This window comes from Suricata suricatta, chromosome 6, assembly GCF_006229205.1.
Source record: "Suricata suricatta isolate VVHF042 chromosome 6, meerkat_22Aug2017_6uvM2_HiC, whole genome shotgun sequence".
NCBI classification, from domain to species: domain Eukaryota; kingdom Metazoa; phylum Chordata; class Mammalia; order Carnivora; family Herpestidae; genus Suricata; species Suricata suricatta.
Genome location: NC_043705.1, coordinates 123344936 through 123416662, shown reverse-complemented (window position 1 = coordinate 123416662; position 71727 = coordinate 123344936). Strand labels below are relative to the sequence as shown.

Here is a 71727-nt window from a genome sequence, read left to right as displayed (position 1 = left end):
TGTACAACGAGCTTTTTAAAGCTGACAAGAGACAGAAAACTAGCAAAAATGACAAAACGTAGGAACTCTCCCCTGAAGAACCTCCAGGAGGAAGTCACAGCCATGGAACTGCTCGAGGCAGATCTAGGCAACATACCAGATCAAGAATTTAAAAAACTTGTCATAAAATTAATTGCTGGGGTTGAAAAAAGCATCAAAGAAGCAACTGAGACAATGACTAGGAACTTTGAAAATAGTCATGACAGGTTTAAAAAGGCTATAAATGAGATGAATAACAAAATGGAGGCAGCCACCTCAAGGATTGACAAGGCAGAGAGAAGAATAGGTGAATTAGAAGATATAGCAAAAGAGGAAGCTTTTTACAATCAAATGGAACAACATCCGTATCATCAGAATTCCTGAAGAGGAAGACAGAGAGAAAGATCCTGAAGGGATACTAGACCAAATTATAACAATTTCCCAAATCTGGGAAAAGAAATAGTCATTCAAATTCAAAGGCACGAAGAACCCGCTTAAGACGTAATTTGAATCGACCTTCGGCACGACATATCATAGTGAAACTGGCAAAATATAAAGATGAAGAGAGAATTCTGAAAGCAGCTAGGGAGAGAAGGGCCCTCACATACAAAGGGAAACCTATCAGAGTGGTTACAGACCTATCTACTGAAACTTAGCAGGCCAGGAAGGAATGGCAGGAAATCTTCAATGGGATGAACAGAAAAAACATGCAGCCAAGAATCCTTTATCCAGCAAGCCTGTCATTCAAAATGGAAGGAGAGTTAAAAGTGTTCCCAAATAAACAAAAATTTAGAGAATTCATGACCACCAAGCCAGCCATACAAGAAATCCTAAGAGGGACTCTATGAGGGAAATGTTGCAAAGAATACAAGGGGCCAGAGACATCACTATAAACATGAATTCTAGGGAGAACACAATGACTCTAAACCCACATTTTTCAATAATAACACTGAATGTAAATGGACTGAATGCTCCAACCAAATGACACAGGGTGGCAGAATGGATAAAAAAAACAAAATCCATCTATTTGCTGCCTCAAATATGGAGCTCCTGACTGGATAAGTCAGTACAACATGTGACTTGTGATCTCAGGGTCATGAGTTCAAGTCCCTTGTGAGGTGCAGAGATCACTTAAATAAATAAAAACTAAAAATATAGTCAAATATTTATATGTGACATCTAATTAACAAGTAGATATTTCAAATTCCTCTCTTGATACTTACTGCAAGAGAAAAGGGACATCAATACAATCCTAGAAGGGTTTCAGAATAAAAGATTTATAAAAAAAACTGGTATTAATATAAAAGTCACAGAGAAGTACCAAGGTAAAAGTCTAGGCCTTATTAAATTATTTACCATGAGATTGAAACTGACTAGGGTCCTCGGGCTCTCCAAGCAATAGAGGCCAAACTGGAAGTTTCAGGCAAGATTTTTCCTGGGGGTTATGCTCAAACACAAAGGAGACAGCACAAAGGAAAGAGTCCTTCATGCTGGTTTTCCCAACAAAGACCCAGAAAAGTTTTTACAGAGATGGAGGTGGGCAAGGAGTGATGTCTAAGCACATAGGGTGAGGAGAGACATAGAAAGTTGAAACACAGGAGCAGTGGACAGAACATGCTTCTTCATGCATTGTGAGTCTCATTAGCATGTTAAAGCTCCACCCGAGGGCACAAGTAAAAAGTTGGTGAAAGGTCAGCACTGCGGTCCACCTTGGCACACATTGGTTTGGTCTGGTCTTCCCCTGTCTTTGTAGTTGAGTCCCTCCTTTGGTGAGCATCCTGCTTCCACGTTCCTGTGAGATGTGCTACTCACAAGGCCTAGGGTTACAGCTATCAAGGCATGTGGCGTTTCACGGTTAGGGTTGCAGGGACCCGAGTCCAGTCCCTGCTGTGTCTCAAGACTAGCTCTACATACCTGAAAATTAAGTGCTGAGCACTGTGGCCACAGCTTCTGTCCTTGGTTCCTTTCTCAAACTTCTTCTAATCATTGCTTTTATCACGTGGAGGCCAGCATGGGCCAGGTCATGGAGGGCCTCGGTTAGGGGGTTAGGAATTGCATCTTCATCCTAAGGCAATGAGACGGTCTTAGAGAATTATACATAAGTAAGTGACCTGACCAGACTGACATTTCAGAAGGACTTTGACTGAAGAATCGGGACCGGGCTAGAGAGAAACACGTGGAAAAATGAGATCGGACACACTGACAAAGGAATCCGCGGGACTGCTTGTGCAGGTTAAGGCTAGGGTGGTAACAGTGGGGGTGGAGAGAAGTGGGACTCAGCAGACACATAGTAGGTAGACTCAACAGGCCTTGGGGGTTAATTAGGGTCAGAGAGTGAGGGGGGAAACAAGACATCTAGAACTCTTGGGTTTCTAGTTTGGACAACTGAGTGAATGGTAGTCATTTCATGAAGACAGAATTCTGAAGGAGAAGCAAGTTTGGAGGGAATAAAATGATTTTACTTTTGGATATGTTGAATTTTCAGTGCTTTGTAAACATTCCAATCTTGACAAATGGATCAAAGCAGGGGATAAAGATTTGGGGATCTTTAAGGGTGCCTGGCTGGCTCAGTCGGTGGAGCATTCGACTCAATCTCAGGGTTGTAGGTTCGAGCCCTGCATTAGGTGGAGAGATTACTTAAAAATAAAATCTTAAGAAGAAAGATTTGGGGGCGTCTGGGTAGCTCAGTTGGTTAAGCATCCAACTTCAGCTCAGGTCATGATCTCACCGCTCATGGGTTTGAGCCCCACATTGGGCTTTGTGCTGACAGACCACTAAAAAATGAACAAAGGAGGGGCATCTGGGTGGCTCAGTCGGTTGAGCGTTGGCTTCAGCTCAGGTCATGATCTCATGGTTCGTGAGTTCAGGCTCGCATTGGGCTCTGTTCTGACAGCTTGCTCAGAGCCTGGAGCCTGCTTCGGATTCTGTGTCTCCTTCTCTCTCTGCCTCTTGCCCATTATTAGACAGTGCTCTGTCTCTCAATAATAATGTAATGTAAAAAAAATTTTTTTAAATGAACAAAGGATCTGAATAGACATTTCTCCAGCAACAAGGAAGACAAATAACCAACAAGCCCATGAAAAAATGGGAAGATTTGTGTCATCAGGAAGACACAAATGAAAAATAAAATGAATAACTATCTCCTACCCACTGGGATGGCTAGAGTAAAAAGTCAGATAATAACCAGTGATGGCGAACCGACAGATGAATGGATAAAGAAGATGTGGCATATATATACAATGAAGTATTACTCCGCAATCAAAAAGAATGAAATCTTGCCATTTGCAACTACATGGGTAGAATTAGAAGGTATTATGCTAAGTGAAATTAGAGAAAGACAAATATCATATGACTTCACTCATATGAGGAAGATACATGATACAAAACATACAAATATACAAAACAGATGAATATAAGGGAAGAGAAGCAAAAATAAAATAAAAACAGGAAATGGGACAACACAGAAGAGACTCTTAAATATAGAAAACAGAGGGTTGCTGGAGGGGTTGTGGGAAGGGGATGGGCTAAATGCGTAAGGGGCATTAATAAATCTACTCCTGAAATCATTGGTTTTTGTTTTGCTTTACTCCTGAAACCATTGTTGCACTATATGCTAACTTGGATGTCAATTAAACAATAAATAATAAATTTAAAAAATTACCAGTGCTGGCAAGATGTGGAGAAATTGGAACTCTTGTACATTGCTGATGGGAACATAAAACAGTGCAGCCACTTTGGAAAATAGTCTGGCAGTTCCTCAAGATGCTAAACAAAATTCCTATTTGACCCAGACATTCTACTCCTAGATTCATACCCAGGAGAAAGGAGAACACATGTCCACATAAAAACTTTCACAGAAATGTTTGTAATAGCATTTTTCGTAATAGCTAAAAGGCAGAAATAATCCACTTGTCCAGACTGATATGGATAAGCCACCTGTGGTATATCCATATAAGAAGTTATTATTAGGCCATACAAAGGAAGGAAGTTTTGATACATGCTACAATGTGAGTAAATCTTGAAAACACTAGGCTAAACAGAAGAAGTTGATCACAGAAGACCATTTATGTGATTCCATTTATACGAAACATCCAGATTAAACAAACGGAGACAGATTTATTAGTGGCTGCCCAAGGCTGGGGGAGCAGGTGGCACTGAGGAGTGATAGCTAAAAAGGTTTCTTGTTGAGGTGATGAAAATGTTCTGTAATTGACTGTGAGAATGGCTGTGCAACTGGGAATCTATTAAAAACTACTAAATTGTAATCCATTTAAGGGTGAATTATTAGAGTGTGTGAAATACATCTCAATAAAGCCGTTACCAAAAAAAGAAAGAAAAAACCTGCAATCGTAGGGCAGCTTACTTCTACCCAGCCTGCTCACTCTGCAAGTCACAAATACCCTCAAGCACCTGGTCTAAGTAGAGGGGACCCCAAAACATGGTCACTGGGATACCAAGCAGTGTCACGGTGTCATGCTGGAATGTATGTGTCTAAGTGGCCTTTTGTCTTGGCAACATGGCTCCTTTCTACCCTGAGTCGGTCCAGGAGAAGGTCTCCTTGTGCCCGCAACACACTGAGCCCTTATTCTCTGGCATGTGCAAGGTTATATGGCGAGGAAGACCAACAAGTTTTGAATCCACTCACACAGTAGAACTATACGTCCACCTGGATGCAAAGGCAGGAAATGGCATGTGCCTCACTACGTTTTTCTCACCAACTGCTACAAACAGGAACTGTCTGATTTCTTGGCTTGTAACTCATCTTTTTTTTTTTTAATCACAAAACATTTATTTCTTGAATTCTTGTTGTCCTTTCCACGTGCTCTGTAGCTTGGAGGATCTGGGGGTGGTGTGCATGCTTGTGAATGTGATTGCACTTCAAGGAGGCTGGCAGGGATCCTGGGAATTGGATGATGAATAAAGAGGTGCTCTGTGAATTGAAACACTGTAGTTTTTATTGGATTTATTAACTAAAAATGTCAACTTTACAGTAAGGAATGAATCATATAATCATCCAGTTAATTTTGCCATTTCCTGCGAGCCAAGGGAAACGGTGTGGGTCGGATCTTCAAGAATTCTGGGAAATCAGGTCCTGTAACCCAAAGCTCTGAGGCAGGATGAAACTCAACTTCCTGGGGGAAATAGGAAGGGCATGCAGAAGTGTCCACAGGCTTTGAGGATGCAGAAATGGTATTCCTTTATCACGAAGGGAGGCACAGGCGGCCCCACATTTGGAATTTGGGGGAGAAATTGGGGAATTTGTCTGGAGGGAGGAGAGCTCAAGGCATCGATGCTAAGCAGCCACTGCCTAAGAATACGCTGGAACTCTACCACCCGATAGAGAGGGATTTCCACAAGACAATGCTGACGGAGAAGACTATGGTATAATCAAGCCCCCTCCCCAAATACATGTGGCCTCTCAGAGGCTCATCGGGTTGAGCCCCTGTTGCCCCGAGAACGTACTGGTTCACACACACTGTGCCGGTTCGCTTTCCTCTCCTACTTCCCTGCACTCTCGCTGTGCTGCCTGGGATCATTTGACAGATAAACCACTTGCACCCCAATGTTTGTCTCAGCGTTGGTCACTGGGGGAATGCAAACTAAGGCCTAGGCAAGGAGCCCGTGGGTGGCAGCCACGATGGACCAAAGGCCAGTGTGGACTAAGACAACAAGACCCCTGCACATCTGTGAGGAGGAGGGGTCCCCTCGATTTAACCATGGTTGGTACCTAGTAAATCTAACTACATGTTACAATTCAGTCAGTCTGGTGGAATGTCATGAATTGACCTAAGTCAATTTGGCCATTCGGCCATGGTGACGTTCTGGTACATGTCAGTAGCTTCTGGAACTCAGAGGAAGGTAGGGGCTAGTGCTCCCTGGAGCAATTACCTCAACCTCCTTAGCAGACGGCATTTCACAATGAAAGCCAGCTTGAGACCAAGCCACTAGAGGAGTGCTCCCTTATTAACAGCACAAAATGCTCCTGTTTCCCATACTTAGGTTGTGGGAGATGTCCCCCTCTTTGTCCTCCCGGCAGGAAAGTGTCACTCCCAAGACAGATGAAAAGAGACGGCAGAACCGATGAACTCTGTGGCCGCTTGGGTGACGTGGTCCAGACAAGCAGGTTTCTAGACCTCCTGTTCTGCTCCGAAGTGTCTATGCTGCTGGGCCTGATGGATTTTCTGCTGCAGGTCTGACGATGGGGCCGCTCTGATATTTCTAGCCAGTCAAATAGCCCAAGTACCCACTCATTTCACCATGGAAAGAGGATTCACTTCCCAGGCGCTGCTCAACAAATCCTCCGATCCTGAGAACACTTGAAATGTTAACATGGCCACCTTTGGAACCTGGGTTCCTGTTTAGAGTATTTCAGACTAGCTAACTGCTCCTGGGCTGAAGATTAACGTTAACTTACACACACGCGCACACACACACACACACACACACACACCTGTTTACATTGTTTTTAAATGACACCACAATACAATCATAGTTAACACAAACATTTATTGAGCATTTACTATGTGACAGACACTTAAAATGAACTCCTCGTTGGGAGCCTGGGTGATTCAGTCAGGTAAGCATCTGTTGATTTCAGCTCAGGTCATGATCTCTTGGTCTGTGGGATCGAGCCCTGCGTCGGGCTCTGCACGGACAGCAAGGAGCCTGCTTGGGATTCTTCCTCTCCTTCTCTCTGCCTTTCCTGCTCACACTTTCTCTTTCTCAAACAAAATTAAAAATTTAAAAAAAGCTCATCTTTAAACCTCCAATACAGTTGAGATGGGGGGATGTGAAGTTCCTTGCCCAAGTCCCACTCCGTAAGGTGCAAGTCAGAGGTTCAGATTCAGAGGAGCTGGCCCCTTAACCACTACACCACAGGCCTCTGAGGGGGCCAGTGCCAGAGTTCATTAGGGAAATACAGAAATGTCACATTTGTTTGTTTACAAAATGTGAGAGCCAGACAGACAATGAGGACCGCATCACAATCAGTGATGCAGTGATGCAGTGATCAGTGAGCTGCTGTGGGACTTGGGGCTGGGAAGACAGGCATGCCACGCTCAGGGCAGTGGGAGAGGCCACACAACGGCCTGCCCGCAGCTGGCGGCCCCGGCTCTGCTCCCCAGCATCTGGAATGAGGACAGATTCCAGGTTCATCGTGACTGGCCTCCTGACCTCAGAGTGGCTGCGGCAGTTGTGTCCCACGTCACAGACTGGGCGGAGGAGGACCTGGGTGTGGAGCGGTCAGCAACCCTTGGAGACCACAGGGGCTTCCGGTACCGAGACCCAATGGCATCTCTGTCCTTCCGACGCACACAAGGCCTCTTTCTGGCATAAGCTGTTGCAACCCAGGGTTCTAATGAATGCAGCCATTAAAACATTTCAAGTCAAAAAAATCACATGAGTATTCTGGGAAGATTCATTGGCAATGAGAGGGGCAGCTGAAAGCAGAAGAGAGAGGGGGAGGAGGAAAAGGGAAGGAGGGTGATGGGCATGGAGGAGGGCAAACGTGAGGAAGGGCACTGGGTGTTATAAGGAAACCAACTTGACAATACACTATAATAAAAAAAGTTTTAAAAAACAAAACATTTGAATACTCATGTAAAAAATAATAAAAAAGATAATAATAAAAAGAAAGTAGAGGAGGGAGTTGACAATAATGATTCAGACAAAAGAAAATCACTCAGAGGGACAATGGAAATGGAAAAGGGGGCTCAAGGCAGGGCAACATGAAAATCCTAATTCCTTCCCTGAGGTCCATCATATCCTGGTGGCCAGGAAATCTGGCTAAGGATGGGGTATCTCTTCTTCCATAAAGGTCCAATATGCTTCTATACACATTCTGTTTACAGTTACTTCTTGAAGGATTTAAATTTCCCTCCAGCATTTATTAAAAGTTCCAACACAGCAAAGCTTAGAGGGTCTTGTGAACACCTGTACTCACACATGCCCAGCTTTAAGACCACATCACCGACACTTTGCTGTACCAGCTTTGCCACATTCCAGGCCATATCCAGCCGTCTACACCCATTAATCCACCCATCCCGTCGCTGCTGCCATCCCAAGGGCAGACAACAGGACACTTCTCTCCACATAATTCAGTGGCGGCATCATTAACTAGAGTTCACTATTTGCCTAGTTTTTTTTTTCTTTCTCATAATGTAAAATTCAACAATTAAACACATCTTAAACATGCTTTTGCAGAGTTTTGGCATATACCTGCAGATCTCAAACTTACCGACACAGAACGCCGCAGCAACATGAGCGGATGGAGAAGGTAGGGTGCTAAGTGAAACCAGAGAAAGACAAATATTTTAGGATTCCACTTATATGTGGAGACAAAAAAAACGACACAAATGTATACACAAAAAAATAAAGACTCTAATTAAATACAGACAACCTGGCGGTTGCCAGAAAGTGGTGGGGGGTGCGGGGGTAGCAAAATGGGATTAAGAGGTCCGCACTTCCAGTTGTAAAAGAAGTCCCAGAGAGGGCAAGTACGCATAGGAGGCACAGACAACAATATAATAAGGACGCTGCACGGCGTCCAATGGCGAGGATGCTGCGGTGAGCACAGAGCCGCGCACAGGACTGCCAAACCAACATGCAGTTCTGGAAGTGGACACAGCACGGTCAGTTATAATTCAAGCGGACGAAAAAGATCTAGAATGCTATCTACATCCTGGAACTCTCTGTCAGGCCCCTCCGGGCCCACCCCCGCCCCCACACCCCACCCAGGCAACCGCTCGGGCTGTTTTCCCACCTGGGGGTCCGGGGATAGACAGGCTGTGCTGGACTCTCCCGGAAGGGCCTGCAGGAACATTCCAAGGGCATCTGGGGGCCGAGTGTGAGGGATAAAATGTGCTCTGGCTGCATTCCTTCCTGACCCTAGAATGGCACACGCTGCACCCTTTCAGGGCTGGGGATAAGCACCACCTTCACCTGGCCCCAGACCCGGGGGAAATGATCATTCGCAAAGCCCTCCACGCTGGATATGGGAGGGGGAGAAAGCAAGACACATAGCCTTTTATAAAAGTAATAATATCTAAAATTTTAAAAAGTTCACTGCTTTACAAAAACTGGACTAGCTAGCAAAACCGGAAAGATTTTCATAATAGAGGGCCAAAAAATCATATGTATTTCCATGACTATACACTTCATATCCCTTAATTACTAGAGGCAGACAATGTAATAGAAGGATTAAAAAGAGAAAAAAAGAACCTGGGCCTGAACCACAAAATAGGCTGAGGTGTCTGTGTTTTTAAAGGCACAAAAGCACCACACCAACAAATTATTTTCCTCTTCAATCTATAAATGGTATTTAAAATATTATCCATGGCTGGTCATCAACATACACAGCCCTCCTTACACTGGAATCCACAGCACACCACAGCACACACAGGTCTTCCCTCACCCACCTCCACCTTAATATTCTTTAAAAAAAATTTTAATGTCTATTTTTGAAAGAGACAGAGCAGGACTAGGGAGGGGCAGAGAGGAGACACAGAATCCAAAGCAGGCTCCAGACTCTGAGCTGTCAGCACAGAGCCCGATGTGGGGCTCGAACTCATGAACAGCGAGATCATGATGTGAGCTGAAGCTGGACACTTAAAACTGAGCCACCCAGGTGCCCTATTCCTAAAAAAAATTTTTTTAAATGTCTATTCAGTTTTTGAGAGAGACGCACACAGAGCACAGAGTGTGTGAGGGGCAGAGAGAGAGAGAGGGAGACACAGAATCTCAAACAGGTTCCAGGCTCTGAGTTGTTAGCACAGAGCCCGACGCAGGGCTTGAACCCACAAGCCGTGAGATCATGACCTGAGCTGAAGTCAGACACCCAAATGAGTGAGTCACCCAGGCACCCCTCTATCCTAATATCCTTAAGGGCAGTGTGCTGTGTTGGGGGGGCCATGGGGGACAGCATATGTGGAAGGCCATGGTCACTAGACTGTCCCTGCAATGGGCTGGCGGGTGGGGGACCCCATCAGCCCCAATCTGTGCCGCCCCAGGGCCAGCTTCATAAATGCTCTGGAACCCCAGCAGGCCCAAAGCGAAACAAGCACCGCTGAGGAGACGTGACCTCTGCTGAGCAACTCTGACTGCAAGCACCGGAGGGGCTTGGAAAACAGCCTCCCCTCCCCCAGGTCCCCTCCCAGCACTGGAGCCCCCACCCAATCCTGTTTCACATTAGATGGAGTATGCCCCGCTCTTTACCCGTCCCCCCAAACGCCCAATGCCTTCACCTGGAAATCAAGGAGCAAGCAAAATCAAGGAGAAAGAGTGCCAAATCTACCCAAAGTCAAGGGCCAATAAAGAAATGTGGAAAACAGGACTAGAATCTGCTCATCATAAGGTCATAACTACTACTCCTTGGGAATTTAATTGTTATGGAAGAACCATGAAAAGAACGTGGTAGCAATGGGGGCTCATTAAGTTCCAGGGATGTCTCAGAGCTGACTTGGTGACAAAGAGGCCTGGCTGAACATTACAGGAGTAGGTGAGCAGAGGAGGGGGGACATCTCTTGCCCTGAAAGGGGGAGGGCTGCAGGCAGGGACGGTCACGAAATGGAACTCTCCCGACACACACAGGTGATAGGGCTCAATCTAGTAAGTGTTCAACTGAACAAATCAGAAAAAATCCTCGCATCACACACCATCTCACTTCTCCTCTCTGGAAGGCAAAACAAAGCTTCTTACTCATGGTTTAGCTGCACTCAGACTTCTTTCAGCAATAAAGCAGGCGTCTCCACCCTTTTCCTTTATTCGCTGTATAGGGATCTTGCCCCGTTTTGTTTTTCTTCGTCGTAGTTCATCACCACCTGAAATTTTACTTTTTTTGTTTTAGTAAACTCTATAAGCAACGTGGGGTTCAAACTCATGACTCCAAGATCAAAAGTCACATGCTCTATGACTGAACTGGCCAGGTGTCCCTAAAATTTTAAATATTTATTTGGTCATTGCCCCCCCGACCCCCCAACTCTCAGCCCAACACACACTGAATCAAAGTAACTGCTCCGTGTTATTTTGACCACATCGAGCGCAGCACTGCTTGTAAACTGTGCTTTAATTTCTGCAGTCAGGTATGATGCAGTGAGATACAAGTATAAACTTTCATTGTACATCCAGAAAATAAAAAGCACATTTATACAGATATAGCCCAACAGCTTATTCCCTTAAAAAAAATGTTTTGAATGTAAATAAAGCTAGTTTATCTTCAGTGTAAAAACTTGGAGGTATAAACAAACTCAAGATATTATATACAGTAAATTAATGTACATTTCCAAACTTGCACAGTGCAGCATTTTAAACAAAGTAAATGGTATCATTTCAGTTTTTACTGTTAAGCATAATCCATATCTCAATCTTGAATAAAAATGTCACAATATATAAACCTACTAAGAATTCTGTACACAAATACAAGTTTATAGAAATCTGATTTCAAATATAAATAAATTGTCATGACCTCACATGTTACGACAGCTTATTTTTCTATTGTAATTTTTTTAAAAAATCATAGAAAAATACTTCAATGCACATTCAACTGCTATGACAAGGGCCATGACCTTGTGCCTTTAAACCATACTTTGTGGAGTATAAAGCATCACACCAGGCATTTTTGGAATGAAAATTACTAAGATTCTAAGATTGAAGAGGCTACTGTATAAATACTCATGTTATAATATGGTAACAAAAATAGTTAGCTCCATAGTGTATCTGGGAGGCAGCGGGGCAGACGTGGAGGTTAGTGCTAGTTTAAGAAGGCCCACGGAACGCACGTTAAGGGAGCTAATGAACTAGTGTATTTTTAAAATCCCTATCGCAAGCCTACCATGGAACTCACTAGTGAGAGAGACTTAAGGCAACCGAGACTGGACATGTGTTTGGACCCCAACGCACGTCTGCTCTCTCCTCAACATCTGTCATTTCAACAGACCGACCTGGCTCGTGTGCCTACACGGCGGGGAGGGGGGGTGGGGAGGAGCAAAGCAAGTTCGAGTACAAACGAAAAGACTATTCAGTGCAAACTGAGAAACTTCTTTGTTTCAGAATTTCTTATTGCCCTTAAGGAACTGAAGTTTTTCTAAACATGTAACATTCAAATTGGGATCTATCCTGGAGAACAAAGGTGGATCAAAGGCAAACATTCCATTTGAAACATTCTAACATTAGCCCCCTTTTGTAGGATTTAACAGGGTTCCACTGAGAATAAAAACACTGCTCCTTACAAAGTGTACTTTCCTGCATTAAAAAATATATACCATTTAGACAGCAGATCCAAAAAGGTCACTGGGCAGAGTCAAGTTTCTTCTATGGCTTTTTAAATCATTGAGGTACTGTATGATAGCCACTGCTTCTCCTATTTACACTCAGTCGCTTCCCTACGAAAGCCACGTTCAACAGCAATCCTGCTCGTGTCTGTGGGGGCTGCTGCGGAGGTCAGGAGCGCTCCCAAGCCTCCGCACACTGTTAGGAACAGGCAAAGCAATTCCTTCCAAACACTGAGAGGCTCCGGAAGAACAGAAGTTCCGTCAGGCGAACCAAAGGGATTCCCCCAGTTTAACCGACAGGTTCAGCAGCAAGACGCTGGGCTGCGTGCCCCGCGGCGGGGAGCACGGAGGGATGGCAGCGAGGGCACCAAGTGGGCAGAGACACACTGGGGAGCTGTCGGCACACGAAAAAGGCGGTGTGGCTGCCTGGCTAGCCCACCAACCCCACACAAAGTGACAGTCTATGCAGGCCGGGGGATGGCGGGAAATGTCAGGATGGGTGACGTGGGTGGAATCCCCCAGCTTTTCTCAGGCAAGAGGATAAAGAAAGGAAAACTGCTATGGTTAAATGAATGCCATACTCCTAATACCTCTAGGGGAGTCTTTCAGTTTGCCATACACACATCACACACAGCTGCACCTTCTCCAAGCTAAGACGGGTAGAGAGACACTTACTGGTTCCCATGACTGGATAAATTACCTTGGCACAGAAAAGCTCTGAAGGAAGTATCGAGTCCGAGAGTGTCTGACCAAAGCCCTTTTTAGTAGTAAACCAGCCACTGCAGGTTCTATATAATACTTACATATCAGACAATGGCCACAGTTCTGTGACGGGTCAAGTAGTAATTCCTTCCAATTAATAATACTAGAGATACGGTTTTAATTGCATAGTCTTTCAGGAGCATGAAAAAAACACGAGAACCAGCTCTTTTCCTGAAGGTCCAGGCTTTCTCTATAGAGCTCTGGACTGACACCTCCCCCCACTTCCCCTCCCCCCACCCCGACCCCCGAAGCAGTAAGCGTGAGCCGCTAATCCGGACATCAAACATGGCGGGCTCCTGTCTCAACCTTCAATGCTCCTCTTTCACGATCACTGAGCGGACGACTCACACATCCCCTAGATCCACAAACTCGTCTTCTCGTTTGGCTAGATCTTCTTCATCACCCAGGGCCTTCCAGCCGCTGGTGGGCAAGACGGGCTTGGAGGGATGTCGCTGCAGCAGAGCGAAAGGAAACAGAGACGACAGGCGGGCGGAACTCCTCAGCAACAAGGGGGCCTCCGTCGGAAGCGCCCCCTGGCCATGGGGTCTCGCGTCGATCTTCTCTTGCAAGCGCTCTACTTCCTCCATCATTTCCAAGAGTTTGCTCATGGTGGCCGCTCTGCCACCACCCAGGATCTGGGCTTCTGGAATCCAACGCAAGTAGCGCTGGGCCCACACTTTGATCTCTGGCCCCTCGATGTGAGGCAACAACAGACCGTGGTAGTCGGTGGGCTTGCTGTGCCAGCTGTCATAGAAGTCTCGGAAGTTGTCTTGCAGCTCATCAGAAGAGTTAATTAATTTGCTAATTCTCTTGCCCAGGAGGTTTTTAATTAAATGATCGGTTTCTTCCCTGAAAAATCCTCTTTTGGGAGATGATTTAGATTGGGTGAGTGGCAAAGAAAGTTGTCGTTGATGCTTTGAAAGAAAACACAAAAAATCTCCGGTTAGCCTGAGAGCAGTTACGATCCTGAGAAACCAGAACTGCCGTGAGACTGGAAAGCCATTAAACGGGGGTGGGAGGAGGAGGCGGTTCTTGTTTATTCCATGATGCAAATGTTAGATGCACATCGTGTTTATAAACAAATGGGTGAAAGCAGGCACACAGCGGCGGGGGGGGGGGGTGCAGAAAGCGGAGCTGTGACAGAGGGAGGTGCTCTACCCGCTTTCCCCGGGCACAGGGGCGCTAAGGCACTTTTGAAGATGGAGCTTAACTCGAGACAAGCTGCTGATTCAGGCCAGGCTGGATGTCAGTCCTATTTAGTTTCTGGAGTGCACAGTGTTTCCTCTCTGAGATCGGTAGTCCACACACCGTGAAGCGGCACCAACTACCTGAAGAGCCTACGGATCTCGGGCACTCCGTCTGCAGATTATCCGGCAGCCAGGGAGAGGGTTAGCCTATGTCATGAAGAGTCTTTGGATAAAGAGACAGGTGGGAGCAAAAGGAATCTGAGGAAGTGGCTAAGCTGGCCGGGTGTTCTTGCCTGACACGCTGCACCGAGCAAGAAATGTGAGAGCATGGGCATTAGTTCCCTCCTGAGTAATCCTACCTGCAGCTAGAGCAAGGGGATCGACCCTGAGGAGCGGCCGGAAGGGGCCGTGAAGATGGGTAAAGAGGCTGAAAGGTTACAAAGACTCCCAGAGCCCCACGGAGAGGTTAGCAATGTGGGGAGATGCTGTTTCTCCCCAGCTCTTTTGCTCCTGCGGTGTGTGTTTGAAATAAGAACAGACCACCATGTTCTGGGAGGGCTGGCCCGGACTCTCTAACATATTCCTGCCAGTGGGTTTTCTCGGTGAAAAAGAGCATTTCTTATTGCGGATTACAGAATAATAATAACCACATTAGAAGAAAAAAAAAAACAACCATCCACAGTGCCACAGCCCAGAGCTGACAGGATTTCTGACTTTGCAGCGGTGGGTGGGAGAGCGGCCTGGCCTCTCCCCCGCAGGGATCAAGGCCGGTCCGTCTGCACAGGGCACTGCTGACTGCAGGCGGAAGCTCGCAGCCACTGTTTGCTGCTGGCCGGGTTTTGCGCTCGCTGCTTCACATGCATGGACTGAGCCCATCCTCACAGCCACGTTTTCGCCCCGTTTTACACACAAGGAAAATAAGCACAGACGTTAAGTAATCCACAAAGACCCAGCTACAAAGTGCTAAAGGTGGTCTCACGAAATTCAGCCTGGCTCCAGAGGCGGCACGCTAACAGAACTCCACTTGTCTCGAGAGCCCTTTCTCTCCACCCCTAAGAAAACACGGGGTGCAGGAAGGGTAAGCTGGGAGCGAGCCTGGTCAGGGCTGAGGGCCAAGGCTGATGGTGCGCCTCGAGCAGGCCCAGCAGCCCCATGTGGCCATTCACAAGCACTGCTTTGTGCTTGTCAGCCATGGCCTCTTGAGTTTCTACAGAACTTCTCCCAGGCCACCCGCCCACTCAACTCAACAAGGAGCCCCCAGCCTGGTATGCGGTGTCCTAACCCCAAAGCTTCAAAGCTCCTTGTGGCCCCAACCCCAACTCCACTTTAGCTTGGGCCCAAACCTCCTGCCCCAGTCAGTTCCTAGAGCCTAGGCCATCTGCTCCTAACTACAAGGAGAAGGGACACTTGGACAAACTGGGTCCGAGTACAGAAGTGAGGGGTGCCTGGGTGGCTCAGTTGGTTAAGCATCCGGCCTCCGCTCAGGTCATGATCTCATAATTCGTGAGTTTGAGCCCTGCGTCCAGCTAGCTAGCTCAGAGCCTGGAGCCTGTCTTTGGATTCTGTGTCTCCCTCTCTCTCTGTATGTCCCCTGCTCACAGTCTCTCTAAATAAAGAAATAATTAATTTAAAAAAAAAGTGAAATCCAGTCTTGCAAAGGGGAGCCTCAGTTTCCTCCCATGCACAATAAGGGATCAGGCCCTGGCTGTCTCTGAGGTCCCCGGCCCCCCTGGCCCGGGGCAGTTCTGCGATCCCGAACAGGTGACAAGTGTGCATGCAGCCACCAGGGGGCACAGCACACGGAGGAAAAACTGACCTCTGGCCAAGCTTCTGTGGAGCTCAGGGAAGTTCTGGTCCAGCTGGCAGGAAAGAGACTGAACCAGGAAGGGAAACGTCCACCCCGGCCCTGAGGCCCCTCGAAAGAGCAAAGCAACAGTTCTAAGTTGTCCAGCGGCTGCATCTTCTGCAAGTGTGGGCTGTGGCTCACCAGGCCCCCAAGCCTCTTAGAATGGAGCACCTCCAGCACCAGGACTGGCCAGGCTCCCTGGAAAGCAGGTGGGATCAGAAGCAGGGCAGCGGAGAAGGCAGAGACACACAGTGACTTGGGATTCACCACTACCACTTTCCCCTTTGTTGGGTCTGGGCGGGGGGTGGGGAACTCCAGGCCAGGAGAAGGAGCTAGGAAATGCCACAGAAATCTAGGCAACTATGGGATTTTAAAAGGTAAAAGATTTATACAGTCTGAAGAGAAACCAGAGTATAGGAACCATGGGATTTTAATAACTACAATCAGGAACATGTATCTGAAGGAATATTCATATTATTTGACACTTGAGATTTACAGCATGGGTCAGCAAACGACAGCCCACAGCCAAATCTGGCCTGGTGCCTATTTTTATAAATCCTGGAACACAGCCATGCCTATTTGCTTACGTGCTGTCTGTGGCTACTTTTGCACATCAATACAGTGGGGAGACCCAACAGCCCTTAACAGGAGAAATCATAGATAGGTCTCATCAGGGAAGGTCTTGCTATTGAACACATGAACCGATATAGACTGAGCAAATCCCATGATCAATGCCTCTTTTACCCTGCTAACCACACTCAGGTAGAGGGTTCACACGCTCCCATGAAGCACAACTGTCTTGGCAGTAACATCCCCGGTGACATACAGCAAATGGTCAGCTCTCATCAGGGCAAAGGCTGATTTGCTGAAAGCAAATGATTCTCACAGGCCCTGACGGTTTGCCTGCCACAAATCTGGACTCTTCAAACTGTTTACAGAATCCATAAGTAACTTTTTCCTGCCACAGGTGGTGATCCTGGGCAGATGAAGGGGGTTAGACATGTGGACATCTTACTTTGAAACGCATTCCTTTCCGCTGGCCTTTGTCCAGTTTTGGCTTTTCCACATAAAGAGGGTTTTTGAGCAACATCTGGGCTTTGGGTTCAAACTGTACAGACCAGTCCCACACGGCGAGCAGGTTCAAAGGCTTGCTTTGTGCGTCCTGGCTTTCCCTGCCCTGCCAAAACAAGCACAGGTCACGATAGCTGCCAGGGAGGGCGGGGGAGCGCAGACGCATGGTGTTGAGGGGCACCAGAAAGGGCGCCCCTGCCCTGAGACCCAACACTGGTTCCTCATTTTTAAAGGCTGTGGCCTTCAGTGGCTGTTCATTTAAGACTCTGGGTGGGAAGGGAGAGGGAAGGAGGTCACCTTGTTTTCCAGTGGGCCACATGCCAGCCACGATGGGCACTTTCCAACAACCCTGTGAGGTCACTATTTCGCACATTTTGTATTTGAGGAAACCAAGGCTCAGAAAATTGAAGTGAACTGCCTGAGGGTCACGAAGCTGGTGAGCGACCGCCTGGGATATGAAACTGGGGCGGTGGGACTGGAAGCTCAGGTCCTGTGCCCCCACTTCACTGAGGAACTTGCTAAACTGCTCCTGGAGGGCCAACTCAAGCAAGCTGGGCGAGGGAAAGCCGGCCAGAGGCACTGACTTGGTGAGAAAGTAAAACCGCCAGGAGGAAGCCCCAGGAGAGACAAAGGTGTAAGATGGAAAGTAAAAGCCCGGCTTCCCTGACCTGCCTCATCTCCACTGTCTCCAGAGTAACTCCAGGCAAGTGGGAGAGAAGGCTGACCATCTTTACGAAGGCTGGTTTTTAATTTTGTTTAATTCCTTGGCTCCAACACTTGCTCCCAGGGTGGCCTTGGGCCAGTTCCCCATCCTCTCAGTGCCTCAGCTCCTCAGGGATAAGAACACACACCCAACAGGATGCTGTGACAATTATGAATACCCAGAAAGCACTCAAAACAGGGCCCAGTATACAGTTAGTGTTCCATAAATACTTATCATCAAAACTATTGCAATAAACTTGTGAATCAGGCCTTCTATAAGATGTAGGTTCCTAAGAGGGACTCTTACCATGTTATCCTTCTGATGAGGCGAATTGAAGAAGAAGGTGCTAAAAATAGGTATGTACAGGCTATCTGACAACACAGTCAGGTAAGTCTCTGTGAAATCAAATGCTGGGGGGTGCTGGTGCACCAGCTGCCAGACACAATCCAGGAAAAGCAGGAACACAGGAACCTATGTGAAAACAAGATACACATTACTGAGCAGGCACTACAAGTCCAAGGCCAGCTGTACTGAGTACAGGGGGCAGCCATCTCAAGAGCCATAGAATAACCACTTCTGAGCACTATATTCTCCGGGAAACACGGTGGACTCCATCCCATTCCATGCAATGAATATGCTCAATTAAAGTCACATGCCTATAGATTCGGATCAGTATTTGGCAGTACTGATCTGCACAGAAAACATTTTAGGATGAAATGTGTAAAATCTCATTACTGACCTAGTATTGACAGATGAGCACTTGCAACTGATTTTGACGACAGAGAACACTTTGAACCTAAGTGAAAGTGTTATCTCCCCCAAAAGAATTCCGTTCTTCACACTGGTAAATTGTATTACCCAAAACCTATACTCCATCATGAATTCTGTCAGTGTTCCCTTCTTCACCCCCACAGGATGATGGGAAAGAAGGCAGAAGCAGCGAAGGGGAGTTCCTAACCCTTTTTTCCACAAACGTGTACAGATTTTTTTTTAACTGATAGCCTCTTTTATTAGCTACCCAGAGGCAAGCCGTTTCTTGGTAGGGAGAGTTTTCTAGAGTGCTTTGTCATTCACAAAGTTTATCCGAAGCCATCAGGTGGGAAGGACAAGCCGCGTCACAGTCTGTCCCTTATGGAGACTGGTGAGGCCTCACGCAGCTCAGAGAGAAGGGGCTGAGGGGCACCTGGGTGGCTCAGTCAGGTAAGCATCTGATTCTTGATTTTGGCTCAGGCCATGACCTTACGGTCTGTGAAATCGAGCCCTCTATCAGGCTCTGCACCTGCTAGAGATCCTCTCTCTCCCTGCCCTTCCCTGCTTGCTCACTTGCTCTCCCTCTCCCTCTCTCTCTCTCTCAAATAAAAATAAACATTTTTTTAAATGGCCACATTTTGAAGGAAAAAACCCCAAACAATTTTAATATTTCATTGTGGAGATGTGAAGAAATGCTTATATAGCAACTTTACTTCACACCTCATTTTCTGCTCAGTATATCATTAAATAGAGTGGAAAATATCTGAACCTTACTGAACAGTCAAGAAAATGGGCTCAGAACGTTTGGATGACTTCTCCAAAGGCTGAGTGAAAGCACAGCACAGCCTGGATCTGCTCTTGGACTCATTCTCCCTCCCCAGACCTGGTTCCTGTCTGTCCTCATCTTCTCAAGATATCCAAAACATACTCTTTCCCACATAGGATCTGCTCTCTCTGCCCATCATGCTATTTGAGTCCCATCAACCTTGCCAAGTTCCTCAGAAAGGCAAATCCATTCCGAGGCTGAAAATGGTGATTTCCATTCAGCTTGATGGAACACAAGCTGAAAGAAACCTCATGGGCTGGCGTGGGAAGCTGGATTCTTCCAGAAACACGCCAAGACCCTGAGGTCAGGAGCCAGGGCTCTCTATTCCCATGGCACGCTGCGCCATGCTGCTCCTCACCGCAGACAGACCTGTTCACGATCTGCAGTAGGAAAACCACGCGTCATGTCCTGGCACACAGAGCTTTGAGGTGACTTCATTAGAGAAAGTTCACCTGTCTTCATTTTCCCTTCAGCAGTCACAGATGTGGCCAAAGGAGTGTGCAGAGCACAGTTGAGACTGGATCACAAAGCGGGGCCAGCTCAACTACAATGCAGTCCACACAGCCAGGTGCAGAAGAGGTCACGTGCACAGATGCTACGTCACCGGTAAGGTCCCGGTGAGGGATGGCGTTAACATAACCTCATGTTTTATTCTGAAAAGACTTAGGTGCAAGGGAAAATTGACTTTGTGTTATTATGTGGAATATGCACTTTTTTTGCAAAGACTAACTCAGCAGAACTGTAGGAGTCTCTCTGAATTAATTTTTAAGTTTTATAAATCAATGCTATTCCCGTCATGAAACCATGCCCACCCTTGGCACACACGATTTAGAAGAGAAGGTGCAGAGCACACTTCCTAACATCCCTTCCCTCTGGGAAGGGTTTCAATACTATTTAAAGCCTGCAGAATCATCCAACAGGGAACTGAACATGGCCTTCCCAACAAGCCCATCGGCGTGCACTTTGCAAGCGCTGACCCAACATCTATCCGAAAACAGGTATTAAATTAGAGACAGGCGCTTCTCCGACGAGGACACTCACCTCCTCTTTGTCACTCTGACGTAGATGGTTACAGCGATCGAGGAAGGAGTGCCCGCCCATGACCCACTCCTTCTGGACGAGGCTCTGGAATCCGATCCTGGTTCTACAGTGGGGGTCCATCATCACTTGCACCAGGGAGGAAAGGAGGCAGCAGAGGTCGGAAGCGTTCTCCTCTAGGAGGGGCCCCAGCGGCAGTGCAAAGAGGCAGGAGAATATGGAGTATTAAAAAGCTGCAAAGTGTGCTCACACCTGCACAGTTAACCAGCGGGGTTCCCAAAACCAAAGTGTGCCTGCTACTGGCCAGGTCCGCTTCCTTGAAGGTGAGGGCCAGTGGGGAACACAGGCAGAGTCAGACTGAGAGACAAACTGCTTCTAGCCAGTGCCATACAGGGTCCGGACATGTTGGCACTAAGCACACGTCAAGTCTGCTGTCAGTGTACAGGCATCCGGATGCCGCACAATGAGGGCAGAGCCATGCACGTGATGGCGACCTGCTGGCCTTCACGGCCCAAGTTCAAAACTCTCACAGCTGCTGCGTCAAAGTCTCCATCACTGTGCTCACTGTTCCAAGGCTCAACTGCTCCTCAGACTCCCCTCCCCTCACAGCTGCTCTCCCTCCCTCCCTCTGCTTGGGAGGAAGTCTAGTATTTTTGGACTCCCCTACTCCCAGCTCCACTGCTCTGAGAGCACAAGGGGCCGGCTTCCCCTGGTCTCGCCTGGAGGAGAGAGTCCCCGCGGTCAGGGTACACGGCCCACCCCTGGCGCGCACCGGACAAGACCCGTGAGACGACAACGCCGCTCAGCGTGCTCGGCATTCAGGACTCACGGCAAATAAAAGCATACGTTTCTGTCCATGCATTTGCTTTAGAGTTTTCAGATCCTAAAAGTTAGCGTCTACATCCCCGTGGCTCCTCTTTACGAAAAGAAGTGCCACTCAAGCTGCTATTTACGAATGTCCACGAGGAGGACCGGGCTCGTGTCGGTGCAGCGACGGAGCTTCTAAGGACGGGGTGCCTCCACTGCTAAAGCTCTTTCATTCTGACCGTGGAACCACTAAGGTCCAGGCTCATGCTTGGGCTTCTTTTTCTCCTCCAGGGAGACAAGTCGAAACTATGGGGACACATGGCTTCAAAAGAAACAGAGTTTTGTCTTTGGAGTGCTATCACTTTTCAAAGTAAGTTTCATTTTTAAGGGAATCTGCCTTCTTGCCTCTGAGGGGTGTTAACAGTACACCTGTGGGTAACAGGAAGAGGGGCTAGAAAATGAGATTTCAGAGGAGACAACTCGGTCATCCATCTGGGACTAAGAGACTTCTCACATCTCAGCTGAAGATTCATTGTTCTAGGCAGCTCTGACCCGTGCAGCCTGGCCTGAGAACTTCCTCCTACCAGATCGCATCTTTCTCCGTCCTCTGCACCCCTTAGTTCCTCGGTACTCTGTCCTGCCATTGGTGGTCAGGTCTTTTTCAGTAATATGCTCAGCCCAACTCTCTTATTAGGCTGTAAACTTCTAGAAGGCAGAGGTGGAGAGCTCTGCACACGGTAGGTGCTCAGTCAATGTCATAAAATCCAAGTCAGTGAGCCAGCACCGAGTACGGAAGCCTCAAGCAGACACAACCCGCCCACGGAGGCTAAATTTCAGCAGTCACGGAGCCCCTCGGAGCCATACCAGCTTGAGGGCTTGAAGGCATGAGACACCCACTGAACTGGAGTGCCGGGCTACCGGAAGTTTAAAGTATTCTAAACAGCAAACATCGTATTGTAGCTCAGGTCTAACCGACTCCAGCAACAACCTTTAAATAAAAGCAGTTTGCGCCTGTTTTTACACACTCTGAATGCTATGTCCTGTCCGCATGCATAGCAAGTTAAGCCCACTGAGGAAAAGGAAATCGTGACCCACAAAGTTTCTATAGCAACTGCACAAGGCTGTCAAACACAAAGGCATAAAAATAGCAGTTAAACCATTCATGGATTTCTTTATGTAAAAAGGATTATCAAAAGCTTTTAACTTTAACCAAGCTGAGTTAATATAAAACAAAATCCAAACCATTAGGAAATGTGAGCTTTGATGAAGACACCAAACAATTCCTTCTTGAGCTGCAAAGAAGTCTGCCAAGTTCTAAATGAAGGATTTATTTTTATACTGTAACACTGAAATCAAACACAAAGGATTCTAAGGTCAGGGTAGAAAAGAATGGGGAAGAGTTCTACACTAGCTTACTCCTTTTATAAGACAATTCCAATTACATAAAGCTGTAGATGGAGAAACTAAATCGCAAGTGAAGGGAAATGTAAAGCACTCTTTGTGCTTTAAATGTATTACCTAAAAGAAGAACGTTCATATTTTGTGCTTCTAGACATTCTGTGATCTCTATTGCTTTTTTCAGGCAACGTCTACATTGGAGAAAGAGAAAGGGGCATTAGTTTCTGAGGTTGTATCAAAACAATGAGGAATTTAGAGATGGAAAACCGAAGATTGAGGCAATCTCATTTGTTTTTTCACTTAAATCCTCCAGAAAAGAAGTTACCATTTACACTACTCACGTACCGCAAGACACTCATCTGCCAGTTAGAAACAAAAATTTGAAAAGGGAATCCCAAAATTGATGTCCAAATGTTCCTAGGTGGTTTCTGCACTACAGCCTCCTATGGAGAACTCATGCCTGAGTCTGGCCGGAGAGTCCTAGTAAGACCTACAAATGCCCACATCAGAAACTGTGCTGCACACCCACATTGTCTAGTGCAAGGTCCCGAGCCCCACATGTCAGGGTGGCTGGAAAGATCCAGCAGGCCCAGACGTCCCTTTTGTCTCTCTTGGTACACACTCTTTCTGATTTTCAGCGTTGACGTTCCTCTGTAACTCGGGGCTTCACATCCACTGCTCCCTGCCTGCAGGGGCCCCTCCCTGGACAGCACTCATCTGGGGAGGGACGCCCAACCTTCTCTGCCCACCCCACGTGAAGAAGGGTGCTTTCCCGGGTGACGTGTATCACTGTCTGCAATTCAAACCATGGGACGTGTGGCAGGCTCTCCGGAACGGATGCACTAACACGTGTTTGGAGGGCTGAGGCCTGGCCACAAAGCTCTGTGGCAGAACCGAGAGACGGGGTGCCAGGTAGAGAGAGGAGTTCTCCCCTTTCCTCCCAAGTATGCTCTTCTCGCGCCCCGATCATTTCTCTTCGGTGCCTCCCTTTGCCCTCTCCTCTATTAACAGCAACAGAGAGGAGCTGTTCAAAATTATGAGGTAGGGAAGGGAATACAACAATTCTGCCTCTGGGAACCTCAATCCAATTCCCAAACCCAAAATGCCTAATTGACGTTACTCATGACATTATGAGAAAACTGACATTAATCATTTTTAAATAGGTAATATACACAGAAGACAAGTAATTCAAAAAGGTATTCAATAAAAAGTCAGCATCACCCCCCCTTCTTCCTGTTCCCTCCTGGGGACCAGCGCTGCTGCCTCAGTTAGACTGGTGGGCTGCCACACCCCCTACTCTGCAGTCTTTCCACGGCTAGTCTATATATAGTCTAGAGAGATCTCTGTGAGCAAGTAGCATGTCTACAAATTCAGATCAAGTGTGCACAGAAATACTAAATAAAAATGTAAAATCCAGCTGAGCCGTGAACAGAATATGTGATCTAAAAACACCTCGTAGTGAAATATAAAACAGTTCAATTATTTGTTAATTTGCTTAACTCCTTTGAATTAGAGAGCTATAAAATTCATGAGCAAAATGATGACTTTGAAATACCTGATTATGTCAAGCCAGCTGCTACTTTCCAACAGAGAAAACCATTTTATATCTGTGTCCCAAAATTCGGTACTATTATCTGAAAAAAGAAAAAAAGAGCAAGGAAGTCAGGTCTTTGTTCTCTTGCATGTCTGTCACCAAAAATCTGTGCTGATACTCAAGTGTGCTGGTCAGCCTTGGACCTGAGCTGCAGGATCCAAGTGCAGCTCTCCGCTCTCAAGAAAGGACACTTCCAGACTTCAGCTGTAATGGTGTTTGAACTATAAGCCCCTGGAAGGGGATGGCAGTCAAAAAATGGATTTTCTAGGTTTTTAGTGTTCAAATAAAAAGTGCCTCACAGTATTTATATAAAGCCATAGTCCACCTTGTGACTCAACAAGGAGAATAATATGTTTTAGGTAGAAACGATCGACACCCAGGCTACACTGTCCTAGCAGTGGAAGGCGACAGGACACCTCCTGATGCCAGGGAGCCCAAAGGGGCAGACGTGGCTTCTGCTGGAATCCTAAATACAGAAACACCATTTCCTTGCACACTCCTACACTACACCACCCACCCACCTTTGATACAGAGAGCCCTGCGTTTCACAGACATCGAATACAGGTCCAAGCTGCAAACTCAAATCAACGATAAGGCAGACACCTCTCTGCAAGTCCTGGGTGACGAGAAGGAACATGTGGAATCACAGTCCTGAATCAACTAGTGCTGTGAAGACTGCACTTCAAGGATACTTTCAAGGATTATTGCAATAGTTTATTACTAGAGAAGTTCCTCCGAATATGCAGAGTACCCAAAACTTAAGATCTGCAAAAAAACAAACATCTCCCCCCCCCCCCCGCAAATAGGGCAGTGTGTCACCCTCCACCAGGTCCCTGCTTTTTATAAATCTAGTCAGAGGCGGACATGGCTGTTTACCCAGGCATCATATTCATCTGTGCCGCACTGTGTCCGCCTACCATCGGTGCATATCATGGAAACTCAACAAATGTCGGCTGAATGAATGAGTGAAAACTAAATTAGAATTTGCTAGGCTAGAAAGTCCAAGTCGGGAAGAATTACCTGTAAGTGTGACAGATCTCAGATGGTAACACAGACTCACCGAAGAACGAGAATTCATAAACAACTGGGCTGGTTAAATGTGATTCAGGCCCTAACTGTTCATAATGGGCAGCCTGAGCAGAGAAGTGGGGGTGGCCAGGATGGGCATATTTCATTTCCTACTTTGTACATTTCTGCTTAATCAGAAGGAAAAAAAAAAAAAACATTTCCACTTGGGGCAGGTGGGGGTGGGGACGGTCCATTCAATAAGCCACTAAGGAAAACAAACCAACTGTCCACTTTACAGTCACCAGGAGCGAGCCAGTGAACACGGGGAGTACACAGTCCCACCACTTTAGAGGGAGAGGGCCCTGCGCATACCGGGCAGCCAGTGTGCTGGGAAGGGAAATGAGGAGCAGAGGAGGGAAGGGCCGTGTCCCCAACCGTGAGAAGGGGCAGCGGGGTGAAAGCCTGGAGGAAAATGGCGGGGGGGGGGCAAGGAGGGGCAGTGAACGTGGCAGTGACAGCGGACCCTCAGCTCCCAGCCCCTCCACTCCATGACATCAACCGTCACGGTCATGAGCCTCTGGTACAAACAGAGACCAGGGGAAAGGTACCAACTGTCACCTGACCCGTGTGGCATGTCTTTCCCTATTTGACAGAGAGCTTTTGTTCAGCATTTTTCTCACCTATCAGGAACAGCTGTTTGAATTTAGAGTAGGCAGTCTGGATGTCCTGCAGGGACAGGAAGTTGCTCGACAGGTCTTCAGTTCTAACAATTTCATAGGGTGGCCTGTGGATGGTCTTATAAACTCTAGGTATCAAAAAGTAACAGGAGATTAGAAGCGCAGAAGTGAATTAGAAACAGCTTATTTTTCCTGAGCACTCACATGTGGCAAGATCTGTGTGCACAGGCGCCCTCCCATTTAATCCTTGCCAGCAAACTAGCGACCACAGGACCGCTGTTCCCGGTCATTGGAGGTGGACGTGGAAGCACGTGGAACATGTATTAAAGGGTGGTGATAGCGCCCATGACCTAGATGTGACCACTGTCAATACGACAGCCATCATGCCCTCCCCCTCCAAATACCTCAGCTTGCATCTCTAAAAACAATGCAGCTGACACTTTTTTTTTTTAAGTTTTATTTATTTAAATAATGGCTACAGTCAACATGGGGCTTGAACTCATGCCCCTGAGATCAAAAGTTGCAAGCTCCTCCGGGCCAGCCAGGCACCCCTGCAGCTGACATTCTTAATCACTGCGTTATACGGACTCCTTTCAAAACTATGTATTTTGAATTTTTTTGTCTTTTAGTAATCACTACACCCAATGTGGGGCTAGAATTCATGAGCCCAAGATCAAGGGTTACATCTTCTACCAACTGAGCCAGCCGGGCGCCCCTTCTTTCAAAGGTGTTAAAAATAACCACTCTCTATGATGCTCCTGAGCACGAAGCTATTGGCGGTTAGACACAAGTGAACTCAGATCCGTTCCCCTCCTTCTGGGAAAACAAGAACCCGAGCCAACCAGTCACAGAAATGCAGAACAGTACTGACCCATCCAAGAAGCTCTTCTGGACTTGTGAAATGCCATCATCCTGTTCTCTTTTGGGCAGTGGTGACATTTTCAAAAGGGCACATCCATTGTGGCAGGACCAACACCAGAACTGCAAAGAATAAAGGTTTCTCAGAGGTGACACTCAGTCAGGCGCTAGCAGGGCAAGCTGAGCCACCGAATTCACACAGAGACACTTGGAACTTCAGTAAGAAATGGCTGTGCATTTTCAATTTCGTTAAGCCAAAGAGTAGTTACAATGAAAAACAATGATTTAGTCTTAAAACAAAACAAAAGACATCCCCAGGTCTTGACCGTCATGCTCACACTTGCTTATGGGCTAACGGAAGTCAACTTCCGACTTGGCTCTCGTGCTGGGAGCCCAGACGATGGCATTGCCATCACCAGCACTAGGGTAGTCGCTGCGCTAGAGCACAGCTCACCGTCAGGCCCTTCGTGTTGGTTAACTCGTGACTCTCAGCCACTCACTGACACAGTGGTGGTTCCTTTCCTCTCCTTTGCCTTTCCTTTCTTCCTTTCTTTCCTAAACACTGAGGGTTTCTTTTTTTTAATGTTTATTTTTGAAAGAGAGGGTGAGGGAGGGGCAGAGAGAGGAGACACAGAATCCAAAGGAGGCTCCACACTGCCCACACAGAGCCCAACATGGGGCTCAAACCCAAGAACCTTGAGATTATGACCTGAGCCAAAATCAAGAGTAGGACACTTAACCAACTGAGCCACCCGGGTCCCCTGACAGGGGTGATTTCTAATTTCACTAACAACAAGGAGCTGAAGCTTGGAGAGACCAAATAACTTCCCCAAGCTGCACGGAAAGCTGCAGCAGTGTGACTAACGGCCGTGCTCTACTTGGATGGCAAGAAGGGGACAGTCCCTGTCACTGGAGAAAGTTCACAGCAGAAAGAACAGGAAGCTAGCTATTCAACAAAGGATACCAGACCCGTACATCCAAGGCACTGCATTAGGTGGAAAAGATGTGAAGAGGACATGAAGAGGGCTCAGAGAGTGTGCCTCCCTCCAAGGAGCTTAAGGGAGATAAACTCTCAAGCATAATAAAAGGTAGAACACGGTCAACGAGAGAAGAGAATTTCGAGGAACCACAAAGGGAAGGCACAAGAGGAAGAAATCACATGAATGGCCGTAAGTGACGGGTTCAGGTGCTCAGGCACTTTCCTGGCTACAGTGGGAGAGTTTGCTCCATTTTGCAGGAACAAAAGGAAAGGAGAACTGATCTTGGGGCAGAGGAACCTGCCAGTGGAGCCTGGAACAGAGGGCAGCACAAGCCTGCTGAGGGCAGGTGCGCACTGTCGTGGACTCAGCACCACAGAAAGGCCTGGTCAAGGCTTAAGAATGGCTAGAGCACAGCCACTGCTCTGCTGACCAAGTCATCAGCCTCAGCTCACAGATAAAACCTAGGGGAAGATGCTTCTCACAATTCTGCTATCCAGAAATGGTACTTTTTGCTACTCATCTGCAATGAATGGTACAAACACTACACCAGACATGCTAGTGGCGGAAGCCTGGGCTGCAAGGTTCAAGATCAGCACATGAGCCAGAGGATACAGTGCACCACGCTTAGGAGGCCAGGAGGAACTGGCTTGGGGTTTCAGGGGAAGATGATGCAATGGGTGCTGGGTGTCTTAGGTGTTCTGCCCAGTGCCGACAGGACACCCACGTGCAGGAGGCATTTCAGATGAGGGTGAAAAGTAGGAGAGGGAGGCGGAACTGGGGCTCCAGACATGGGAGCTGACGGCCAGTGGACATGGAAGAGGCTACGAACCCACCCAGGGAGGGAGGGCAGAGGAACACAGGACGGCTCTAGGAAATGCCTGTCCCCCTCTCAGGGCCAGCCGTACTTTGACTCCTTAAGATTCATAATGAGGTGGACATGTTAGGACACCAAGACAAATCAAAGGGCCCCCTGCTGGCCTCCCTCACTGTCATGTTAAGCAACATACAGAAATCACCACACAGTTTCTAGCCCTCAGCCAAAGGTGGCAGTAACTTGAATGCCCAGGCATCATGCCCCTGGCTGCTGCAGCTCACCTGGATAAAAGGGGAGACACCCTTAGCCATGACTAGCTAACAGGTTCTAAGAAGTTAAGGGTCTATAATCCTTTTTTTATCTCTTCTCCTGGGCTAGATAGAGTTCACTGTTGGTGATATTCAACCATAACTCATTTTCTCTTGGGGGCACAACCACACCTGTCACACTCATCTGGGGTAAGTCCCTAACTATTCCCTACTTGAAAAAAATAAATAGGAAAAACAAATAAATAAATAGGGGTGCCTGGGTCAGTCAGTTAGGCCTCTGATTTTGGTTAGGTCATGTCACAGTTCATGAGTTCAAGCCCTGCATCAGGCTCTGTACTGACATCTCAGAGCCTGGAGCCTGCTCCAGATTCTGTGTCTCCCTCTCTGCCCCTCACCCATTTGTGTTCTGTCTCTCTCTCGCTCTCTCAAAAATAAACATTGAAAGTTTTTCTTAATAGTCTGAAAACAGATAAAATAAAAGTAAAAGCACAAGGTTTTGTTTAAAAAATAATAGGAAACAAGCAAAATTCTTTAATTTTTAAAAATTTATTATTTCAAGAAATAGAACACAGGAGGGGCAGAGAGAGAGAGAGAGAGAAAGAATCCCAAGGCATCTTACTGTCAATGCAGAGCCTGACACGTGGCTGCAAACCATGAACCATGAGATCAAGACCTGAGCCGAAATCACAAGTTGGATGCTTAACCGACTGAGCCGCCCAGGCGTCCCGGAAACAAGCAAAATTCTTGGTCAAAGACATACTTCTCACAAGAATTTAGCAAAAAGCATGTGTTTTCCTATTGTAATATGTATAATTTCTGTATGGGTTTCATATAAATGTCTTGACAACAAAAAAGAATCACTGCTTGTTAATCCTGTTTAACTTTTATTATTTAAAAAATTTATTATTTCTATTTTTAGAAAGGGAGAGAGCGCAAGAAGGGGAGACAGGCAGAGGGGGAGGGAGAGGGAGACAGAGAGAGAGCATGCGAGAGGGCAAGAGAATCTTAAGCAGGTTCCACGCTCAGTGTGGAGCCCAACGTAGGGTTTGAATCCACAACCCTGGGATCATGACCTGAGCTGAAATCAAGACTTGGATATTCAACTGACTGAGCCACCCAGGCACCCCTCTCCTGTTAAACAGGGGGAGATTATTCATTATCTGGTACATTTTAAGGTATCTCTCTTAATAAACCCAAAGACAGAGCTTTAGGGGATCATCTACAATTGGACACTGGAAAGCAGTGTAAGAAAGAAGGAACTTAATATTAAGGAGGTCAGAGGACCAAGAAAGCATAGTGTGTCCAAAGCAAGACAGAAATGTAGAAGCAAAAAGAAGAGAATATAATTAGTGTCAAACTTGCAGTGATGGGATGGAGAAGCAGGGATGCACAACACAAGGCCCAGTGACTTCTGGAAGGTCCTTCAGCAGAGTAGCGGGTAAAAGTCACCAAGAAGAAACACGCAGAGAGACAAGTAGGGGAAATTACACACAGTCTCTTATTTGTTAATTTTCATTGATTTATTCTGAGAGACAGAGATAGTGTGAGTAGGGAGGGGCAGAGAAGAAAAAGAATCCCAAGCAGACCCCTCGTGCCCACGCAGAGTCCAACGTGGGGCTCCATCACACTAAACTATGAGATCATGATCTGGGCCCAAATCAAGAGTCAGACAGATGCTTAGCCACCTGAAGTGCTCGGGCCAGTAGAGTCTTTAAATATGTTTGTCAATGAGGCGCCTGGGTGGCTCAGTTGGTTAAGTGGCTGACTTTGGCTCAGGTCATGATCTCGTGGCTCGTGAGTTCAACCCCTGTGTTAGGCTCTGGGCTGACAGCTCGGAGCCTGGAGCTGCTTCAGATTCTGTGTCTCCCTCTCTCTCTCTGCCCTCCTCTGCTCACTCTCTGTCTCTCAAAAATAAATAAATGTTAAAAAAAATTTTTTTTAAATATGTTTGTCAGTACAGGAAGGGAGAACAAGCCAGTAGCTTAACTCTTCAAGTGGGGGCTCCTTCAGGTTAGGGGAAGCCTGACATGCCTTCAGATAGAGCAGAACCACGGAACGATCCACGTGGCAGGTAGAAGACTGATGGAAGCAGGCTCCAGACAAACCAAGGGCATATGAGATCAAGAGCCAGGCAGATGTTTAGTTGGATTCAGGAAAAGGAAACAGGAACAGAGAGAAAAACAACAGGAGGGAAGGAGGAAGCTGAGGGAGGTTTTGCTGCTGATTGTCCAAGATCCCAGAGAAGCAGGGGAAATGTCGTCTCTCAGTACAAAAGTTCGGGTCGGTCAGTCTAACAGTCCAACTCTTGATATGGGCTCAGGTCACGGTCTCATGGTCAGGGGATTGAGCCCCATGTCAGGCTCTGGACTGAGCACGGACCCTGCTTGAGATCCTCTCTCTGCCCCTCTTTGACTTGTGCTTTCTCTCTCTCAAAATAAATAAATGAGGAGGAAGAGGAGCGGGAGTAGGAGGAAGAAGAAGAAGAAGGAAGATGAAAGGGAGGAAGTGGGGAGGAGAAAGAAGGAAGGGAAAAGAGGGGGAGAAGAAAGGGGAGGGAAGGAGAGAGGAGGGTGGAAGGGGGAGGGAGGAGGGAAGCAGGAGGGGAGAGGGAGGGAGGGAAGGAGGAGGAACAGGAAAGTAGGGGGAGGAGGGAGGGAAGGAAGAAGAAAAAGAATGGAATTACAGGGGTACCTGGCAGGCTCAGTTGGAAGAACATGTGACTCTGTGACTCTTGATCTCAGGGTCATGAGTTTGAGACCCAAATGGGAGTAGAGATTACCAAAGTAAATAAAACTTAAAAAAAAAAAAAAAAGAATGGAAATACAAACTCAAAGAGAATGAAAAGATGGTTTATACCAGCCCCAGGGAAGAATGATACAGGCTCCAAAAGGAGTTAAATAACAGGCTGCCGAGCAGAACAAGGGCCGACCGAGGCAAGGGAACATGGCTTTCACATACCCCGTTCAGGAACACTCCGCGGTTTGGTTTGGATCACCCCTAGCAATGTTCACTAGCCCCAGAGCAAAAAAAGATCAATACTTGGGCTGGAGATCAGCAGAGGGTAGACGAGGCCAAAGTCACTATCAGAGCAAGGATGTGACTGAACTTACAAATGATGCGGGTCTTCACTGAAAATAAGCAAAGGCAAGCAAAAACAGACTAGCTGAAGTCAGGGTAAAAAAGCATGGAGATACGCAAATGTTCTGGGCGCACAACACTGTGAACACACTAAATGCCATCAATGGCAAACTTTACGTTATGTGCACGGAGAGCCCTGTGTTCCCTGGGTAAACGTGGCATTCCATCACGCACAAAACGCTTCTGCTGTCCGTTCCTGCAAACGCCGCTAACAACTTCAGGCCCTAGCTGTCATTAAGGCAGATCCGAAAAAGCAGAACACCTTCTTCCCACTGTTTCTATCAAAGTTTTGTTGCTGGCTCCCCACTCGGGTCTCAGCAGAACCTTTGCTACTCCTCAGCCTGAAGGCCTGGCTAGGAGAGTGTCGAAATTTCATACAGCGCCGGATGGAAAAGCAGCCTATTCGCATGTGTGCACAGTTCATCTCCGCTGCTCCCCACGGAGCTCACCCTCTCTCCCTGGATCCATCTCCAAAAGCCTGAAAACTGAAGACCTTCATTTTCATTCTCCTACCACAACAATTCTTAACATGTAGTGGTGATGGGAGCGGGGGCCTCAAGGCTCTTTCAGGTGTTCTGAGAATAATACTAAGAGGCAATGGGTCCTTTTCACGGGGTTGACATTTGCACCAATGGTGAAGCCCTGGTGGGCAAAAGTGCTGGAGCCTGAGCACCAACCGAGGCACCGCCACCAGAGGCCATCAGTCACCACTGCACTCTTCGCTGCCACATACTCACAGGAAAGAAAACTCTGTTTCACTTGAGAATGTCCTTAATGAAGGACTAAAAGTAATTTTATTAATCTTGACCATTATGGACAATTTAATAGTAATATGTTTATATCCCGCGTGGGGGAGTGGGAAGCAGGCACTGACATGGTGTTTGTCTCAAGAAGAGCACGCACACGCCTGAGCCGAGAGGTGAACCTGCTGCTCTTCCCGTGGAACTGAAAGAATAAGTGAGGAAAAAAAGAATGGGTGCGAGTCAAACAATGGGGGTTCAGACTTTGGTATCTGGCAGACGTGTCCTCAAGAAAGAATGAAGTGACCCTACCGCTTCAAGGAAAACAAGGACAAATTGTTGCAAATGATAAAAAATGAACTTTCAAGCGAAAATTAGAATTGTGGAAAACTAACCTAACTCCAGCTGGACAGCTTCCCAAAATATACAGACTTTTCCGACCAGACAAGGACAGTGCCGATGAATATGATTATTTTAGAGAGAGAGTGAGCATGAGATTGAGCATAAGCAGGGGAGAGGGGCAGAGGGAAAGTCCTAAGGATTCTCTCGCTCCCTCTCTCTCTGCCCCTCCCATGTGCACTCTGTCTCTCTCAAAATAAATAAAAAAAAAAAAAGTTGGACATTCAACTGACTGAGCCCCCAGGCACCCCTGATTTTTATATGAGGAAATATGTTAATATTTGGATGATCTATATAACCCTGTGAACCAATACTTTCCAAATGACCACTAATGTCATAAAATCATGCATGTTTTAAGATCTATGCCAAGTACAAGACAGACCGGTGGATTTTAATTTAGCATAGAATCAAAAATTCATTACTTTTTCAGATTCCTTATTGCAATTAACCTTTATGAAACTACCAAACTACCACTCTTCTTTTTTTTTTTTTTTTTTAGTGTACCATCAAAGAACAATATGCTCAATTATCCGAAAAGGCTAATAAATATTCCTCCATTCCCCACATATGGATCCGTGTGAGGTTGGATTTTCATGTACTTCAACCAAACTCTAACATCCTACAACAGACTGAATGAAAGAGGCAGATATAAGAATCAGGCAGTCTTCCATTTTTAAAAATGTGAAACACTGTTATCCTATGTTTATGTTTTGAACAATAGTTATTTTTCACAAAAGTACATTATTTACACTAAAATGTAGTTAAGTTTATTGCTAAAATAAGCAGTAAATTTTAGTTTTTCATATGGCAAATATGAAACAATATAATCCACATAAACAAAACGTCTTTGAAATCCTCAATGACTTTTTAGGGTGCTGAGCATTAAGACTAGAAAGTGTGAAAACTACCTTTCTCAATTAAAGGTTCCAAACTGGCGGGACATGAGCCAACTCTAGCCCAAAGACCAGAGTTTTTTAAACATCTGAATCAGTTGCATACATTTAGAAATTGGGAAAACTCACAACGCACATAAAAATCCGTATCTCTGGCTTCTCCTGAGAAATCAGGATGTCTGGCAAGACGAGGCCCATATTCCCAAATAGCACAAACTGGCTGGCACAGAGAAGCAGCCTCCCCCTAACTCAGGCGGGTGGGATCTGGTTCACTGTAAGGGCCAAGCTCATTACCTGCCCCGCCTACATGAGCTTCTGAGCATGTGACCTCGGACTGACCATCTTGCCTCCCATACAGGAGTGACCTTTTCGGTGAACGGGCCATGGGCACAGCACAACATTTATTTGTAATTTTCATTCCTTACTAAATTCCCTGAAGGCTTGGCAACTCCCAACCACCAATTAGAAACTGGAGTAACTGCCAAAGTCTTGCTTTCTTTGATCAGTGACACATTAAATATGGCTCCCATCCCAGTCTATTCTGTGAAAACTAAGTAAGCTCCCCAAGTTGTCTCTGGGAGGAAACATGGCCACACTCACTCAAAAATTAATAGTGGGGCCAAAAAGAATCTTCCACCTTACTACCCCTGTGTGGTCAGCTGAGCCTCAAAATTACTTCAGGTGTTAAATCAGGCTGGCTTTCAACACTAGACAGATACGTAATCCTCTTAAATCTCTCAGATTTTCTGCTACAAATTCTACTGCATCTGTGAAAACTTTAGAGTTCTGTCCTAGGCAGCCTCATGTCTGAGAGGGAAACGTTTTTGGTGAATCCCTAAGATATTTTTGGATCAGTTTTGAACGGAGGACCAAAGCCAAGGGATTTAAATAGAATAATTTGTCAGAATGGGTTTGATGAGCAACCCGTGGCTCTGAGGGTTTCTAGATGTACTTACTGGTATGCCGTGACCCTGGAAGCGTGAAATGTGCTCTTCGGGAAGAGGGGTGGGGACAACAAAGTATGCTGGCAATCTAGAAGAAAGAAATGTCACCAGTTTTAGCACGAGAGTAATCCACTAAATATGAAAGCTCAACTTTAATGAACTGAGGAAGCAAAAGCAGATTGGCAGGACACGAACCTCATTTTCTTGTTAAGAAGAGCAAATGCACATGAACTACCTCGGCCAAATCAGTTGGGACCCTGGGTTCAGATCCTAGCTCTGCCTCTGATTCTGTGCGACCCTAAGTAAGCTACCCGATCTCTCTGGGTCTGTTTCCTCATCCATGAAATGAGGGGACTGGAATCTGTGATATCTAAAAATAGATGAATTCCAAAATTGGGAGGGGTCTTCCTCATCATACAGTGGCAATTAAGCGTCCGTGTTCTTTTCAGTCAGACTAGTACAAAAACCAGTAATTAAGAAGACTGCCACCTCGGGGAGCCTGGGTGCCGCAGTCAGTCAAGCATCTGCCTCTCAGTTTTGGCTCAGGTCATGATCTCAAGGTTCATGGTTTCAACCCCACATTGGGCTCCGCACTGACAGCACAGAGCCTGGATGGGGTTCTCTCCCTTTCTCTCTGCCCCTCCCCTGCCTGTGGTCTCTCTCTGAAAATAAATGAACTTAAAAAAAAAAAAAAGATGACCAGTGCCTATCATTTTATCAAGCACTCTGACAACAACAAACATTTAAGTGTTTACTGTATGCCAGACTCTAATTAGGTAACACAAATTATGCATTTAATCCTCCTGACAACTCTTATGAGGAACATACTATACTATTATTCTGTTTCACAGATAAAGAGACTGAGACAGCAGCACCAAGGTCCTTCCCAGGTTCTACAACTAAGCAGCATTAGGAAGCGAGGCCCTGAACCCAACCAGGATGACTTCAGTTTCTACATGAGAAATTGTAGGTTCTAAAAATAACCTGTTAAGTGGTAGGATGTGAGAAAGTTAGGTTTCCGAGGTGCAAAGATCAGCGCTATACAGGGACACCACCTCTTCCTCTAGTTAACAGATGCAGGTTTCTATGAATAAGAGACCTGCCTAAGTTGCCTCACTGTGGAGCTACAAACACCTTTCAGTCAAAGAGCTTAAAATAAAGCCTCACAGGAAATAAGAAGGTAACTGTGGTATCACTACAACGGAAAATAATCAGATGGCACTTGTATGCATGCTGCACATTCGAAGTAAAGCCCTTAAGTATTAGGTGATGGAACAATGGACTTTCTAAATTGAAGAGTTCAGAACTTTTTTTAATGTTTATTTTTGAGAGAGACGGAGACAGAGACAGAGTGGGGGAGGGGCAGAGAGAAGAGGAAACACAGAATCTGAAGCAGGTTCCAGGCTCTGAGCTGTCAGCACAGAGTCCAACGTGGGACTTGAACTCACAAACTGTGAGATCATGACTTGAGCCAAAGTCCAATGTTTATTAACCAACTGAGCCACCCTGGCACCCCATAAGAAGAAATCAGAATTTTAATGTGATCAAGTCATTAGATCTAATCAATCCATATGGGGGTGGAGCACCTTTTTAAACACCAACCAAATCCAGATTACAAGAAACAATCAAATAGCCTGGTTTCGTCAAATAAACTGCAAGAAAACAAACAATGGGGGCGCCTGGGTGGCTCAGTCCGTTAAGCATCCGACTTCATATCAGGTCATGATCTCATGGTTCATGAGTTTGAGCCCTGCGTCAGGCTCTGTGCTGACAGCTCAGAGCCTGAAACCTGCTTCGGATCTCTCTCTCTGCCCCTTCCCCACTCACTCTCTCTCCTTCAAAAATAAACATTGAAAAACAAGAAAACAAATAATGGTGGGAAAATCTATAGATTAGGAGACTTAAGGCACCTATCAATCAATGGCAAGAGATCAATCTCATTGAGTCTTCATTAGTGATAAAACATAGAAAGATGAAAAATTGTTTTAAAAGTTTATACAACAAGGGAGACATTTTGAACACTGGCTACTGAATGGTATTGATGGTTTTAATGTTAAATTTGAAAGGTTTTATGATTACATTTATCAAGAGTCCTTAATTGTTAAAGATGTATGCCAAAATATTCATGAATGAAATGTGGTAAGGTCCAGGGTTTACTTCAAAATAATTCAAGGGAAGTGCAGAGAAAATAGGATTAGGCATGAGTTAAGAATTGTTGAGGCGCCTGCATGGCTCAGTCGGTTAGGCATCCAAATCTTGATTTCAGCTCAGGTCATGATCTCGGTTTACATGGGTTCAAGCCCTACACTGGGCTCTGTGCTGGAAGGTGCGCCCTCACTGACATTCAAAATAAACAAATAAACTTAAAATTAAAAAAAACTTGTTGAAGGTGTGTGACTGTAAAAGGGAATTCATCACATTCTCTTTTATACTGCTTGAAATTTTCCATTAAAAAAAAATCTTAAGGTAATTAAAAAGAAAAAAGCACCCATTATATTATAATGTAAAACCAGGTTACGAAACTATTGGTCAAGGATGAGATACTTCAAACCATCAAAACTGCTAAGATTATTTGGCTTTAAGGGAAAAAAAAAAAAAGTATTATTTGGCTTTTGAAGTTTCCAGTGTCCACAATATTTTCTTATTAGCTGTGTGCTTGTGGGGGTGGGTGGTAAGTGTCCCTTCTTCAGGTGTTATCACTGAAGTAAAAGACACACATAATATCTCTTCACAAAACAACAAATCAGGCTATCCATTAAAATCACACAGGGAGATTAAAAACCTCCCTATGTCCAGGCTCCACCCTAGAACTACTGAATATCAGAAGCTGAAGAGGAAAATCTGAAGCTGCAAAGCCCTCCTGGCATAGAAACAGGGTGATGGCTCTTCTGGAAGACCCTGCCACTCCAAGTACGCAGCAGCGGCTCCTGGGCAGCAGGCTCTCGAGGCCAACCTCACCCCTACCGAGTCAGAATCTGCACATTACCCAGCTCCCAGGTGATCCCGCTGCGCAAACGGGGAGCAGCCCTGCCCTGGGGGACAGCTTGGTCCTCAGCCTGCAGAGGGGGCCACCTGTGGGGCGAGTTCAGCCCCCAGTCTCAGCTCCCTCCCCAGAGGCTCATTCTACAAAGCTGAGGCCATAATACTTTTTTTTATTTTTTATTTTGTTTTTATTTATCTATTTTCAAGAGACAGACAGACACCATGAGCAGGGTGGGTGGGGCAGAGAGAGGGGTAGAGAGAGAATCTCAAGCAGGCTTTGTGCTGGCAGCATGGAGCTCAATGCAGGGCTCAAACCCACAAACCACAAGATCACAACCTGAACTAGAATCAGGAGTCCAACGCTCAATGGACTGAGCCACCCAGGTCCTGGAAGAGCCAGCTCTGACCTTGGGAGATGAAACAGACACTCAGTGTCCTATTCCCATCTAAACTGGTGGGAGTGCCCTCTAACTACTGAAGGAAGGGCTTCCGTTACTTTATTTATTGAGTGCCTCTCACAAGCAGGCACTGTACTAGGTACTGAGGATATAATGATGAACGAAAACAGTGTCCTTGAATCTCTCTAAAGCTGACAGGCTACAGAAACAAACATTTCCAAACAGTGACACAGATAAAAAATGAACGCACAATGTAGGAAGTGCTGTGAAGAGAGGCATACACTAAGCACAACGAAAGCTCTCCCAGAGACCTGGCCTGGCCCTGGGAAGGCTCCCTACGAAAATAACACCTGGGCTCAGATCTGACACACAAGCTGGAAGGAACTACGCTCCTGCAGGAAAGCTGAAGGTGGACCCCCCCCCCCCCCCGCCCCCACAGGAGACCACCCGGGCAAGGTCTCTGGCAGGGGCTCAGCGTGGCCAGTGGGCTGGGCAGAAGGGAGCTGGGCAGGAGTCAAACCATGAAGGGCCTTGTAGATACAATGGGCTCTGGGGGAGACCACGACAGCAGCACCACCGCGGTCCAGGTGAGAAACAGCACAACTTGCCCCCTGTCTGCCCCTTGGGACAGAAAAGGGTAGACTCTGCATGGTGGGGGCAGCCCCAGGGGGCACGGCACCAGGTGCTCTAAGCACTAAAGTCCTGCTAAAGTATCATTTTCCCTGCTAACCACTCATTAAAGGCTTCCTCCCCACCTGCCTTTCCTACCAGGTATAATTTTTGGTGCGCTGAAAACTACACAAATACCAACAAACTTAATCAATATGTGGCAGGAATTTTAAAAAACAATCCTGGGAACAGGAATGCCTTCTATCAGTGTCAACATCACGTCACACACTACCGCCTCCAGTGCAGGGGTCTCTAAGCTCTTCCTGAGCGAGAGCTACCTTCCCCTCTGCAAGCTTTGTGACTAGGAAAGAGGGCAGAGGACGCTGGGAATGGGGAGGTGACACTTGCTCTGCAGGTCCTGCCCCACGGTCAGTCCAGGTTGTGCTGTGTCAGGAGAGCTAACTTGATAGATACTTGAGATTGATCAAAATCAAAACTGATGTGAGAGGCCCATCAGACCCATAAATACAAAATGCTCTACAAAAATATGAATCTTATGAAACTGTTACCAGGGTGTTGGAGAATATGTTCCAAGATGATAAGATTCAAGTTTCTAAAAGAGGATTATGCAGCGTCACCCTTTAAAAATGTAGGTCAGATCACATCACGCCTCTGCTCAAACTCCTCCTCACTGCATGATGAATTCTGAAAGCCTCCTACCATAACCATCCAACCACCCCTCTCCACCCTGACCTCACCCCTACTCCTCTGTGCCCTGGGCTCCTTGCTATTCCTCACAGAGGCCAGACCAGACTCCACCTCAGGGTCTGTGCCTCTGTGGCCCCCTGTGCCTGACCGACCCTCCGACACCTCCAGTGCGCCCCAGGCCACTGCTGGTTTATTTTCTCCATGTACTTACTACCTCTTAATACACTCTAGTCACTCATTTGTTGTGTCATAGTTTTCCTCCCATCAGAATGACAGTTCCAGGAGGACAGGAATTTTTGGGTCTTTGTTTAGTGCTGTATCTCCAGTAGCTAGGTCACTACCTGGCATAATAGTAGCCACTCAAAGATTTCTACGAATAAATAAAGGGCCCAAATGAAGTAAAGCAAATACTCAAAATAAATTCAGAAATGGCACTGTTTCATGCTTAGACTACAGATACAATGGAAAAAAAGACACACACAAAAAGACACAAATTCATTTTTAGATGTTTTAAGGGACACCTTAAGGATTTCTTAAGCATGGTTTCAACATGGAAAACGTGGACCCTTCATATCCGGCTGATGGGGAGTGCGAAATGGTACAGTCACTGTGGCAAACAGTCCGGCAGCTCTTCGAACGGTGAAACAGAGCTCCTACACGAGCCGGCAATCCCACCCCCAGGGGTACAGACTCACACGAGAGACCCAGAGACCTCTGTGCACGTAAAACCTTATACACAAATGTGCCTGGCAGCATCATTCGTAACAGCCAAGAAGGGAAAATGACCCAAGTGTCTACCAGCTGATGAACGGATAAATAAAATGTGGTACGTCCACACCACGGAATCTCATTCAGCAGTAAAGAAGAACGAAATCCTGGCCCCTGCTACAACACGGATGAGCCGTGACACCACACGGCAAGTGCAAGCAGCAGAAAGACCACTCACTGTACGAGTCTGCTTGTAGGAAATCTCCACAATCAGCAAACTATAGACATAACGTGGACCAAGACAGTGGAGCAGAGGTTGCCTCAAGCTAGGCGTGTTGAGGGACATGGGGAGCAACTTTTAAGGGCCTTGAGGCTTCCTTTAGGACTGATGAAAAGGTTCTAAAGTTGACAGTGGTGGCAGTCACACGCTCTGTGAAGAGACCTCAAACTACTGTACACCTCAAATATGCGGGTTGTATGCCACGTGAGTTCAATCTCAATAAAGCTGCTAAAAGAAAAAAAGAGCACTGAATGCTTACCTTTCACAGACTCTATAGCCTTCATTGACACTCACTGCTTTGTACTTGACACTGCCTTTGGTCCGCTCCAATTCCCAACACCAGTCCTTAAGTGTGTCAAACATTACAGTATGGTTCCTGGGGTCCGTGGCTAACGAAACAAAATTTAAAAGACAATAAAATCTTGTTGTGAAGCACAAGTATTTTAATGATGTGACGGCAGATCTCTAAATCCCAGTTTTGCCCACTAAGCCTATTTTTATCCAAGCACAGTAAATTCACTGCTTAATCCTAACCTTGTTCCTTCTTCTTTTTTTGGTCTTGTCATGAACCCAAAATTATGACCAAGGGCCTGTCTTTTTATACTGGAGGTCTTCTTGCTCCACTCCTTGCAAAAGTAATTTATAGCTCCCTTTTTCAGTCATCTGACCATGAGATAATTTGTATAACATAAAAGATCCCGTGAAGCACGAGAAGACAGGCTTGGCACAAATGCTAAAATAATAAAATATTTTTAGCCCTAGCAATATGTGCATAAGATGGCAAACTCATTTGAATAGCATGTCAGATGCCTGAATATAAATCTTCCCTCAGTTTGAAGATGCACTGCCAACAAGAGGATTTTCCAGCGTGACGCCTGGTTACTTAGAGGCCATCACCCGATCAGAGGGTCGGGGCTTATAAAAGACTGCACACTGGTGATGGAGACTTCTGCCCCCACCCTGCCTGCTGCCCCCGCTAGGAGGAAATGTCCAGGAGCACTACTCTTGTAGCCCAACAGATGTGTCCGGGGCCCTCCTTCAAACCACAGACTGCTGGGGGGCACGCAGCAAAACAGTCTCAGGTATTTATGCAAATCAGTTACTTCAAGCCTTCTGTTGCACATTAAAAAAACAAAAGAAAACAAAACAAAATCCAAGACTTTGGGGGAAAACAGTGTTTGATTAAAGTCCTGCATGCTTTTTTTTTAATTTTGAAAGAGACAAAGAGAATATGAGCAGAAGAGGGGCAGAGAGAGGGAGACAGAATCCCACACAGGCTCCCCAAGGTCATGGCGCAGACCCTGACACAGGGTCTAACTCATGAACTGAACTGTGAGAACATGACCTGAGCCAAAATCAGATGCTTAGCTGTCTGAGCCATGCAAGCTCCCCTCTCCCGAATACTTTTAATCAAATCAGATCATAGTGCAAAGGATAAAAGGAATAATGATAAAAACAGTGGTTACACTTATATAGCACTTATTATGTGCCAGGTGCCATTCTGAGCACATTACATTTTATTAATTCAATCTTCATAATCCTACAGCGTATGCAATATTAATTTCTCCATTTTATAGGTGTGGCAGAGAAAGGTCAAGAAACCTGCCTGAGGTCACAGGGCTAGGCAATAGCAGAATGAGAGTTAACACCCAGGCACCTATAAAGAATTTCCATAAAGTAATAAATGAAAAAAAAAATTCCCGATGAACACAAATAATGATACTCTAATTCAAGAGTAGACTATTTTCTTAGCAACACCAATAAGTCTTTTCCTACAATGCCATACCTTGAGTATTCAGGATCTTTCAGCCAAATCACACTTGTGAATTATCAAGCCAGGAAATAACTAAAGATGTTCAGATTGCAAAGCACCCACCTCCACACACCCATACTCTACGCAAAAGCTAATTGGTCAATTAGCATCAATTGGTTATAACATTTACTTCTCAAAAAATGGAAGTGGGAAGGAGGATAAGGAGATGGAATTAAAATAGAATTTAAGATGCCACATGTCCTCGGCCTTCTGGCATAAGAAAAAGGCAGCACCCGGTGAAGAAACTGCCAGAGTCCATCAAGAGAAGGATTTTGGAACACAGATCACCCTAGTGTTGGTGAGCCAAGAAACTGTCTTATGCAGAGTCCAGACCAAGAATCAGGGTATAAGAAAAGGTAGAATTCCTAAAAATAGAGTATGATTTTTCAAGTATAAATTCAATAAATGTTTATATAAATTATAGTAACCAACAAATAAGTCATATTTTATATATCTCATATTGCAACAAGCTGTTGTAAGCCAGTTACCCAGCACTTATATGTACAGCTCCAGTGAAAAGATTTGTCATTCACAAAGATGAACTTACAAAATTAAGGAACTAATTTTATGTTCGGTCTAACAGTAGAGCTGAGCATTATCTTTATTAATTTTATTTTTTTTAATGTTTATCTATTTTTGAGAGAGAAACAGAGTGTGAGCAGGGGAGGATCAGAGAGAGAGGGAGACAAAGAATCCGAAGCAGGCTCCAGGCTCTGAACTATCAGCACAGAGCCTGATGTGGGGCTCGAACCCACAAACCATGAGGTCATGGCCTGAGCCGAAGTCAGATGCTCAACTGACTGAGCCACCCAGGCACCCTGAGATGAGCAATATCTTAAGTTAGTGTGTAATTCTCTAAACATAATCCACCCCAAATAATTGTTACACTTTCAATTAACCCTCTTTAATTTAATGCACCCTACATGCCACATGTTTAATAATTTAAATCTTCACGACACTTCAACAGAGGCATGAACGCTAGTGTTTTGAAAATGAGAAAACAGATCCCCCAAGAGTTCAGTGTCAACCCCAGGATCACACAGCTACTGAGCAGCTGGGCCAGGATCTGAATTCAGGTGGGACAGACTCCCAAATTCACAGCTTTTCAACTAAGTCACCATAGTTCTCAAAATGCAACCTGCTCTTTCAGAGGTCTACATCTCTGCACATGCTAATCCCTCTGCCTGAAACACTGCTCCGCGCCCACCAGACACTCCGACATCTTCCACTATCCGCTCAGGCACTGCCTGTGTTGGCCCTCCTGGCCGGCCCTTCACCGGAGGACACAGCTCTCCACTGCCTATGCTTAACTTGATGCTCACAGAGGACGGGGATTTAGTTGTATTCGCGTCCATCCCCATAGTCCTGACCCACAGCGAGCGTTCACAACATGCTGACCAAATGAGCACTCTAGCACACCACTAAGCCAGCATGCCACTTCTCTGACGAAAAGCACACAGCACACACAGTCACTCGACATCATTGTGCCCTTACGAGTGACCAGCAGAGCAAGAGCACAGGCCAAGGATAGAGATGGAGGGAAGGTGTAGACAGGTATCTGTGGAAACACTGAGCAGTGCTGGGTATTATTAATAGCTAATTCGGATGACTGAAAGGCAAAAACGCCTGGGTTTTAAGTTCTGTAAGTACACTTGTTTTCTGATCTGCTCCCTTACGTAGTACGTTTATTCCATTTACCCCCAAATATTTGCTACAGAACATGTTCGGTTGTTTAAAGGCTTCCTAGAATGCAAAATATTCTCTTGAGTTTTATGAAATGAAATCGAGTACATTAATGTGAAAAAAAAGAACCCAGGAACAAACAGGATTATTTTAAACTTATCTGAATTTTGCTTCTCTATAATCTCACATTCCCAGTTATAATATGTTGATTTTTTTCTTTCATATGAAATAATCAAACCAATAATCCCTAAAAAAAAAAAAAAAAAAAGCAAACAAAGCTAAAACATAAATTAAAGCAACAAAATTTGGAGGAATAAAGAAAAGAGTTTTGTTTTTGTTTTTTAATAAGAATCCTGAATGAATTACCCAAGCAAGAGGCCATCAATTGCTGGGAAAAAGGAAAAAGAAGCTCATGGATGAGTTCTCCCCTGCTAGTTTCCGAAAAGAATCGAAAGGGTGTGCCTGGCTGCACACTACAGCCCAGAAGACACTCACCTGCGCGGTTTGGTGCTGCTGCGGCGTAGGAGAACAGAAACAGTCGCTTCAGCAGCTTGGGAGCTTGGGTGTGATGGATTATGCCGCTCACAATCTAGGAAAGAACCAAACAGTGGGGACAGTCATGCTTTTGGCAGCTAATCACTGAGTCTAGGCTTTCGGTCATGCGAATAGGCCCCTCTGGGCGGCACACAAACTCTCATGAGGTCTCGAGGACACTATCTTTTGGAATAATGCCAAATAAGCAGAATGTTAACAATTTTGCCAGGTTTTCTAAGAGCTTTGAATTTCTAGGGAAATTTAAAGAAACAGTCTAATTTCTCAAAATCAAGGTGCTATAGAAACTTACGTGATCCATATTCAGATATTCTAAAATCTGACACATCAAAGACAGAAGGCTAATATCACACAATAACCAAAACATTTACCTATTCTACTCCACTTGTGGCCTTTAGAACCTACTTCTAGAAGATTAGAAAAAGAAATCAATCCACTGTGCTTTTGTCTGAAGTTGCAAACAAAAGTATGTTTGGATAGATGACTAAAATCATCATTCAAAATGAAGGTTCTGGCTTTTCTGGGACTTTCCCCTATCTACACCACTCTTTTCCTGCTCAGAATAGATATCAGAGTCATCCTTATTCTAACTGAACTCCCACACTCCCTCAAAGAAACCCAAGGAGTTGTCTGTAAGTGTGCACAACTCAAATGCCGCCAGAAACGACAGGAGAGCTGCCCCCTCGGGTCTCCCCTGTAGGTACGTGACAGTGGCAAGCTTGAGACATCTGACACCTCAGTAAGAGAAATCCTGCGAGTTTCAGTGACCACTGTAACCAGTGCATACGGTTATATATTTCAGCGTGCTGCAGCAAAACTTTCCCAAGTGTCCAAAATCACAGCCTCATTTGGTAACTCGGCGTTGCCCGTCCCACCTGCCCTACTTCCTCTCCCCTGCATCCTGTACTCCTCCCACACTAACCCATCCATCCCAGGAGCCGGGGCCGCTGCTCCTACTCTTCGAAAAGACTGGCAGGGGTGGGAGAAGGTGCCTCCTGACCCTGGTTTCCCCCCTCTCACTCTTTAGAGACTCCAGGAATAAAAACATTAAAAGATTAAAGGTAGCATGTGCCCACGTAATACGCGGACATGCTTTCCCCAATTCTCTCTCAGTTCTGATCAGAGCATATGGGATTATAACCAATTTCACTTTACGGACAGACAGGCTCCCCCTCCATCTTCACGCAATAGAAGCCCAAACTAAGAGTTAGTGGTAAAACCTGATGGGAAAGAAAACCTAAAAATACATGCAACTAGTTACCCTTTTGACTTCCTCTTCTTTTGTGTACCTCAGACAGAAGTGGAACACCCGGAGGTCTTTGCAGTGGATGATGAGTTTCTCGGGGTATTTCTTCAGTTGTCCAAAGAGTGTTTTTTTTTTCTCATCAAACACTATACATCAACAATGAAATCAGGAAGGGAAATCACACGGTAAGTCGAAAAGTTAACCATCAGGAAACAAGGGAGACTCTTAGGACCTCCCCCAGTGAGCGGAGAGGTGCTGTCTTCTAAGTAACTGTCAGCAGGGGCCCCGCCTCTGAGAACGCGCATGGCTCTTCATTCCTCTGACAAGATCCAAATGAACCGGCTGCAACCAGCAAAGACTCCAAAAGCTGACATCACGAAAGATGAAAGGGAGTCACTAGGGACATGCTTTCAGGACAGTCAACTCCTGGGTTTCTGGCCAGCAGTCCCTCCCGGTCCCTGAGTTTGGACCAGGCGGCACCTACTGGTGTGGAGAGCTAAGCAGCTACTGAATGATTTCTGAAAAAGCCCTGACAGAAAAAATATAGACATGAAGCGCAGAGAATCTTGACCCTTTGCAGAAAAGACATGGAGTACAGTACAACAAGCCTTTGTCAGATTAGAATTTATGGTAAAACCTACACAGCTAACACGGACAGCGACAAGTATGACCTAGCATATAATGGTACTGTGGGGGCGCCCAGGTGGCTCAGTCGGTTAAGCATCTAACTCCTGATTTCGGCTCAGGTCGTGATCTCATGGTCGTGAGATTGAGCCCCGTATCAGGCTTGCACTGGACATGGGGCTTGCTTAGGATTCTCTCCCCCTGTCTGTCTGCCCCTCCTGGCTCACACACGCATGCTCTCAAAATAAACCCTTAAAGGCACTGTGGAGTCTCAGAACAGGTTCCAACTTCAAGTCCAAGCTCCCCAGCTAAGTGGCCCCAAACAAGCCACTATACATCTCAACTTTTTCATCCATAACACTGATTTAGACAAAATAAGTACATGAAGAAATTTTAGTAAACTGTAAAGGACCATAAAAATACTGTCATTATCAGCTATACATTCAAAGGCTGGCAACACCCCAGGGGAAAAGGTACTTACCTCCATAAATCTGATCAACACAGTGGAGTGTTATGTCATTTTCTCCTATAACCTTATTCTTAAATTGGGTTTCCTAAAAGATTCAAAAGGAAACAACTGTGACCCCTTTCTGTGCTCTATGAAAACATTTATAGGCAGAGCAAATCACCATTTTCAAAGTACACATTAGGAAAACCAAAGGGAGTGGAGGAAATGGATGAAGGTGGACAAAAGGCACAAACTTCTAGTTAAGAGATAAATCATGGAGTGTCATGTACATGACTATAGTTAATAATACTGTATTATCTATTTGGATGTTGCTAAGAGAATAATTTTAAAAGTTCTCATCATGAGAAAAACAAATTTGCAACTATAGGAAATGACAGATATTAACTAAACTTCCCTTGGTGATCATTGTGCAATATATACATATATTGATACACATCTATCAGATCTTTCTGTTATACTCCTTAAACTAATGCAATGTTATTATTTATGTCGCAATAAACATGAGGAAAAATAGAGTGCACACTCTAAAAAACAAACAGGGAATGGAGCCACATTCCCTGGAAAAGGGATGATGAACTGTGTAAGGAGAGCCGGTCAGCACCTCCTTTTCAAACCCAGGCACAACATCCATTCCTGGGCTGCTCCCAGGCTAACCGGCCACACCACACGTAATCACTTTGGGAGGTCAGATCCCTCACAAATGCAAACAGGTGGGTGACAGAACTACAGGAAGCAGACCGGGGCACTCGAGTTTCTTGAATGCTGTCTTTATTTGTACGGGACCGGGAGCCAAGCCACTAGAGCGGACAGCAGCACAGAAGCCCACACTCCAAGACAGTCAGGGTGGGTCTGCAGCTCTCCGAGTGGTGTGGGCAGGCCTCCCCCTCACTCCACTGCCCATTCTCCAGAAGCAGGGACAGGTCTTACAAGGGCACTGCTACTCAGGGCAAAGGAAACCTGAATTCTAGTGCTGCAAGCATCAGTTTCATAATCAAACTCAGTTCTTGAATTTGAGGGACAGCTTAGAACAGAGAAAACATAGGAAACTAGTATATTTGCGGAGATTAGTGATTCCAAGAAGTGATACATACTAGTGCTGAAATACAGAAGAAAATTAAGTTGACAGTGTCCACCTATCAAGTCAGATGCAAGCCAGCGTGACCTGGGGCACTCAGAATGACCCTCCAATGAAAAGAGATCCCAAAGGACACAGAGCACTGTAGTGGTGAGGACTTCTGCCCTTGGTGTTTAATGTGTGCTGTAGGGGTGTCGAGCATGGTGGAGAACTGAGGAGCTGGGGGAAAAAGACAATGGGGCCACAATCTTACTGCTCCCCACAAACTCAGCCAAACGCAGCACATACATACATCATTATCCAATGCAGATTCATCATCGCCCAAGAAAGCGATCTTGAAGTCCGTGCAGACAAGTTTCCCATAGATCCCACGCTGACAGGAATCTTCCTGGACATACTTCAGCACCGTGCTGGCTTCACAAAGCAGCTGTTCACCTGATTGAAACCAAAACAAGGCCTCCTCAGTGTCTTCAGGGAACACCCAGTATGAAGACAGTAGAAGCTTCCCCGCTCTGTGCCCGGTAAAGACAAACACACCCTCCACTGCAGCCCTTCGGAACCCTACACTTGCCACAGCAGGAGCTGCAAACCTGTGGTGCGGAGACGAAGCAGAGCAGGGACCACTCATAAATGAACCCAAAATGGCTGATATGCCTTCACACAGGGCATTTCTCTATCTTTTCACTGCGACTAAGGAAAGTGTCCACTAGGTGGAAATGATCTCAGCTCCACCTGCAAGCGCAGACCTCAGTGTTCCTATCACTTGGACCCAAGCAGGTGTGAGATAGAAGTGACACCCTACACGAGGGAAATCAGAAAGGCTCTGGAAAGTTGAGCTCAAGCCCACTTTGCGGTGAGAGGGGGCCATCTCTCACTCTGGAACCACTGAAAGATGGCGGTGCCTCCCAGGCCAAAGGGCTGGCAGGGGGCTTCCTCACACACAGAGGTGCAGCTTGAGCACATTCATTCTGGCTCCAGACAAGGATGGGAGGAAAAGGGAGGTCAGAGGTTTGTGGGAAAAAACGGCTTCCTCTCTTTCTTAGTTGAGCGTATTTCCTCTCAGTGTGTCGCCTTTCCTGCTGCATCTGCGTGCACCCCGCCTGCGTGAGCGGCTGGATTTCCTGCAGACAGAGAGGACTTCTCTTTACAGTCAGAAAGATCAGGTGTAGGGACAGGCAAGCATTCTCTGCCTCCTGGAAGAGAAGTTCATGAGGGCTGGACATCTGGATGAGAGCAGGAAAAGGAGAAGGCCATGGAAGAAATAAAAATCCAAGGGCAAATATTTTAGGGAAAAAAAATGCATTTTTCTTCCCCTTCCACAGATAACCATCTCTCCTCAGAATCTCCCTCTGGTATTCTCTTCAATATCTTTAAATTTACTTTTTGGCTCAAAATTCAACTGGTCTAACTTGCAACAGGAAAATAAAAAGAGTTTCAGACACTGAGACAATCAAGGGACACATATTACAGTATATTTTCCCATCTGCCAGGGGGTTAATTCCTAAGGAAATCCGAGAAAACGGCTCAGTCACTAGGTCGGCCTCTACTGAGACCTCTGCTGAGACCATAGTGCTTGAAGAAAACCATGAAGCTGGGGCCTCATTACAGTTTAAAATCATCCAGAAGGGACACCTGGGTGGCTCAGTCGGTTGAGCGACTGACTTCAGCTCAGGTCATGATCTCGCGGTTAGTGGGTTCAGCCCCGCGTCAGGCTCTGTGCTGACAGCTAGCTCAGCCTGCTTTGGATTCTATGTCTCCTCCTCTCTCTGCCCCTCCCCCACTCGTGCTTTCTCTCTCTGTCTCTCAATAATAAATCAATGTAAAAAATAAATTAAATTAAATTAAAAATTAAATAAGTATATAAAAATAAAATAGTCCCAGAAAAAGTGCCTCAGCTAGTTCAAGGTGGGAGATACGTGAGCAAGGCTTCCTGTGTTTTTTCAGATCCTAGTGTAAAACGGCTTTTGAGAGTGATTATCTCCCCAAGACCAGGCAAACCATGTCAGATGGTGGCCGTGAACTGGAGACCAGACGCGGGCACACAGCGGCTAACAGCTGCCCCGAGCACGGCCCGTGCTGCGCCACGGCCACCAGCCTGCACGTGCAGACAAGGTCTCAAATCGTGGGAGGCAGGAGCTGGAAAAGATCATGATCTGGTCTGGGAAATGGAGGCCGCACATCCAGAAGAGAGCTCAGGTACTCGAGGGGATGGGCGGATGTGTGTAACACTACGCTAAAAATCAAAGTTAATATCAGGATCTATAACCCACTAAAAGGAAGGAAAGTATAGGATATGGATTAAGGTTTAGGCCATTATTGTAAAACAAACAAACAAACACAAAAAAACCCAAACCTCTGAAACTTAGAAATATTTTTTAAGTCTCAAGACCCCAATATATTTACCAACTAAGGTGAATCAGTGAGAAACTTGTGCATATTCATATCCTCCCAATAAATTAGAATAAGATAAAAAGGACAAGAATGAGGCCTCTACAGTTTGGGGAAAATATACCAAATAAATAATTAATTAAATAATGGGGAAAAAACACCTCCCCCCAAAAAAGGCTATTGGGATCTGAAAAAAGAAAATGGAAGAGCTGGACGCACAGCTCCCAGGATAGCCCCACATATGGAAGGAGACAGACTACCAAGTAGTTTCTGTTTCTGAATTCAGAAATGACTAAAGCTTGACTTAAGGTAGAGAGTCACTCTCTTCCATCTCAAAAATACCCAACCAACCCAGACTCCTCAGTGATGATCCCAGCCTGGCTGGCAGTTATGCTCAGGTGCAGAAGACCACAGGCAAGGCCATCCACCAACACTGCCGGGGGAGGCCTGGGCAGCTGTGTGCGTCCCCGGCAGCTGCAAGACAGTGTGGGATGCAGGGCTCTGTGGAGGACCAGGATTTTCCTGACTGGGGACCAGAATCCTGGATGCGTCCAAATATAGCAACCCGAAAAAGGCTTCATTTGCTTGTGAAGGAGGTGATTCGCCAGGTTGATTTTCATCAGCTTGGGGGGAGGAGGAAACAAGAAAAATAGTTGGCAGATGTTATAATAATCAGACCTAATATGAAGTGACTGACCTTGATATTTTTGTCCAACTCATTCCTGTTATATGCTTTCTAGATGAAGACAAAGGAGTTTATATATAGCAATACGAGGGATGACATAATTTATCACTGGCTTTGAGTTGCACATGAGGTCTGACACTAGCTAACATGACAGTTACCTGGCAACAAGTGAAGAGTTACTTCCTTCTCTGTTACTTCCTTCTCGTTTGTGTGAATTTCCTAAAAGAGAAGAGCAAAGAGTAATATTTTTCTTTGTTTAAGGGCTCAAAATGAGTAATGGAAAGCCACGTTTTCAGGATACACACTAAAATATCACAAATCCTCAGGAGTTTTTGTTTTACAAGCTGGTTACTTTTTTTAAATGTATTTTTAATAAAAGACAGAAAAATCCAGCAAATTAGTCCAATGTAGTAACCTATTTAGGATTGACAACTATTAGTTGTCCCCAGTGGAGGGATAGGGATGGGCACTCCCTATCTAAAGGAACAAATGTTACACACAAAGCAAGCAGCTGAAACACAGAGTCAGAATGGGAATGGAAGACGTTTCGCAACATGGCTCTTCTTCCTCCAGTGAGAATCAAGGATCGAAAACAAAAGATGACTGTATGTTGTTGAGAGAAAATAGACTTATGTAAAGGGTCTGAAGATAAGAATGTGTCAAGTCAGTACTGATCCATCTACTCTGTAGCATACCAAGACCCAGTAAAGACAGATGGGAACATTCTAAATTACCTAACCCAGAGCAACTGGGTGGCTCAGTTGGTTAAGCATCTGACTCTTGATTTCGGTTGTCATGATCTCACAGTTTCGTGAGTTCAAGCCCCATGTCACGCTCTGCACTGAGTCTGCATAGCCTGCTTGGGATGGGATTCATATTCTCTCTCTCTTTCCTTCTTCCTCTCTCTCTCTCCCTACACACACACACACACACACACACACACACACACACACACACACATATCCCTCCCCTGCTCATGAGGTCTCTCTCAAAATAAATAAACTTTAAAAAGAAATATTTATAATAACCTATAAAAGTAATTTATTAAAAAATAATACCCTAAATAAATAAATAACCTAAAACCACTAGGCACTGCGATGGGATACAATCACTTCTGATAAAAATCAAGGCCAGGTTCTATGTCACTATATCTCAATAAAAATATCTTCAAATGCCTTCATGCTGGATTTACTGTTTATTGGGTATTCGAACATAATTAGCAATCCTTAGTGAATTAATGGAACAAAGCAACAGTCATAAATGGCTGTTAACATAACCACAAGAGGCCTGGTGGGCCTCCTATAGCAATCTACCACACCATCCATTAAGTATTCTTGCCAACATAACTAATCTCGATAGGCTTGAGTTTCTATGTCAACCTACCAACCTACCCAGAAACACCAGGACAGGAGAAACATGTTAAATGACACCATGGGGATGCGACCAGTCAAATCTTAACTGTGGAAAATTCTGTAAGACACAACCAGCTCTGTCAACAAATAAAACTGGAATTTGTTTTGTTTTGTTTTTTGGCATAAGGCTCTGGGTGGTAGGAGTTTTCTAAAATTGTTAATCTAGGTTGAAATATGCATTAAAAGAAACCTGGGAACAGTTGAGGCAGGAAGAAGCAAGACAGCCCATCTTGAGGCTAAAGAAGAAAAAGTTGTTTCAGAAAATATACCATTGTGAGCGTGATGTATTTTAGAGATGGCTACAGTTTACATCCCAGAAGATGCCAATAAGTCAAGTCCTTCTGAGGCCGCGCTTCTTAGATTTGGAGAGTGTCACATCACCTGTAGATCTCGTTACCTCTCCAGTTACTCAGGCCTCACCACGAATGTAACAAATCAGATTGCAGGGGTGGTGCCTGGTCTTTGGTTTTGCAAAAAGCTCCCCAGATGATTCTGATGCATTGCTCCATGTTGTGCAAGAGGGACTACTGCGTATGTAAATGCTACGAGTGTTTTGGTAATTTAGAAATTCTCATGGAGTTTTCATCGTCTGTCATTGGCACAGAACTAAATTAAAGCACTATTATTTTTGACAGGTCTATCATCTTTCTCCAAGGAGAGAACAAAACTATTCATTAAATTCAGTCAGCTGTTAGAAAACTAGTGATCATCTTGACTAATGCCTGGAATTCAGTTCAAACGCTGCAGCCAGTTTGGAGAGGGCTATCTTATCATTATGTCTGCAGAAGTAGCATCTTCTGATAATAAAGAATTTATATTACTTAAGACTACCTATATAAATTCCTGAAATGGTGGGTGGAATTCTTTCTTGACATTCCATAAACAAAACAATCAGGCGACACCTTTTAGGATCCTGCCCTACCGAAAATTCACTTTCCCTAAACAACTGTTCTCTGCTCCCCCAACTTGCTGGAGTGAATCCATCTCCTCCCCATCAAACACCTGGGAAACGGACAGTGGTCCCTTGAAGAGCTAATCATTTTATGTCCTAAATTAATCTGGCTGAAGGTCTAAGAAAAGTTAATCAAGCTCACTGCTTAAACTACAACCTCACTGGTTTGTCCACAAATGTGGTAAAGCAAAGAAAGCTGTCCTGCAGAGAATGAGAACCGCGGAAATGTTATGTGGAGATAGAAGCCCACTCCCCGAGACGTACAAACAATCGTGGCCTGCGCTCCCATGGCTTCCAGGCTTCACTAAGGCCCAGCCACACCTATGGCGCACAGGTCCATGAATCACATCTGCATCCTTACAATAATCCTCTTCTTCACCTAAATTAGTTACAGGGGTTTCTGATTGTCACTGAGGGAATTATTGACTTAGGTCAACTGTATTAGTAGAGAAATAATAAATGACTAGAATCACATCTCACAACATGTCAATGTACAAAATATCCAGAGCTGTAGGATTAGGACCCATGTCACAGTTGCCAACTCACAAGACTGGCAGGAAAGAGCCAAATGCCAGCGCTAGCATTTATGAGCATTTATGGCCACAAGTGTGTGGGTTTTAGACGGAGCAAGGACGGAGTGCCTGGGTGGCTCAGTCAGTGGAGATAGAAGCCCACTCCCCCAGACGTACAAACAATCGTGGCCTGCACTCCCATGGCTTCCCAGGCTTCACCACAGTGTCCGACTTTGGCTCAGGTCCTGATCTCATGGTTCATGAGTTTGAGCCCTGTGTCAGGCTCTGCACTAACAGCTCAGAGCCTGGAACCTGCTTTGGATTCTGTGTCTCCCTCCCTTGCTGCCCTCCCCTGCTCATGCTGTCTCTCTCTTGCTCTCTCTCTCAAAAATAAACATTTAAAAAAATTAGAGTGAGGACATATGAAGCCTCCAAACCCTAAAGCCTCATAGGGTTTTGCCGTTATTCAGCTGATTGGCCTTGCATTATAAACTAAGTAATCTATGTATTTGTACATACATACAGATACGTATTTTAAGCAGAGGATGCTAGGCTTCTAAAGATAACCAGTGTGTTTATGGAAAGAAAAATTTATAAGACACAAAGGTAATTTAAATGAATCCTACCAAATGCTAGGTAAACCGGAACCTGCAGTCCAAGGAGAGAAGAGACAATACTAACACACTTGTACAACCATAATCCGATACGACGGTTACTATAAATAAGGGTACTGATGTGGGGCTACAGGAGCACAAAAGAGGAGACCTGACTCCCCAAAAGGAGGAGAGGGGAGAAGGGAGACTATTCAAACAAGTGCTTCCAAGCAAGTGGCTTCTAAGGAATGTGCAAGAGTTCAAGAGATAGTCAAGCAGAGAGAGGACGTGCAAAAAGCAGGGCAGTGAATTAAGCACACAGCATTTATTATCTCGGAGACAGGTCTTTCAGGAAGAAGCACAGGCCTAAATCAGGTTCTAGCCTACAAAGATATCAGAGGGATCTTGGCCAAGTGTCCTGTCCTCAGTGTCCCAATCTAAAATAATGGAATTCAGAGCCATATTGCCTGCCTTGTGAGATAATGGATAAGAGACCTGGGCAAGGTCAAAACCATGACAGAGGTGAGCCTGAGTATTTGTGTCCAGAAAGGAGGCAGGGACCTTGCTGGCTTTCCCTCCCTAAAAACAGAAAGGAAAGTCTGCTGTAGACCTGCTCTCTATTCCAGAATACTGTCACAACAAGCGACTCAATTGTCAGAGGGATGACTATCAACCTACTAGAACCTTTCCTGCAAGAAACAGGGAAGACTGGAGACCTTTTCCCACTCACCATCTTCTTTGTCAAATGTCCCCAAGCCTTAATATACATTTCATTTTTAAAGTACTGACTTACTCCTCTTCCCTAGAATAATGTTAAAGACATCTTGATGGTGGCCAACAAGTTGCTGACCAAGAACTGATCTGACGGAGAAAATGGGAAACACACAAAGCAGCTGGCGAAGTCATTGAGGAGTCACATATTCTAGGATGCATGTGGGAATTTCAACACTGGAGGGGGATCACAGAAAAACCACCAAGACTCCTTGCAGTTTGCAATTTCCTACGAAAACCGCCCCTGCTCCTCAGACTTCCCTCCGTACTCAGACCGCGAAAGCAGAGATCAGAGTAACAGTTAAGATTACAGTGCCGCTGTATGTAAGTGATGAATCCCTGAATTCTACTCCTGAAACCAATATTGCATGGTATGTTAACTAACTAAAATTTAAATAAAAATTTGAAAAGAAAAAAAGAGATTACTCTGCTGCTGAAAAGCCAGCGTCCACGAAAAATCATCAAATGCATGCAAGCACCTGCCCTAAATGCCACTAAAGAATTATAACCTGGGGGGCCAGGGTGCCTTCGTTGGGTGAGAGTCTGACTCTCGATTTCAGCTCAGGTCATGATCTCATGGTCATGGGATCCAGCCCCGCATTAGGCTCTGCCCTGACAGCACAGAGCCTGCTTGAGATTCTCTCTCTCCCTCTCTCTCTGCCTCTCCCCCACTCACATGCATCCTCTCTCTCCCCCTCAAAAATAAACATTAAAAAAATAATTATAACAAGACTTTATTCATCCAAAACATAAGTCACACAGGAACTTCGCCTACTTTGAACACTGTTGAAAGTCATAAAGGCAAAAGATTTCTGAGCAGTAAAAAAACAGATGTGTCCAGGTATATATGTAGCCATCAAAGCCCTCCACGATGTGTCCGTCTTAAGTTTTACTTCAACTGCACCCTTTAACTATAATGATAATTAACCAACAATTATTAAGCTTCTATTATGTGCCAGATAAGGGCTCTTCATTAGTATCTCATTAATCCTCACAACTCTAGCACTGGTATTCTTTCCATTTTAAAAATGAAACTTTGGCTTGAAGAGGTTCAGGAAATTTCCTTCTACAGGAAGAAGTCACTAAGCAAGGTACTACCCCAGCCCCAACAAGCTCCAGAGCCCGTGGGCTCTGCTGCCGAGTCCTGCTTCCAACACACACGGTCTCCAGGTTCTGCCTACAAAAAGGAAAAGAGTTATAATAGGCTCTGCCTAGAGCAGAAACGAGTATCCTATTACAAATGTGATTAGGACAAATTAGAAAACCCCCTTGACGGAGCTGCACTTCGCCGCACGGGGTCTGCCACACGCAGGACAAAGGCATGTGAAAGCTAAGTCCACTAACACTCCTGAGAATCTGCTGAGAGGCTCGAAAGCAGCCTGCCTGTTTGCATTCCACTGATTCTCAAAAAGTAAATTCTCTAGTTTCTTACCATGTTCATATTCAAGGTGCCCATCTTTTCAAAAGTGTGATGGACCCAGGGCACCCCAGGAGAGGCAAAAGATGGGTCCTGCCCAAGACCATGGCCCTTGACAAGAACAGGGCGTGTGGAGGGCGGTCCCACAAGCCAGCTCCCATCAGGCCACAATGCTGACAAGGGCCGAAAGGCCGCGGGTCAGCTTTACTGTTTGCAAGGGCCTGGAGTCAAAAACTGAAGCTGTTACTCTCAGCTTAATTTCATCCAGCCAGAAGGGCAAATTCCAAGAGCCAACATCCCTCAAGCTTCCAAAACACAATTTCTCTCTATCGCATTTGGCACCAAAATACTAAAAAGACAAAGCACATTTTATCTCCTCAAAGTTACTCCATGCTCTAAAATGGACATTTAATACACTTGTTTTCTCTGATAAAACAGAAAATCTGAAGGGGAAAATGTATTTGCACCCACAGATTAGGCAGGAATGAAATGTACCTTTTTTTTTTTTTTACAGCAGAAAGCTGTATTTTTTTTTTAATTTTTTTTAATGTTTTATTTATTTTTGATACAGAGAGAGACAGAGCATGAGAGGGGGAGGGGCAGAGAGAGAAGGAGAGACAGAACGGAAAGCAGGCTCCAGGCTCTGAGCTAGCTGTCAGCACAGAGCCTGATGCGGGGCTCAAACCCACGAACGTGAGATCTGACCTGAGCCGAAGCCAGAGGCTTAACTGACTGAGCCACCCAGGCACCCCAGAAAGCTGTATTTTTAATACAGCACAGTGCGAATAATTTTTGTTTCCCCCCCATTTCTCCAAACTTCTCTCACTGCAAGCACTACAATCAGAAAGAATATGGATTTGCATCCACGGTTCAAACCCAGCTCTGCCGCCTACAGACGTGACCTGGGGCATGTCATTTCACCTGAGTGTTGGTTTGCTCCAAAGTAAATGGAAACAACACTACTTAACACGAGGCTTGAAGAAAAATGTGTGCCAATGGCTGGCACGCATGCTCAGTAAATGGGAGCAGTAACTGTTGGACACAGGAGCATCTGCGCTTCTTCTCCTTTTCTTTCGTTCCTTCATCCTTTCCTTTGAGGAGTAAACAAAGAATTCAAATATACTATGTAAGGGAGGCAATTATTCAAGATTCTGTCACAAGAATAATTTCTACTTCACTCAGGAGGCCTCTCAACTCTGGTCCTAATTCCGTAAGACAGTCCACAGGAATATCTGAAGCAAAGGAAACATAAATGGCATTTTTCTATCAATAGGATTTGTTTTCTAAAAGCCCACAATGACTGGGGCACCAGGATGGCTCAGTTGGTTAAGTGTCTGACTTTGGCTCAGGTCATGATCTCATGGTTTGTAGGTTTGAGCCCCGTCAGGCTCTGTGCTGACAGTGTGGAGTCTGCCTGGAATATTTTCTCTCTCTCTCTCTCTCTCTCTCTCTCTCTCTCTCTCTCTCTCTCTCTCCTCCCCCGCCCCCCGCCCATTCCCTACTCATGCTTTCTCTCTCTCTCTCTCTCTCAAAAATAAATATAAACGTAAAAATAAAAGAAATAATAAAAGCTCGCAATGTCTTAGGTATGGTCATTATGGGGTTTATCTTCGGCAATACAAAGTATTTGAACCTGTTACAAGACCAAGAGAGTAAACTAATGGCTTCCTTAAAAGAACACCACATCCAAGGAAGGGATCGCTCAGGCATACTGTATAAAAACTAAAACTTTCTCGACTGCTAATTCTGTTGAAAGTATATTAAACTGCTGAAAGTTGGTAACAACTTGAGAATAAAAACCTACAGAAGCACTTGAGCAGTGGAATTTTAAGGAGCCACACTGTAAGCAAACATCACTAATATCTAACCCTTCTTTGGTTAATTCTTCAGAACACTTATAAGTATACACTATCTAATTATTACAAATAACTGAGAAAAAATTAGTACCACAACTACTACCATCAAATACCCATTCCCAAATCCAAACAGCCACCAGTCCTAAGAAGAGAAACAGCCTGCAGGATGCCAATAAATCAGGATATACAAAGAGAATCAGTAAAAAAAACAAAAACAAAAACCCTCCCAAGGTACCTGGCTTCCTCAGTCCAAAGAGCATGTGACTTTTGATCTTGGGGTTGTGGGCTCAAACCCCAGGTTGGGTATAGAGATTACTAAAAAAATAATCTTTAAAAAACCCCTTCTTTCAAAAAAAAATGAATTTTTCTTTTAATTTGGGAACCTATCTCTTTGGATGGTAGGGAGGAGTCAGGAGAGACCAAATGGATTCTCATTGGCTACGTCCAATAGTTCCTTCACTCCAGTACTTCACAATAGTTTCCTGAACTCCACAGAAAAAGAAAAACTGACAAATGTGGAGATTCTATCTCATTGTTTCTGAGAAAGAGAAAAGTGTTATCACATCATTGCTTGCTGGTTCTGGGAGAATGAACACAGTTGACTGGAGGAGAGGAGAAGCGGTTATCAACAAGGGTACAAGGAGCACCCATGTCTGGATGTGCTGAGTCCGGATATGGATCTTAAGATGGGTTGGTTACAGGACAGGGTGAAGTTCCCACATGTACATCCTACGTCTGGTCATGCTGCGCCCTGAGTGTATAAGCTGTTGTCTTCATGGGAGAATTTATTAGATGAGTAAAGGCTGTCCAACTTGATCTTTACAATCGGATAAGTGACTACAATTCCTTCCCTATCAACATTACAAATTACTACATCATGACTCAGTGGTCACTTGTGGGCTGTTGAAATCATAGGGGCACCCGGGTGGCTCAGCTGGTTGAGCGTCCAACCTCTGCTCAGGTCACGATCTTGCTGTTTGTGGGTTCAAGCCTCACATTGGGCTCTGTGCTGACAGTCTACTTTGGATTCTGCGTCTCTTGCTCTCTCTGCCCCTTCCCCACTCATATTGGGTCTCTCTCTCTCAAAAATAAAAAATAAACATTTAAAAAAAGAGAAATCATATATGTCCAATCTGTAAATGCCAAAGTGGATACTTTCAAAGACCAGCCCTTATTGAGGCCGGGAGGTAAATAATGACAAGTACTTCTTGGGCTGTATATGTCAGGCACTGTTAAAGGGTTTTATACTTATTAACTCATATAATCCTCTTAGCAAGCCCCTGAAGTGGTGTTATTATACCCACTATTACCTCCACTTTGTAGATGAAGACACCCAACTAGTACATGTGAAAGTGGAAGTCAAACCCAGTAGCTGGCCCAGTCTCTGTCCTTATAGGATGCTGTTCAGCCCCTTGCACGGAATGAAGGAAAACCAGGAGAAAATGATGAGTGAGTGTATCTGCCAGACCCATATGAAACCAACGCAAACCAAGATTCAGAGAGAGTTCCCAGGGAAAACCTGAGAGAGTGTTGCAGAGAGGCGAAGGAGGCTGAAGGGAAAAAACACACCAAAACATCTGCCCTGCAGGAGTAATGGCTGGCTGGGTGGGACAGAACGTTGGTGCTTCTTCAACGCCCCCGGAGTGCCTCTTGTAACGCACTCCACTGGGTCAGCAAAGGCAGAAGTCGCTGATTATCACCCCACCAAACCCTCCAGGGCTCAGTGGGAATCTTCTGATTCATGACACTCCAGCCACAATTAATAATGCTACGTACCACCTGGACAATTCCGTGCTTCCCTTCAAGGAAACCTTCTAGAGGTCAACCTAAGAGTCCCCCTTTACATCACCCTCAATATCCAACGTATCACCAAATTCCATCAATATTACCTGTTAAAAATGTTTCTAGAATTCATGCTCCTCTCTTATCTCCACCAGCATCACCTAATTCAAGCTATCGCCTCCCATTTGGACCACATGCTTTCCAGCTGGTCTCCCCGCATCTGTCCCCTTTCCCATCCATTCTCCACCCTAAAGCAGGAGTGTTCCTTTAGCACACAGTTTGCTTTGCATTATTGGTGGGATGAAGACAATAACCTGACATGGGCCTGTGTAGCCTGGCCCCTACCTACCTGTCCAATCTGGTTTCCTCCCATCCTCTTCCCCAGTCTCTACACTGGCCTTTCAAACCTCCCATACCTGCCCTGCTCCTTCTCATGCTGAGCTGTTTCCATATTCTATAAAATGCTTCTCCTCTCCTCCTCTGCCCTATGAATTTGTGTGTCCTTCAGATCTCACAAGGGCCATTTCTGTTACCAGGTTCTCACAGCCCCATGTATCTCTTTCCCTCCTAGCCCTTGTCAGTTACAATTTCACATTTGTTTCACTAAGTCTATATCCCCAACAATCTAAACTCTTTGAGGGTAGGTCCTTGCCTATTTTTGTGCTCACCATATATCACCAGAATCTAATACAGGCCTGCCCATGGTACGTGTTCAAAAGATTTCGTTGACTAATTTCATGAGCAATCACTAAGTAGTAAGAGATTTTAAAGAAGTTTTAAAACCACTCGAGCAGGGATCAGAGAAACATATGGCTTAAGATATAATGTCTAGGCCGGGGCCATTACTCTAGATGGCATCACCAGATGCTCTAATCAGATGGCAAGGTGCTGGAGAACAGAGGATGTGCCACTGAACACTGTCATGCATGTGGTATTCATCCAGAAAGACCAGAAACTGCGAAGCCTGTTCAGTAAGAGCTGCAGGGGCACAAGCGCTGTGGATGGGGCTGGCATCGTCACAGGATCCAACGGGCTGTCCACCAGCCTCTAGTGACAACTGCCCGCGTGCTTACTTACACTGCCATCTGGTCTCAGAGAGGGGCCTGGATGCCACCTTAACCCTTCACTTCTCCTATCCTACCATCCTTCGATCCTGATGCTCCCTGCCCAGCCACCTAAGAGCAAATGGTGACGATCTTGCGTCCAGAGCAATGAAACACGGAATAAAAGTCCTTACTGACCCCAATTAGCTATCTTGGTTCAATGTGTAGGAAAAAACGGTAGAAAAGTATGGTTCTTAAATAATTAAGCAGAACTGGTTCTCCTAGTTACATTGACAGACTTTTCTTGTGCTTCGCAACACTCCTGAAAACCAACTCATTTGAAACTGATGCGAATTTTCGAGGCACCTGCGTGGCTCAGAAGGTTGAGCGTCTGACTTTCTGCCCAGGTTACAATCTCACGGTTCCTGAGTCGGAGCCCTGCACTGGGCCCTCTGCTGATGGTGCAGGGCCTGCTTTGGATCCCCTGTCCCCTTCGCTCTCTGCCCTTCCCCCCGCTCGTGCTCTCTCCCTCAAAAATAAACATTAAGTAAACAAAGAAAATGATATAAATTTTCAACAAGCGTAGCAGTTAAAATGGACCGAATGCTCTGTGTGGCACCTCTTGCTATTCCACCCGAGTGTGGGCATTTTGTGCCATTATGGCGCAAAAGAATGGCAAAGACCGCTGCCAGCAGTCACAGCATGTCCACAGTTTCAAAACTAGGGTGGCCCAGTGGCCTGGATTCAGTTAGAACAGTGGCGGAACATAAATGGAGAATAGTTCTGCCACAGTGGGAGGACGGGAGTTGGGGTTTGTTGTTAAGTTCCTGATTTCAGCATTTACCCCAATGTTTTGGCTTCTCTTTTTGTTTGTTTTAATTTAAAAAGAGGACACAGGCATGAATAAGTTCTTCCTGTTTCCGCACATTTTACCCCACAGATCAAAGGGAGCCACAGGAGGTGTGCCTGAGTGGCTCAGTCGGTTAAAAGTCCAACTTCCACTCAGGTCATGGTCTCACCCTTCATGAGTTTAAGCCCCACATCAGGCTCTGTGCTGACAGCTCAGAGTCTGCTTCAGATTCTGTGTCTCCCTCTCTCTCTGTCCCTCACCTACTCATGCTGTCTCTCTCTCTCTCTCTCTCTCTCTCTCATAAATAATAAATAAACATTAAAAAATTTTTAAAAACCGGGGTGCCTAGGTGGCTCAGTCGGTTAATCGTCCAGCTTCGGCTCAGGTCATCATCTCAACGGTTTGTGTGTTCAAGCCCCGAGTCAGGGTCTGTTCTGACAGCTAGCTCAGAGCCTGGAGCCTATTTCGGATTCTGTGTCTCCTTCTCTCTCTGACCCTCCCCTGCTCGTGCTGTCTGTATCTCTCAAAAATAAAATAAAAAACATTAAAAAAATTAAAAGACAATTTTAAACACAACAAAAGGAGCCACAGGCGAATCACCCACCCCAGGACCTGCAGCTGCCAGTGCCCCCACATCCCCTACAAGCCCGGCCCAGGCTGAGCCAAAAGCACCCTTCCCTGGGCAACCAGGGCCATACCATCTGTGAGAACTGCCACCCGTCCTTTAGCAAGCTTATGGCCCACAGGAGACACACCTACTGGAACCCGATCATCCAGATGGCCTGGCACTTAGACGCTGTCAGTGGGATGGCTTCTTAGAGCTCCGTTTCTGGAAAGGAGTGGCCCAAAGCACAGGGCTCCGAAAGAGCCAGAGGAGCGAAACCAGTGAGTTTCGCTCACTGTATGCCTGCTTACCCCGAGCGGTGAGCTGAGCCATCTCTAATACACACCCATTCGTTCCAACAAACAGCTCCCCAACATCCTACAGGCCTAATGCTAAGGATACCAAGGCAAACAAGAATTGACTCCTGCTCTCACTACATTCAGACAAATAAAAGTCGTAATTGGAACAGGGGATGAACAGTAATTGCAATTACTGGAAGCCTACAAAAGATTATATATGAGACATCATCTCAGTTAATCCTCACGACTCTGTTGACAGCCATTATTGCTCTCATTTTACAGATGAGGAAAACAAGGCTGACCAAGGTTAAATGGAGTGGGACTTGAGCCACAGTTGACCTGACCTGACAGGAATCATATTCTTCTAGAACACAACCTGCATCTGCCTGCTGGCCACATCCTCCTCCACGGCTCCATCTCACTCCTGCATTTCCACACACTCTTTCGCTGACTGAACCAACACGTCTCATGCACCTGCTGTTTTCCAGCACAACACACCGCCTCCGCCTCCCCAGAGCACGCCGTGACAAAGATGTGGGCAAAGCGCTGCGCTCAGAGGACAGGCCTCCATAGGGACACACCAGGAATGCCGAACAGCACTCACACGGGGTCAAAGAAGATTGCTCCCCTCCGGAAGTGTCATTTATATGGAGACCCAAAAATACATAGAAATGAGTTCAGGCCAAACAGCCACTCTCTGGCTGCTCCTCTGCAAGGCGCCTTTCCGGGCGGGGTCCTCTTCCCTCCTTACAAGACCCCCGTTTCTCGCACGAGCTCTCCCACTCATGTCACTTCTAACAATACAGCAGATCTCTATTCAGAGCTCCACAGCTAGACACCGGAACTGCATCACCTGCACTGGAATGTTCCTAACATCCTCCAAATTCACATCTCGAAATCAGCTCATCACTCTGCTGCCCCCCACCAAACCTGGTCATCCTCCTCCGGGCTCTGACTTGATGGTCAGCCCCATCAGCAGACACCTAAAAGTCATTCATTCTCTCTTTTTCTTTAATTTTTTAAAAATGTTTATTTACTGGGGGAAAGGGGCAGAAAGAGAGAGGGAAAGAGACAATTCCAAGCAGGCTCTGCGCCGTCAGTGCAGATGCGGAGCTCGATCTCACAAACCGTGAGATCGTGACCTGAGTCAAAATCAAGAGCTGGACACTTAACTGACTGAGCCACCCAGGTGTCCCTCTTTTTTTTTTTTTTTTAAGTTTTCACTTAACTTCCAGGTAGTTAACATATAGTGTAGTATTAGTTTCTGTGTACAATATAGTGATTCAACACTTCCATAGTCACCCAGTGCTCATCACAACAAACTCCTTCATCCTCATCACCTGTTTAACCCGTCCTCCCGACCTCCCTTGACCCAGGAGTCATTCTTAACTACTCCCTGCCCCTCATGGCCGGTCGGCTCTGCTTTATGAATAGCTCCAGAATCCATCCACATCTGTCCAACCCTTAGCTGCTCTTACTTTCAGCCGCCAGCTCCTCTCACTTGCAGCCTCCCATGACCCCAGAACCACAGTGCCACCACCCAGCCCCCAGTGCAGTCACCGGGCCCACCAGTCAATTCAACCGTCCACACAATTCAAGACCTCTGCCAAGATTTCTCCGATACACCCTCCCCCTTGTACTGCAACAATCCCTCACCTTGTCAGCCCCCGCAACCAGGGACACAAGGTGGGGGCTGAGGCTGTAGGTGTATGTATTTTCTAGACTTGGGAAGTAAATTGTCAAGAAACGTCTACTAAAAGAATGCATAAACAAAAGCATACAAAGAGACCAGTAATTCTTATTCCTGGTAATATTCTTAACCATCCTAAGCATAATTCTTGAGAGACTTTTTTTAACTACTACCTAAGTATACGATTAGTACCAAAGTATATGATTAGTACCAAGTCTTACCAAACTTTTGTCACACTTCTTTCTGAAACACATTCTAATCTCATCAATTAGGGCAGGGGCATAGTCGAAGCCAGACTTTAAATCTGAAGCTCTCTCACTGAAGATATCGACTAGAAGCTAAATGATTCTATCCACTATCCAGTGCCAGGGAGCTGGACATCTGGATAAACTTTGTATCCTGGAGCTGGTTCCCAGACAGCTAGCTCCCTGCTCCTGGCCAGAGGGTGTCCCTCGCTTCAGAGCCAGCCTAGCAGGCTCATGCCCCTCCGAAAGCATGGCCAGGTAACAGCTCTGCTGCTAACCACAGCGCCACGCCACTAACTACACCCTGTCTCTGGCATACAAGCCACAATTACTCTGACAAGGAAACAGTATCTGAAGCCAGGAAAGCAGACATGCAGTAAGAGGTGAACTGACAATGTTTGTCTGGACTCAGAGTAACAGACCACAGACTGAGCTGATTCATGGATCTGGTTTTTAAGGACTCTACTATTTACTCACCATGCAAATCAGGTCTCAGCCTTTAATGGCTGTTCATTTCACAGGGCTGGTTGGGAACTCTCAATAACATTTCAGACTAAGCACCTATTATCCACAAAAACATGTCTAACTTAACGCATAAATATATAATTTGCTGGAGGTTTCACTACGTCCACCTCCGCATGTCCCAAGTCATTTATCTTGACAATGATCCTCTAAGGTATTCTCATCCCTGCTTTACAGATAAGGCCAATGAAGCTCCAAGCGGCTAAATCATGTGCCTGGACTCACACAGCTAAACAGGTGATGAAGCCAGAACTTGCCCTCAGGAGCTCCAACACTAAGCTTAGTACTTTTGATTTTTACTTTGTTTTTGTAAAAGTTGTACTCAGATACAAATTCAGGGGCATCTGGCTGGCTCGGTTGGTAGAGCATGTGACTCTTGACCTTGGGGCTATGAGTTAAAGCCCCATGCTGGGTGTAGAGTTTGCTTAAAAAAAAAAAAAAAAAAAAGACAAATTCATATACCATACAATTCACCTACTTAAAGTACATAATTCGATGGTGGTTAATATATTCACAGTTATCCACTATCATAACAATCAACCTTAGAATATTTTCATCATACAAGAAACACGGTACTCATTAGCATTCATCCCCGCTTTCTCCCTGATGCCACCCCCCGAACACTGCTCTTAGCCCGCGGTAACTACCAATCTTAAACTTTCTTCCTATTACAAAATAGTACCATCAAGTGTCCTTTCCACAGTAACAAGTGTTCTGGGCAGAGAACAGGAAACAAGCTCTCACAGTGCTTTACCCTAACAACGAAGCAATACTTACTTATGCGCCCATCCTAAATCCTTTCATTCACATTTAGACTGCTTCATTTCCTTAGCTCAGATTTTTTTTCTTAAAGGAAGAAAGTAACTGCTCACTAAGACCCGAATTAAATCCCTCACTCTGGTTTGACAGCTCATCTATTTATTGAATGGCATTAAAAGCATTACTCATTCATGCTTCTTGACAATATCATCAAACAGATGACTGTTAGGGTATAAAGACCAAGAAGAGAGTCAGGATCCACACTGAAGGCCTGCCACAGTTCTCTACCTCACCACCCAAATAAAAAAGAGGCTCAAAATGATGCTCCCACCAGCTCCCTTCTGAGGCCCCCTCTTGGGATGGCCACAGTCCACTCTGAAGCCACAATGACCTCCAGAAGGCCACACTCTGTGGCACTACAGGCCAAGGAGCTTACAGTGCTGTTGGAAAAAGAAGAGCTGCAGACATGGAGCAAGTTTACACAAGGAGTAGAGAATAAATGCTCAACTGTAGCAACAAAGAACCCAGAGCCACAGCCAGCCTGTACCCTGGACAAAAAGAAAGGGAGAATGCCAATTAGCAAAGACCAGGGAACACGGGGAGGCCAAAGTGGCTCTGGCCTTCAGTGCTCCCTGTCCAGGACCCTTTCCCACTACATTCCTCGCTCACTTTTCTTTCTCTACTTGAGTTTCCTCTATGACTTCATTTGAAACAGCAGTTCTCAACAGGGGATGAGGGAAGAAGTAATAGTTACCAGGAAAAGCAATGCAGATACCTACAGCAGCTGCCCGTCCCACACACACCCTTCCCTGATTCTGAAGCACACCCAAATCTCTAAAGCAGGACTTGGACAGTATATTTTGAAAAGGTTCCCCAAAGAACCACGCTGTTTAAAAAAAAAAAGGGTCGGGGGCACCTGCATGGCTCAGTCAGTTAGGCATCCAACTATTGGTTTCTGCTCAAGTCTTGATCTCACAGTTTATGAGTTCGAGCCCCACAATGGGCTCCAGGCTAACAGTGTAGAGCCTACTTCAGATTCTCTCTCCCTTTCTCTGCTCGTCCCCCACTCACTCTTTCTCAAAAATAAGTAACTTAAAAAAGAATTTTTTTTTCATTTCCTTGGGACAAAGAGGTTTAAAAGTACTTGCCTGAGCCAACTATGAATCAGGAAATGAGAACCAAAGAGGTCAAGGGGGCTCCCGCAAAATCACACAGGAAAAAAAATGAGCAGAGCCCTGGCCTCCCAAATGCAAATGCTCTTGCAACAAACCAGAAGGAGGCAGGAATCTGCAGTGAGTCTGGAAAGGGTGTCAGGATTTGGAGACTCCTAAATAGGAAAAGGACACACTGGAGGCTGCACCCAGCAGGAGCCTGGCTGTGCTGCACAGGGTGGCCCGGGTAGAGGTAGAGACCAGCTAGGCAGCTGTGGTCTGTGGTTCCAGGCACTCGAAGAGACACTAGCAGAGAGGGCGGAATGATGGAAAAATGAAGACAGACCAGCAAAGAGGGCACCCTCAAGGGAACCCTGGAAACTGATGGTTGGGACTATAACTGGCTGGCTGGGGAGACAGGGAGCCACCGGCAGCAGCTAGAAGGCTAATTTAAGAGGGAAATAGCCAAGTTGGATCGGACAGAAGGACATAAAATGCTGCTCAAAGCCCAGGTTCTCCCAGATACCTTCAGGACAAGGGATAACACTGTGACAGGAGGACACAGAAGGAATCCATGAAAGAGCTCACTCATAAAGAAAGCTGTACAGGAAGGGAAGCCTCCTGATGGAGAGGAAAGGCATCCACTGTGGGCACTTGTACCCCCCACTCCACTGACCAGCCTCTGAGAGTGCAAGGGAAGAATAATGCTAGAAGGGGACCTAAGAAATCTTAGCACAATTGGGACCTGTACTTGTGGCCCAAAGAATGAACACAGACACACACAGCTGCAGCTGCTGGGGTAAAGAGAATAGTCTCTACAACAACTAACATTTAATAAGGGTCTGCTACATGTTGGGTACTGTGTTAACAACTTCAATGGACTGCCTCACTTAAGATTAACAACAATCTTGGGAGCTAGATACTACTATTTTTATTCCCATTTCATAGATCAGGAAACCGAGGCTCAGAGAAGTTAAATACCCAGACTAAATCCACACGGCAAGCAACAGAGCTCTAATTCCAAAGCTGTGCTCTTAACCACATTACGCTGAAAGTTAGAGAGGGCAGTGCTGGAATGTACACAAGTGCTGGAGAAAGCTAGCAGGTGGCAGTTACGGGGCTGTCAGCATCTCAGCATCGAAGCTGACTGATGTGACTAACAGCAGCTGCAAAACACATGGTGCTGCCTTCTGTGCACCAAGCTCTTGCCCCGCCCAGGACCTCTACACAAATCCTAGGTCAGCTGAATCGCTGGCAAGGACCTTTAAATAAAAGCCTTGGAACGGGAGCTTTTGCATGGTCTTGGACCAAGAGGAACCAGGAGCAAACGAGCAGGTGCCTATGGGCTCACGACGGGCCAGACTGACTGAGTGGTAAAGCAGCACTCACAGAGAGCAGAAAACAAGCAGCATCTCCCCCCCCCCCCCGCCCCGGATTCTACGTTTCAGGACTTAGCTCACTTGCAACCCCCCACCACGTCTTACGTAAGGTATGAGACAGATGCTTCGACCACCTGGGCCCCGTTGCCTGCCCACTACATCACCCCCCTCCTCCCCACACCAGCAGCCACCCACACACTGCCCTTTCCAAGTCCTACGCTGCCTTCACATAAGGCCGGATGCTGCCGCAGCCCCGCAGCAAGCCTTCTGTGCTCGCTCCAAAAGCGTTCTGTGCACGCCTCCTTTGTCAACAGACTGCACCTACCTCCATGCATTAGAGCCATCTGTTGACTTGCTGCCTCTCTAACAGAACATGAACCTCCCGAGAGCACAGACTGTTTTCCTCCATTCCTAATTCTAACATGGTGCAAATGAGAGGTACGTAATCGAGAATTCTCCCAGGTCAAGTAATTATTAAGAAGAACAGCACCTAGCACTCGTGTCACGTACACGTGGGTATGCCTTCTCACGTTCGCAGTAAGCCTGCCAGAAGATGGTCATTCAGTGTTACAGGTGAGGAAGAAAATCGGAGAGGTGAAACCACACTGGGAGGTGGATCTCAAGGGATTAAAGCAAAACAGGAATTCAATTGTATGTCTAGAGAAAAGACAGGAACACTGAAGTTTTTCATACAAAAATCTGGGCTCATTCCCTTTAAGGTATTCTTGGGTATTTTAAACCTCTCTTAGCAAGAAAAGCAACACCCTCAGCAGCTCAGGACCATTGTCTCAAACAGGGGTTGACAATCTGTCATAAGGGAAGGGTAGGCTGAGGGGTCTGGCTGGCTCAGTTGAAACAGCATGTGACTCTTGGTCTCGGGGTTGTAAGTTTGAGACCCATGTTGGGTGTGGAGGTTACTTAAAAATAAAACCTTAAAAAAAAAAAAGGAAATGGAGACTTCAAAATATTTCACCATGGTGTCCAGGACTTCCATTCACAAGCCCTGCTTTTCTTGTGGCTGAAGCCCTTCCCTTCCCCAAAAGCAAACAGCTGAGGGCTTAGATGCCACCTCTGAAGGGCTGCCCCCAGTCAGGTCTACAGGGAATGATGGAGAACAGGGGCACAGGAGGGAAAAGTGATACTATTTTAGGAAAAGTATTTACCCATGAAATCAAAACAGCAGGGCTTGCAACTGCCTTTTAAATAAACAGTTGTTACTTCCAGGGTAATCTGATTTTACTTACTCATATCTTAAGTAAACCATTGAACAGATATGCTACCTGCACAAAATTTGGCCGATGGCAGAGTCATTAGAAATGAGGGACAGGGGCGCCTGGGTGGCTCAGTCGGTTAAGCCTCCGACTTCGGCTCAGGTCAGATCTCACGTTCGTGGGTTCGAGCCCCGCGTCAGGCTCTGTGCTGACAGCTCAGAGCCTGGAGCCTGCTTCCGGTTCTGTATCTCCTTCTCTCTCTGCCCCTCCCTCTCTCATGCTCTGTCTCTCTCTGTATCAAAAATAAATTAAAAAAAAAAAAACATTAAAAAAAAAGAAAAAAGAAAAAAGAGAAATGAGGGACATTGGGGGCACCTGGATGGCTCAGTCAATAGAGCATGTGACTCTTGATCTCAGGGTCATGAGTTCAAGCCTCATGTTGGGGGCAGAGATTACTTTAAAAGAAAGAAAAAGAAAAGAAAACAGAAAAAAAGAAATGAGGGAAGAGGGAAAACTGCATCCCCAGCACGAAACTAACAAAATGTCGAAGACCAATGTTAACAATGAAAAAAGTCAACTAGTAAGTGTTCTCATTAGGTTGGAATTTTAAATATAATCAAATCATTCTCAAATACATAAAGGAACAAAGAAAAGAAGAAAAGAAACTTTTAGAGATAGTGAAAAATACTCTAAGAAAGAGTTACCACACTGCATTTTCTGGGCACGATACCATGGCAACAACCACAACTAAATACTTTCATTAATACCTTAGCTGGGAAAGATCTCTGCATGCTAAGATTAATGATTATGCACTTTCTGAAACTATCCAAGGGGCCCTGACCAACACCTGAGTAACAGCAACGGCAGCCCACCTCTCCTGAGGGCTATCCATGCGCCAAGTACTCTAAGGATCTGCATAATCACATTTAACATTCATAAATGTTCACATATACCTATCAGAGAATATTATTATTATGATTTTCATCTTCCAGGTAGAAGTACAGCCAAGGCTTAGAGGACTGGCCTCACTCACAGCCACAGTAAGTGGCCGCCTGCCCTCCTCTTAGAGTTGTGACCTGAAGGCAGGCAGAGGGGACTAAGGACAGAAGTAGGCCTGTGGTCCTTCCAGCTCAAGCAGCTTCACTCTGCTCCGTTTTTACCTCCCCTCTTCATCCTCTCAAAGCAACAAAAGATTAGAGGGTATAAGAATTATTCCAGCTCAGGGTATCAGTTGGTTAAGCATTCGACTGTTTACCTTGGCTGGGGTCAAGATCTCATGGTTCCTGAGTTCAAGTCCCACACTGGGCTCTGTGTTAACAGCATGGACCCTGCTTGGAATTCTCTCTCCCTCTCTCTCTGCCCCTACACCACTCGTGTTCTCTCTCTCTCTCTCTCTCTCTCTCTCTCTCTAAATAAACTAAACTTGGGGCACCTGGGTGGCACAATTGGTTAAGTGTCCAACTAGGCTCAGGT

General features: G+C 45.8%; 1 protein-coding gene across 1 annotated transcript; it reads right to left on the bottom strand.

The window, feature by feature from the left end:
• Positions 1–13334: 13334 nt before the first annotated feature.
• MTMR12 (myotubularin related protein 12) lies at positions 13335–52639 on the bottom strand. Its single transcript, XM_029941280.1, has 17 exons — positions 52598–52639; positions 51365–51425; positions 48426–48568; positions 47071–47143; positions 45981–46111; positions 44663–44756; positions 40931–41060; positions 34999–35074; positions 26823–26932; positions 25955–26079; positions 24228–24306; positions 22793–22863; positions 20471–20643; positions 18160–18324; positions 17095–17256; positions 16050–16148; positions 13335–13960 (listed from the first exon to the last, which is right to left on the bottom strand). The coding sequence occupies exons 1-17, from the start codon at positions 52637–52639 to the stop codon at positions 13391–13393; spliced, it is 2304 nt and encodes a 767-aa protein (XP_029797140.1). The 3' UTR covers positions 13335–13390.
• Positions 52640–71727: the final 19088 nt, after the last annotated feature.

Bases quoted from the DNA above. Each gene is read 5' to 3' on its own strand.
- MTMR12 (XM_029941280.1), bottom strand. From the start codon at position 52,639: ATGGTGTCATTTAACATGTTTCTCCTGTCCTGGTGTTTCTGG. The intron at 26,080-26,822 runs GTCAGTACTGTT...TTTGATACCTAG, and splicing joins CAGAAGAGCTTCTTGGATGG to AGTTTATAAGACCATCCACA. The intron at 24,307-25,954 runs GTGAGAAAAATG...TTCTTTTTTCAG, and splicing joins CAAACAGCTGTTCCTGATAG to ATAATAGTACCGAATTTTGG.